This window comes from Meles meles, chromosome 21 (genome assembly GCF_922984935.1).
Source record: "Meles meles chromosome 21, mMelMel3.1 paternal haplotype, whole genome shotgun sequence".
NCBI lineage: Eukaryota > Metazoa > Chordata > Mammalia > Carnivora > Mustelidae > Meles > Meles meles.
In genome coordinates, this window is record NC_060086.1 from 20,326,459 (window position 1) to 20,386,075 (window position 59,617).

The 59,617-nt window shown below is 51.4% G+C and overlaps 4 protein-coding genes across 11 annotated transcripts; 3 read left to right on the forward strand and 1 right to left on the reverse strand.

Annotated features, from left to right (window-relative positions):
- Window positions 1-240: 240 nt before the first annotated feature.
- SPN (sialophorin) lies at window positions 241-3,000 on the forward strand. Its single transcript, XM_045992510.1, has 2 exons — window positions 241-309; window positions 679-3,000. Exon 2 carries the CDS (start codon window positions 707-709, stop codon window positions 2,159-2,161), a length of 1,455 nt encoding a protein of 484 aa, XP_045848466.1. The 5' UTR covers window positions 241-309; window positions 679-706; the 3' UTR covers window positions 2,162-3,000.
- Window positions 3,001-9,831: 6,831 nt separating this feature from the next.
- QPRT (quinolinate phosphoribosyltransferase) lies at window positions 9,832-25,665 on the forward strand. 4 transcript variants are annotated; one of them, XM_045994064.1, is made up of 6 exons: window positions 9,832-10,069; window positions 14,573-14,650; window positions 23,487-23,546; window positions 23,941-24,476; window positions 25,086-25,217; window positions 25,293-25,665. In XM_045994064.1, exons 1-6 carry the CDS (start codon window positions 10,057-10,059, stop codon window positions 25,506-25,508), a joined length of 1,035 nt encoding a protein of 344 aa, XP_045850020.1. In that variant the 5' UTR covers window positions 9,832-10,056; the 3' UTR covers window positions 25,509-25,665. The 4 variants fall into 4 exon arrangements, with proteins under 4 accessions (XP_045850020.1, XP_045850021.1, XP_045850022.1 ...); XM_045994065.1 differs by lacking the exon at window positions 23,487-23,546 and having other exon boundaries at window positions 9,842-10,069; window positions 25,293-25,664; XM_045994066.1 differs by lacking the exon at window positions 14,573-14,650 and having other exon boundaries at window positions 9,845-10,069; window positions 25,293-25,664.
- A 7,351-nt stretch (window positions 25,666-33,016) lies between these two features.
- C21H16orf54 (chromosome 21 C16orf54 homolog) lies at window positions 33,017-51,326 on the reverse strand. Of its 5 annotated transcripts, none has more exons than XM_045994033.1 (4): window positions 51,256-51,311; window positions 38,201-38,381; window positions 37,583-37,944; window positions 33,017-37,162 (listed from the first exon to the last, which is right to left on the reverse strand). In XM_045994033.1, exon 4 carries the CDS (start codon window positions 37,160-37,162, stop codon window positions 36,470-36,472), a length of 693 nt encoding a protein of 230 aa, XP_045849989.1. In that variant the 5' UTR covers window positions 37,583-37,944; window positions 38,201-38,381; window positions 51,256-51,311; the 3' UTR covers window positions 33,017-36,469. The 5 variants fall into 5 exon arrangements, with proteins under 5 accessions (XP_045849989.1, XP_045849990.1, XP_045849988.1 ...); XM_045994034.1 differs by having other exon boundaries at window positions 37,583-37,792; window positions 38,201-38,835; window positions 51,256-51,272; XM_045994032.1 differs by having other exon boundaries at window positions 38,201-38,835; window positions 51,256-51,272.
- Window positions 38,790-58,740, forward strand: ZG16 (zymogen granule protein 16). The gene is made up of 6 exons (XM_045994036.1): window positions 38,790-38,794; window positions 42,929-42,931; window positions 46,103-46,105; window positions 57,228-57,283; window positions 57,456-57,588; window positions 58,317-58,740. Exons 4-6 carry the CDS (start codon window positions 57,229-57,231, stop codon window positions 58,630-58,632), a joined length of 504 nt encoding a protein of 167 aa, XP_045849992.1. The 5' UTR covers window positions 38,790-38,794; window positions 42,929-42,931; window positions 46,103-46,105; window position 57,228; the 3' UTR covers window positions 58,633-58,740.
- Window positions 58,741-59,617: the final 877 nt, after the last annotated feature.

Genomic DNA, 59,617 nt, shown 5'->3' on the forward strand with positions numbered 1-59,617 from the left:
CTGGCCATCCCAATTCCCGGCTAAGCACCCGTTCCAGATCCCCCCCCCCCCCCACAAACCCCTCTTGCCTTGGCTGGGACCCCAGAGCACCCTTCCCCCGCACCGTCTCAGACCTAGAAAGAGCAAGTGATGGAGCCATCATCACGGCAGCTGTGGGAGCACTGTGGGTGGGGCAGGATGCTGGGGTGGGGTGGGTGGAGCCAGGGCCACTTCCTTTCCCCCTGGGGCCCATCTGCCCAGTCCTGCTCCCGCTTCAGGAGGAGTTGGAGCTGGCCTGGACCCAACCTTGTGCCCTCACCGAGTGAGCTGGTAAGGGGAACAACCTGGGGGCCAGGGGCCTTTGTGGACCTGGGAATATGCTATGGCTTGGAAAGATCCTTGTAGATGATGGGAAGAGAGGACCAGGCGCCATCAGGGCCAAATAGGGTCGGGGAAGGGGCGGGAGGGGGGGCCGTTGCCGGAGCACAAGCAGCCCAGGCCTGAGGGGGCCTGTGGGTCTGAGGGGATAGCAGATCCGCCAGCATCTGTCCCCTTGTTCTTTCTGATAATAGTAAAAGCAAGGGTGGAAAAAGCCGTTAAACCACAAGTTAGGCCTGGCAGTTAGCAGGGAAGTGGGCAGAAGGGGAGGGCCTGGCCAGGTTCTCCCCCTCAGCTCTTACTGTGTGTGTATTTCTTCAGCTTCCCACCGTCAGTGCCCCTCCTGCCCATGCCTGCTGCCATGAGGATGACCCTGTTTCTCCTCCTTCTTGGGAGCATCTGGACTCAAGAGGTGATTCCAGAGCCTCAGGACATCACAGCCACTTCGGAGAAGTCTGTACCGGGAGGGTCCTCTGTTTCTCTGGCCTCAACTGTCTCTGAGGCTGAGAACCTCGACTTAGCGACCCCCAACCCTATGACAACGAAGTTCCCTGAGGAGAGCAACAGCACCACGCACCAGGTCTCCTCACCTTCCTCAGATCCCCATACAACCAATGAGGTGTCCTTTCCTGAGGCGTCCACTGCTGCCACCAGTGACCTCCACGTACCCGACCGAGCAGTCTTCTGGAAAGTTTCCACCCAGGAGTCAACAAGCCTGGAAATTAATGCGAACGGTAACCCTGCTGAAACACCAAGAAACTATCTGGCACTCCACGTTGTGACTGATGGAACCGTGACACCTGTCTCTCTGGAGACCTCTGACGGACCCGGTGGACCCCCTGTCACCATGGCAACTGGCACTTTGGAGACCTTTGATGTAACCAGTGGACCCCCTGTCACCATGGCAACTGGCACTTTGGAGACCTTTGATGTAACCAGTGGACCCCCTGTCACCACGGCAACCAGCTCTCTGGAGACCTTTGATGTAACCAGTGGACCCCCTGTCACCACGGCAACCAGCTCTCTGAAGACCTTTGATGTAACCAGTGGACCCCCTGTCACCATGGCAACCGGCTCTCTGGAGACCTCTGACGGAGCCAGTGGACCCCCTGTCACCATGGCAACTGACACTTTGGAACCCTCTGACGGAGCCAGTGACCCCCCTGTCACCATGGCAACCGGCACTCTGGAGACCTTTGATGTGGACAGTGGACCCCCTGTCACCATGGCAACCGGCTCTCCGCGGATCCCCAAGGGGACCCATGGCTCCCCCTTCTCCACAGTAAAAATACTCGCTGTGACTACGTCAGCGTCCCTCAAAGACACACGCAGTACCCAACTTCCAGATCAGGGGACAAAGGGCACCCTGCTGGTGGCTGTGCTTGTGGCCCTGCTGGTGGTCCTTGTCCTCATGATCCTACTCCTTCTGTGGCGCCATCGGCAGAAGAGGAGGACGGGAGCCCTGACGCTAAGTGGGGGTGGCAAGCGCAATGGGGTGGTGGACGCCTGGGCTGGGCCGGCCCCGGTGCCCGACGAGGAGGCCCTGATGATGGGCCCCGCAGGAGGCTCTGGGGGCGAGAAGGGCCCTGGGGCACCTGTGGGGGACGGGGCCGGCCGGCAGCCCACCCTCACCACGTTCTTCGACAGGCGCAAGTCTCAGCAGGGCTGCCTGGAGCTGGGGGAGCTGAAGTCCGGCTCAGCCCCGCTCCTGCAGGGGGAGGAGGAGCCGCTGGTGGGCAGCAAGGATGATGAGGCTGCGGAGTGCCAGGGAGCCGGGGAGGCCGAGGCCCCTCAGTGCTTGTGAGGACCGAGAGCGGAGGCCAGTTCCCACCTTCCATCTTCTTCCAGCTGCCTCGTCGCCAGCATGTTCATCCTGAACCCCATCCAGCTTCTGAACCCCGGGGTCTTCCCGCCGGCGCCCGCCTCGGGTGCCCAGGGCCCTGTACCACGGGACGTTTCCAGACTGAATCCATCACCCTTCCTCATCCACTCTGACTTCTCCCCACCGCCCTCCCCATGTTTAGTCCTGCTGAGTCTCCCCAGTAATGAACTTCTTAGATGGATGATTTCTCGGAGGACTCCCCAGGGACCCCAGCGTGTAGGAAGGAGGGCGGAAGCAAACTCCCGCCTCCGATCGCTCTGAAAAGTACTTTTTGGTCCCATAGATTAGGACAGTCCTGCTGGGTCAGGCCAGGACCCTCCTTTAACAGCGTGCGGTGCTCTGTCGGAGGGGTCCCCTGGAGTCACCCAGCTGTGCTCCCAGGTGTGCCCTTGGTCCGCGCTGCCACCCTCCCTCCACCTGCGGACGGAGGCGGCCAGAGGCGGCCGCTGCTACTCCTCCCAAGGGCAAGGGTGAGAAGGGTTTCCAGGCAGGTCAAGTTCTCAGAAACCCCAGCACCTGCGTGGGTCCAGGCATGGGTGCTGTTGGTGTGCAGGAGGCCCGGCCTTGGCTCTGTGTGTGAAGTTGTGAGGGTGAGTACAGTGGTGTGATGACCGGTGGGGAGGAGCGCAGGACGGGCTGTCCGAGGGGCCACCCTGAGGAACTGCTAAGAACGCTGGGCCTCGTCTTGGCTTGGGTGGGGTGGAAGTAGCAGATTTACTCGTCTGCAGCCCAATAAAGACTGTGGGGCCTGAGAGAAAGTCTGCGTGTGTGACCCAAGTGTGGTTCTTCAGCTCAGGCGCCGTCTGTCCTGCTCAGCCTCCCCCGCCCCCGCCTGCTTGCTTTCCAGGAAGGGGGGGAGGAGGGCTGAAGGCGGGGAGCTTGCTGTTACCCAGGTACTGTGTTTGTATCTCATCTTCCCCAGGGAGGGGGCGAGCTCCTTCCCTTCTCCAAGGGCGATCGGTGAGACTGGCAGGCGCTCAGAACCAGGAGCTTCCCCTATGGCTCCAGGGTGGGATGCAATGGGGGGACAGGGGTGCAGAGGGACAAGACCCCACCCCTGGCCAGAGCCTGGGGGCCCTCATGAGCCAAAGGCGGTTGGTACTTCCCCAGGACAATGAGGAAATTTACAAAGAGGAAGTTGTTGACTCAGACGGGCTCAGTGGCTGAGGGACAGGTTGACCTACAATAAGAGAGGTCCTTGGGAAGGGGAGGAGTGTGACTACCCCATGCCCGACCTGGGGGGCAGGGATCTGGAAACAGCCTGGGTGCGTCTGTTCCCAAATGGAAGTAGAGGGGAGGGAGATGAAGGGACAGAATGGTGGCCATGGGTCCACGCAGCCACAGTGGTTTGTGCCACCTGTGGTTTGGTCTGGGGACAGGCTGAGCTGGGACGAAAGTGCAGCCTTCACCAGCCAAGTCAGGCACCACGGGGCTGAGTGCCTTTTCGCAGCTGTCACTGGGAGCTATTTGGACGGGCCTTAGCCCCAGCAACAGGGGCGAGTTCCCAGAGTCCCTTAGACACACCGCAACTGTTGTTTCCGATTTGCCAAACCAAGAGCCCCGATCTCAGGTTTAGAAAATACTGTCACGAACTCCAAAGCCATCAGCTCCACCTCCTCTCAATGGACACATGCAATCACTCCCCCCCCAAAAAAGTGACCCCCCAGACACTTCCATCCTCTGCCCATGATGGTCCCAGTGACCCTTCTAAAAGGCCACTCTGGGGGCGCCTGGGTGGCTCAGTCGGTTAAGCCGCTGCCTTCAGCTCGGGTCACGATCCCAGTGTCCTGGGATTTTATTTATGTATTTGACAGAGAGAGAGAGATGCAGTGAGAAAGGGAACACAAGCAGGGAGAGTGGGAGAGGGAGATGCAGGCTTCCCTACAAGGAGGGAGCCCCATGTGGGACTCGATCCAAGGACCCTGGGATCATGACCTGAGTTGAAGGCAGACGCTTAACGACTGAGCCACCCAGGCATCCCTGCAATTACTTTTCTGAACTATTACCGGTTTCTGGGTCCTGGGCAGATCCTGAAGGAAATGGTGTGGGGGAGGATAGGTAAGACTCCCAACAGGGCTCTGACAGCCCGGAAAATAACATGATATGTAAAAAGTGTTCAAATAGAGGTACAGGCAAAACTTTGTGAGTGCACCCAAAAAAGGGAGTGAGACATTGCTCCTGAGGGACGGGTAGGAACCTCCAAAACCCAAGAGCTGACTTAGCTGAGAGTCTTGTTCAAGGACTTTGAGGCACCGCTATGCTCCCAGTGGCCGTCGTACCACCAAGTGGTGGGGCCTCAGTAAATATTCATTTGAATGAATGAATGGTGCTAAAAACCACGCTCTCAAAACCTACGCAATGACTTTGAAAAATGTCTACAATATAACATTACCAGGGAACGAAAGCTAGTTACTAATCTGTAAGTAAGTATGAATCTAATTTTGTAATAAAAATGCAAAAACAGAGGGGCGTCTGGGTGGCTCAGTCGGTTGGTCCGACTTTTGATTTCAGCTCAGGTCCTGATCTCAGGGTCACGGGATCGAGCCCCGTGTCAGGCTCCACAGTCAGTGAGGAATCTGCTTAAGATTTCTCTCTCTCGGGGCGCCTGGGTGGCTCAGTGGATTAAGCCGCTGCCTTCAGCTCAGGTCATGATCTCAGGGTCCTGGGATCGAGCCCCGCGTTGGGCTCTCTGCTCCGCAGGGAGCCTGCTTCCTCCTCTCTCTCTGCCTGTCTCTCTGCCTACTTGTGATCTCTCTCTCTGTCAAATAAATAAAATAAAATCTTTAAAAAAAAAAAATTTCTCTCTCTCCCTCTGCCCCTCTCTGCCCTTGTATGTTCGAGCTCTCACTCTCTCAAATAAACAAATAAATCTTTTTAAAAAATAAGGAAATAAAATGCAAAAACAAGACATTTATAGAAAAGCAATTTGAAGGGAATATCCCAGATGGTTACTGTGCTTATCCATCAGGAGATAGATTTATGAACGATTTTTTTTGTTTATACTTTTCTGTATTTCCAAGTTTTATATAATAAATGCCTATCACTTTTACAACTAGAAAAAAAATTAAGGCACCCCAAATAAATAAAATCTTAAAAAAAAAAAAAAACTATACAGGGGCACCTGGGTGGCTTAGTGGGTTAAAGCCTCTGCCTTCGGCTCAGGTCATGATCCCAGGGTCCTGGCATCGAGCCCCGCATCGGGTTCTCTGCTGAGCAGGGAGCCTGCTTTCCCTCTCCCCCCCATCCCCACCTCTGCCTGCCTCTCTGCCTACCTGTGCTCTGTCTGTCAAATAAATAAATACAATCTTTTTTTTTTAAGATATTTATTTATTTATTTATTTGACAGAGAGAGAGAGAGATCACAAGCAGGCAGAGAGAGGAGGAAGCAGGCTCCCTGCTGAGCAGAGAGCCCAATGTGGGGCTCGATCCCAAGACCCTGAGACCATGATCTGAGCCGAAGGCAGCGGCTTAACCCACTGAGCCACCCAGGCGCCGCAAATAAATAAAATCTTTTTTTTAAAGACTTTATTTGTTTATTTGACAGAGAGAGATCACAAGTAGGCAGAGAGGCAGGCAGGGAGAGAGAGAGGGAAGCAGGTTCTCTGCTCAGCAGAGATTTTATTTATTTATTTGACAGAGATCACAAGTAGGCAGAGAGGCAGGTGGGGGCAGGGGGGAAGCAGGCTCCCCGCTCAGCAGAGAACCCAATGTGGGACTCGATCCCAGGATCCTGAGATCATGACCTGAGCCAAAGGCAGAGGCCTAACCTGCTGAGCCACCCAGGTGCCCCGGGGAGCGTATATAGTTTAAAATGTTAAAAATATTCATTCTGTCCAGGGGTGCCTGGGTGACTCAGTCATTAAGCATCTGCCTTCAGCTCAGGTCATGATCCCAGAGTCCTGGGATCGAGCCCCACATCGGGGTCCCTGCTCTGCGGGAAGCCTGCTTCTCCCTCTCCCACTCCCCCTGCTTCTGTTCCTTCTCTTGCTGTCTCTCTCTCTCTTTCAAATAAATAAAGTCTTTTTAAAAAAATTCATTCTGTCCAGGCAGTAAAAAGTACACAATACGATTATGGTTCCAAATCAAGCTTTGTCCTACAAAATGAAAATTCCAGAGGGCGAAAGGATTTAGATAGAGAAGGTCATGAGAAATCTATTAGTATAATTCATTTTTACAGACAGGAAAAGGGCCTCCATGCATGATTCTAAGGATGTTTCATTTCTGAAAGTGGATATTTATACCTAAGAGTCCTCTGCATCCCTATTTCTGACCCCGGACCATGTTCCTTTGGGCAGGCAGACCCTGTGAAGTGTGGGCTGCAGGCAAGAGAGGACGCCAGTCAGTTCTGAGTCTTCCAAGGCCTTCTGCTAAGGGAATGTGAAACAGACTCCATCTTTGAGCCCCAAAACTCAGGGGCCGTGCCTGGAGGCAGATTAAGCTGGAACTGTCAATAAAAGAAGAAAGTAAGTTAATCAGAAGATTCTAAGATTCCCAAAGTAGTAGCAAGAGCAGACCTAGCCAAAAGTAGAGAGAAAACTTTCTTTTTTTAAATTTTTAAAAATTTTATTTATTTGACAGACAGAGATCACAAGCAGGCAGAGAGGCAGGCAGAGAGGTGGGGGAAGCAGACTTCCCGCAGAGCAGAGAGCCCGATGCGGGGCTCGCTCCCAGGACCCTGGGATCCCAGGACCCTGACCCAAAGGTAGAGACTTAACCCCCTGAGCCACTCAGGCACCCAAGAAGAAACTTTCAAACCCTAAGAGGGTATTGCTTGAGGATGCTATGCGGTAGGCGGCTGTCCGGTTCTGGGGGAGATCCAGGGTAGAATCATTAGACAGAGCAGCCCAGGGTACTTTGAAGACAATCTATTTGCTCCAGACAGTGTGCTGCAAGTGGGTGTCTGTGTGCCCCAGTTTCCTCAGGTGCTCAGTACCTGCCTGCTGACTTTGTGGATGGCCTGGCTGGACTACAGACCTATCCATCCCAGGAGGTCGGCCACAAAGAGAGGCCCTTCCTCAGTCTCACACTGTAGGTGCTCTGCCTGAAGCCAGACCACCCCCGGCGTGCCCTGGACACATATCTTGACTCCTCGCCAGACTCCTCAACCGTCAAGACTCAGCTCAAATGTCACAGCCTTTGTGAAGCCGCCCTCGCTGCTTCCACCCCGGCAGACACTTCCTTTTTTTAAGATTTTATTTATTTATTTGACAGAGACACAGCAAGAGAGGGAACACGAGCAGGGGGAGTGGGAGAGGGAGAAGCAGACTCCCTGCTGAGCAGGGATCCCAATGGGGGACTCGATCCCAGGACCCTGGGATCATGACCTGAGCTGAGGGCAGAGGCTTAACTGACTGAGCCACCCAAGCATCCCTAGACACAGCATTTCTTCCACAGGGTGTCATGTAACCACACAACACTGAGCTGTAATTATGGCACGGTGTCCCCCCACTCATTAGAGTGGAGCCCCTCCAAATCCACGGCCCATCTTTGTGATTCCAGGGTCCAGGGCCTCGCACACAGTAGCCACTAATATGTGTTTCCTGAATGGAGGGATAAAGGAATTAATGAAAGAATGAATGATGGTTTTAAGTAAACTTGTGGCAAGCTTAGATCTGTATTGGTTTGTTTTTGTTTTCATTTTTATTATTTTAATTTAATTTTATTTTATTTTTATATTTTATTTATTTGACAGAGAGAAATCACAACTAGGCAGAGAGGCAGGCAGAGAGAGAGGAGGAAGCAGGCTCCACATGGAGCCGAGAGTCCGATGCGGGGCTCGATCCCAGGACCCTGGGATCATGACCCGAGCCGAAGGCAGAGGCTTTAACCCACTGAGCCACCCAGGCGCCCCTTGTTTTCGTTTTTAAAGATTTTATTCCTTTATTTAGAGAAAGAGAGAGAGAGAATGCACATGCACTCAAGCTGGGGTGGGGGGGGCAGAGGGAGAGACAGAATCCCAGGCAGGCTCCAGACCCAGCATGGAGCCCAATGCAGGGCCCAGTCCCACAACCCTGAGATCACAACCTGAGCTGAAACCAAAAGTCTGACTCTCAACTGAGCCACACAGGAGCCCCTTGGATCTGTCTTTTGAGTGAACCTAGCATCTAGGAGGATGTCCTAAAGGTAATACACTGCAAGGGGAGAGCATTATTCCAGTACAATTTGGATATAGCGGGGGGTCAGACCTAAGGGGGAAAAGAAGGTCAAGTTTGAAATACACTTATTCAGAAAACCAGATTTTAGACTAACTGGCTATTGGGTGATGGAGGGAAGAATGAGGTCAGACTTTAAGATTTCTTTCTTGGGAAGTGGAGGAGATGTGGATGACATTATGTAGAAATGCAGAGAGATGAGCAGTTTGGGGGGAGAACATAATGAGTTCATTTTTAGAACTTGGGAGGGAAGGCGGAGCTAGAGAGAGATTTGAGAGTCATCTCATTTTAGATAGCAATTTAAATAATAGCATCGATGCATAAATTATGTCCTGTGCCGTGCAGCATGGGAAGGGCGCCATGACAAGAATCAGGAGTGGAGCAGGCGAGCTGTTGTAACGAACAGCCCCCCAGTCTCAGGGGTATAACTCAGGAGAAGTTCTTTTCCTTGCTTATGTGACAGTCCAGTCCCCGTATTGGAAGCAAGCCTTCCATAAGGTCAATCAGGAACCCAGGCTCCTTCTACTTTGAGGCTCTGCGGTTTCCAGTGGGGAGAGAGGGCAGCATCCCGGGAAGGCTTTCAAGAGCCTGGTCTGGAAGTGGCGGTATCACTTTTGCTCACATTCCATTGGACAGAATTCAGTCACGTGGTGGCCTCAGTGCAAAGGAGGCTGGGAAATGTAGTTTATCTGTGTGCAGAGGTGGAAAAGAGAAACCACGCACTTCACCCAGGGGACACTGAAATGCGAGGTTGGATGTAGGAAGTAGGACTTGCAAGAGTCAGCAAAGAGCCTTTAAGAGAGAAACTAGAGTAAGGGTGCCTGAGTGGCTCAGTGGGTTAAAGCCTCTGCCTTCCGCGGGGGTGGGGGGGGGGAGGTGGTGATCCCGAGGTCCTGGGATGGAGCACCGCAGGGACTGTTTCTCTCCCTCCCCTCTCTCTGCCTGCCTCTCTGCCTGCTTGTGATCTCTGTCTGTCAAATAAATTTTTTAAAATCTTAAAAAAGAGAGAGAGGGATTGAGAAAGAAACCAGAGTAAAAATGCCATCGAGGAGAAAATAGTTTGGAGGCCTAGGCTAGACTGAGGCAAGCAAGGTTCAGGGTGCGAGATGGACCTTGGGAAGAGGAGTTAAAGGAAAGGAAGTGTTGATTTTCTACTCTGTCATTCACAGAATTTTCTCATTTGATTATCTGTTGAGCCAACGAAGGAGGAATTACCCATCTTACAGCTAAGGAAACTGAGACGCAGAAAAGGTAAAAAGGTATTCAAGATCAAAAAGGATGGAATTAAAGTCTGAACCCAGGGCTAAGGCCCATGATTCTCCTAGTGCACCCAGAAGCTTTCCAGCTGACACCAGCAGCCTCACAGCCTTTGGAAGGCTGGGTGTGTGGAGGGAACTGGGCCTCTGGCTCAAGGAAGAGGGGACTTCGAGTTAGACAAGCGTGAGTTCCTCCAATGCTGTATAGAAAGCGAAAGGAGGAGGTGTGTCCAGCCTGTCCAGCCACCAGGGGTCCTGGGAGTGGGCAGGAGGGAGCTCCAGAGAACTGGAGAAGGGCAGGCTAGGCCGGCCCCTTCCTCCTTCCTCTGGCAGCCCCACCCCCACTCTGGGCCTCTGGGAACACAGGATCTGAGCAGTGGACACACCAGCCCTGCGCCTCCAAGCCGTCATGGACCCTGAAGGTAAAAGAGCTTCCCAGGCCTCTCTTCTCTGTCCCGGCCTGTATCACCATCTCACCTATCCTGCCTCCCTCCCAATCCCCAGTAATCAGGGTCCCTTACCCCCCTCCCCCATTCTCAGAAAATCCATTCTCCTCCTTCCCATTTACTCTCTGCCCCCCTGTCACCCTCCAACCTCTCTGAACCCCAAGCACTTCTTCTGTCTTCAGAAAGCTTCTTCTCTTTCTATAGTCCCCAATGAGTTCTGGGGAGAAAGGGGCTTGAATCCCAGGAAAAGAAAGGTCCGGGTGGTCTGGAGGAAGCCCTGTCTGGGGAGCAGCTCTGGACTTTGCCCCTTGCTAGCAGGCGGGGAGGAGGGGAGGCAAAGTCCTGTCCCTTCTGCAGCCCAGTGGGGGAGGGGGCTTGAGCCCAGGGACGCTGCCTGGGGTGGGAGCGATGTCACTAAGGAGGTCCTGTGTTTGGTGATAGGGGCCAGGGTCTGGAGTCAAAAGGCTCGTGTTTGAATCCGGGCTCCACCGTGAACCTGCTGTGTGACCTCAGGCAAGTCACCTGACTTCTTAGAGCCTCCTCTCTGTGCATCTGTAAAATGACAGTTTTAGTTCCCAGCTCTCAGGGCTCTGGAGAGGACAAACAGACTATCTGGCCAGTGCCTGGAGGACAGGAAGCCCCTTCTTAAGCTCTCGGCATTTTCCCTTTCCCCTCCCTGGGCTGCTGCTTCCCCAGCTCTGAACTGCCTCCCCTGCTTGGGGCTTCTGCTGGCCCCAAACATCTGAAACATCCCGCTGGCCTGTGGAACCAGTTTTCAGAGGGGATTCAAAGGAGCTTTTGGTTTAGAAATGACCTCAGAGTCAGAGCCTGGGCTCAAGTCCAATCCCTGCCACCTGCTGCGTGTGACCTGGGACAAAATGCTTCTCCTCCATACGTTGATTTCCTCAGGGACGAAGTGAAAACATTGCCTTCCCTTGGGTTGTGGGGAGGGTTAAGTGAGATAATACACCTAAAGAGCCCTCGGTGTCGTCGTTCTCCTGATACCGATTCCCTGCGTCCGGCTCTCCAGCGCCGAGCGCTGCCCAGATCCCACTTCCGTCTTTGGAAGCCTTGCGAGTCCATCTCCACCGGGACATCTCCCTGGGGTGTCAGACTTGAAGACCGCCCCCGTACCCGCTCCGTTTCTGTTCCTGCCTCACCGTCCTCCTACTTGGACAGGAAACCACAGGGTCATCTTTGACGGCCCATTCTTCCTCCTACCCCAATATCCAAACAGTGGTCCTGTCCTCTGCGCTTCCTGTCACCTGAGCGCCACCAAAACCTCTTCCTTTTCTGTTCTGTCCTCCCTCTGGGGGAACAGCCTGGGGAAGGCTTCCTTTGCTTCACTGGGGGATGTGTGCGTAACTCCATGCGGCCACTGGGTCGCTGACCCCACAGGAACTAAGCCCGGGAGGGAGTAGACAAGTCAAAGGGATGAAGTGAAAGCTGGGGACATGGGGCCAAGGGAGGGGACAGGGCAGAGTTGGGGCAAAGAAGATAGGAGGCAGGGAGCAAAGACAGGGAGGTCAGACTTGGCCAAAGTGTGAGTGGGGCGGGGCAGGCGCAGGCCAGTCTGGTTATGTGTGTGTGTGTGTGTGTCTGTGCGCGTGCGTGCCGGTACTGTGCTCTTTCTTTTACAGCATTGGGAGCGAGGCCCTCACCACCCTTCCCCAGGGCCCCTGCTCCTTGCCCGGGCTATTGCGACAGCCTCCCATCTTGTATCTTTCAAGAACATCAGTCACAGTTTAAATATCTAAACTTCCAAGTGACTTCTGACCCAAAGTTTTTGTGATTTTCCCATTGCCTGTTGAACAAAACCCTCACTTGTTCCTGTCATTCAGGGCCCGCTCCATCTGGCCTCATCCTGTGGCGCAGCCCTCTATCTTGCTACTCAACGAAGCAGTCAGCTTTGAAATTCTGTAGATTGGTTTACCGCTGGCGTGATGGGCAGTCCAGTTGGGCCCTATTTGGAGGTCATTTCTCCTCTCTGGGGAGAGAAGGGTAGATAAGAAAAGAACTTTAGCTGGAAGCTGCGGGGCTTACCAGCCTCTGTCTCCATCTGGTGTCAGCCCAATGGATCAACAAATAAATAGCAGGAGGAACAAGGCGGCCAGGGTTACACACCGTTGTTCAGAGACATCTGTCTAGGCATGGGCGAGTCACCTCTTTCCCTCCTCGTTGTGGCCCTGTGATTGCTTTCCTTTCCTTTTCCTTCCTTTTTTTTTGAAAAATTATTTATGTATTTATTATTTGAAAATGAGAAAGAGAGAGAGAGTGGCAGGCAGAGCGAGAGAAGCAGGCTCCCCGTTGAGCAGGGAATTGATTCAGGGCTCCATCCCAGGACCCTGTGATCATGACCTGAGCTGAGGGCAGACACTTAACCACCTGAGCCACCCAGGTGTCCCCAAACATTGTTTTTAAGACTTTTTTCTTTTTTCTTTCTCTCTCTTTTTTTTTTTAAGATTTTATTTATTTATTTGACAGAGAACACAAGTAGGCAGAGAGGTAGGCAGAGAGAGAGGAAGGGAATCAGCACCCCCGCACCCCACCCTGACCAAGCAGAGAGCCTGATGCAGGGCTCAATCCCAGGACCCTGGGATCATAACCTGAGCCCAAGGCAGAGGCTTTAACCTGAGCCACCCAGGCACCCCTCTTTTTTTTTTTTTTTTTTTTAAGTAATCTCTGCACCCATCATGGGGTTTGAACTCACAACCCAGAGATCAAGAGTCGTATGCTCTGCTGATTGAGCCAGCTAGGTTGTCCCCCAACCCAGGTGTTTCTGACTCCCGACCCCGATGTTCCCATACACCAGGGCACGAGCCCTGGAACCATGGGTGTGGCTCACAGAACTCTGCAAATGTTGACACGATAAGCACAGAGCAGTTTAAAAAAAAACCGCTTAGTGCTAGATGTTGGCGGTGAGAGGGGTGAGGTCATTGAGGGGACTCTGGGGCCATCCTGCCTGAGTTCATGACCTGACTCCCCACTTCCCAGCTGTGTGAACTTTGTGAACTTCAGGTGTGTTATGTGGCCTCTCCATGCCTCAGCTTCCTTGTCTGTAAAATGAGGAAAGTAATGGGACCCACCTCTTAAGGTCATTGTGAGGATCGGGTGTGCCAATAGACGTAAGGTGCTTGGCACAGGATTTCAGAAGGATCGCGTAAGTGTCAGCTGCTTTCTACTTATCTATCTGTCTGACCTCCGCCTCCAGCGTGAGGCTCAAATTCACAACCCCAAGATCCAGAGTCGCACACTTCGACTGAGCCCACCAGGCATCCCTGTGTTAGCCGTCATTATTATAAGACATTTTGTCCTTCCAGATTCTAGCCTAGACAAATGGTAGCGGGCAACTGTTTTAAGAAAAATTTAGGAATGTCAACCCTTTAAAATGAACAACTTCTGAGTTGATTTTTTTTTTCATGTAAATTGGGGAAATTGGGGAGAACCATCCTTTTTTTTTTTTAAGTTTATGTATTTATTTTTAGTAATCTCTACACCCACCATGGGGCTCGAACTCATGACCCCGAGATTGAGAGTTGCACGCTGCACCAACTGAGCCCTCCAGGTGCCCCCTTGCTGACTCAGTTTTAGCTGGAAAACATACCAGCCCCATAGCCGCGCGCACAGGCCACGTGATTACACACAGAAGTAAGAGCTGTTATGCCCGAGTTTTCACGTCCAAGAGACCACCAAGGAGCCAAGCACCGATGCAATCCGACGAGGGTTTATTTGACAAGCTCAAGCTTGGGCCCAAGTATACCCGACACAGCGGAGTAGGGACTTGGACCCCGAGCCAGATTACAGTCAGAGTTTTTAAAAGGCAGAGTAGGGGTAGACTCAGCGGTGGGTGAGGACAAAGGGGGTTATGGATGATGTAAGTCTCTACGGAATTTTGGAAGCGAAGTCTCCAGGACCTTGAGGGGCTAGCTGTTGTCTGGGGAAACGGTTATTCATTACCAGTAGTAAAAATCTTCTCATGAGACCCTTTAGATGTGTATCAGTGGGCCATATGCTTGGGAATGATCGCTGACACTATCTTAGAGGTTTAGAGATAAAGTTTCACATTTCTCCTATCAAGTGTCCTTGTTAGTGAGATTTAGGTTTAGAAGAAATTTCACTTTATTTACATTTCCTTCTGCCTCAGCCTCCTTCAGTTTTATGGCGGGGAGGGCGACATTAGGGCTTAAGGAACTGAGTTATTTGTCTCTTGAAATTGGGCTATTGAGAAGATGGCTTCTTTCTTGTGAATCACTAGGATCTTTGTGAACCGAGGGAGACTCCTGTCTTGCAGGATTGTGATCTCTGCAAGTTAACTATTTGTTTTTCTTTTAGGGCAGCCAGGGGTGGCTGAGGGATGTCACACATACTACCAAGGGGAGGGGAGCGGGTGGAGAGGGGGTGCAAGGTGCCAAGATGGCTGTACTTACGTCAGGGCCAGACTCGAGGTGGGTACAGCCGTGTTTTTCTTGGCCTCCACAGAGCAAACACTTGCTATACTCATCTTGGGGGCATTCACAGAGCCTCCGCGTATGCCCGTCCATCCCAGACAGGAACGAGGTAAGTGACTGATGTAAAGAGGAAGGTGTGGGGGTTCTGATTCTGGCCCAGTCCCTCACGGCCCCGAGCCACCATCCAGGGAGGGCCACATGGAAACACAGTAAACATCAGTCAGCCATCCAGACAGAACAGCAAAAGTGGACATGCGGGAAAATTTTCCCGTATTCTGCCAGAGTCATCACTTTATCTGTTTTTTACATTATTTGTAAAGAAAGGAGGGCAGGAGGGGCACCTGGTTGGCTCAGTTGGAAGAGAATGCAAATCTTGATCTCAGAGTCATGAGTTCGAGCCCCATGTTGCGGGTAGAGATTACTTAGATAAAGATTTTATTTATTTATCTGACAGAAAGAAAGAGCAAGCACAAGCAGGGGGAGTGGCAGAGGGAGAAGCAGCCTCCCCACTGAGCAGGGAGCCCGATGCGGGACTCCATCCCAGGACCCTGTGACCACAACCTGAGTCGAAGGCAGACCCTCAACTGACTGAGCCACCCAAGCCTCCTGAGATTACTTAGATAAATAAAACTTTAAAAGAAAGAAAGAAGGGCGCCTGGGTGGCTCAGTGGGTTAAAGCCTCTGCCTTTGGCTCGGGTCATGATCCCGGGGTCCTGGGATCGAGCCCCATATCGGGCTCTCTGCTCAGCGGGGAGCCTGCTTCCTCCTCTCTCTGCCTGCCTCTCTGCCTGCTTGTGATCTCTGTCTGTCAAATAAATAAATTTTAAAAAAATCTTAAAAAAAAAAAGAAAGATGGGGCGCCTGGGTGGCTCAGTGGGTTAAAGCCTCTGCCTTCGGCTCAGGTCCTGATCCCAGGGTCCTGGGATCGAGCCCCACATTGGGCTCTCTGCTCAGCAGCGACCCTGCTTCCCCTGCCCTCTCTGCCTGCTGCTCTGCCTGCTTGTGATCTCTCTCTCTGTGTCAAATAAATAAGTGAAATCTTAAAAAAAAAAAAAAATACTCCAGTGTGTGTGTGTGTATGTGCGTGTGTGTGTGTGAACATTTTCTTTATCCATTCTTCTGTCGATGGACATCTGGGCTCTTCTCATAGTTCAGCTATTGTGGATGTCGCCGCTCTAAACATTGGGGTGCAGGTGCCCCTTCAGATCACTACAACTATATCTTTGGGGCAAATACCTAGTACTGTGATTGCTGGGTCATATGGTAGCTCTATTTTTAACTTTCTGAGGAACCTCCTTACTGTTTTCCCAAGTGCCTTTTCACCAACAGGGTAAGAGGGTTTCCCCCCAGAGATGCCAATTTCAATAAGCTCCGGACAGCCAACTAAGAGACCAAGGGTACATCCCACAGGGTAAAACGTTAATCTGTGAAGTGTAGGCACCTTGAGAGAATTTTTGCATATACCAACGACAAGGGTAGGAGCAGGACAGGGCGTGACAGCTGTCCCCTCCAGATGGCAGTTTCAGTACGAGGTCTCCTCGGGTTCCTGCAAAAACAGCGCTCCCTTCTCAAAAGTTCCTGTCAGTAGTAGCTGCTAATTAGAAGAGATGTATTTTCAAAGCTCCCCTTTTGTTGGAAATGCAGGAGAATGGGGGCCTGAAGCCAACCGGACGGATTTATTTTTCACAAATGGAACAGGGAGCGGGTAACATTCTGACTCTACAACAGAGAAGCCATGCAGTGGGTCTCAAAGCTCCAAGAGAGTAACCCCAGCTGGTGGAGTCACTTGGCGGGGGGTGGGGGGTGGACACAATGACATGGGTCTGTACGGGTTGAACAGGGGTAGGATTTGTGATGAAATGCCAGGTCTGAGGCCGTGTGGCAAAGGCCCGGCATATGGAAGGCGCCTGTGGGTGGCGGTGACGATTCCCCCTGCAGCCCCAAAGCTCTTGGCTCTGCTACTAGGGACCACGGTGCAGACCAGTTACGTTGGAATCTCTGGGATTGGGGCCCCACATCAGCATTTTGCTGAGCCCCCTAGAGAATTCCATTGTGCAGCCAAGGTCGAGAATCATTGCCTTGCTCATCTTAAGGAAAATTTTCCTTGACCCTCTGTCAAATGAGGGTCCTCGCTCTCCTTTCCTTCCTTCTCTCTTTCTTTCCTCCCTCGCTCTCAACCTCCCCCTCTTCCCCTTCCTTCCTTCCTTCCTTTTCCCTCCTTCCTCCCTCCTTTCTTTCTAAGATTTTATTTATTTATTTGACAGATGGAGATCACAAGTAGGCAGAGAAGCAGGCAGACAGGAGGAAGCAGGCTCCCCTCTGAGCAGAGAGACTGATTCGGGGCTCGATCCCAGGACCCTGAGATTATGACCTGAACCGAAGGCAGAGGCTTAACCCACTGAGCCACCCAGGTGCCCCAGATTTTATTTATTTAAGAGAGAGAGATCGCGAGTAGTGGGGAGGGGGAGAGAGAGAAGGAGGCTTCCCACTGAGAAGGGAGACAGACCAGGCACTCAATCCCAGGACTCTGGGATCAGGACCAGAGCTGAAGGAAGACAGCTTAACTGACTGAGCCACCCAGACGCCCTTAGGACTTTTCTTTTTGTTACAACTACAATACAATGATCACAACTAAATTTTTTTTACACCTAAATTTTTAAAAAATATTTTATTTATTTATTTGACACGGAGAGACACAACTAGAGAGGAAACACAAGTGGGGGGAGTGGGAGAGGGAGAAGCAGGCTTTCCAACGAACAGAAAGCCCGATGCGGTGCTCCATTCCAGGACCCTGCGATCATGACCTGAGTTGAAGGCAGACACCTAATGAGTGAGCCACCCAGGCACCCCTACATCTAAATTTTTAAAAAAATTTCCTTAATGGGGGCGCCTGGGTGGCTCAGTGGGTTAAGCCTCTGCCTTCGGCTCAGGTCATGATCCCAGGGTCCTAGGATCGAGCCCCACATCAGGCTCTCTGCTCAGCGGGGAGCCTGCTTCTTCCTCGCTCTCTGCCTACTTGTGATCTCTGTCAAATAAATAAATAAAATCTTCCAAAAAAAATTTCCTTGATGTTATTAAACATCTAATCAGTGTCCAGATTTCCAGTTGTCTCATAAATGCTCTAATTTGGTTTCAGTTTGTTTGAATAGGATCCAGATGGGATCCATATGTTGTGATTGGTTAGCATGTGTCTTAAGATTCTTTAGATGGGGGGGTGGGGGGGGTGGGGGGATAGTGGGTGGCACCCGGGTGGCTCAGTCGGGCGGTTAAGCTTCTGACTCTTGGTTTTGGCTCAGGTAGTGATCTCAGGGTTGTGAGATCGAGCCCCGTGTCTGGTTGAGACTCTCTCCCTCTCCCTCTGCCCCTCCTCTATGTGCTCTTGAGCACACTTGCTCTCAGATAAATGAATAACTCTTTTTTTAAAAGATTCCTTTTAATTTTTACTTATTTTTTTACAAATATTTTTATCTATTTGAGAGAGAATGTGCACAAGCAGAGAGGTTGGGCGGAGGAAAGAGACTCCGTGCTGAGCAGGGTACCCAAAGCAGGGCTCCCTCCCAGGACCCTAAGATCATGACCTGAACCAAAGGAAGTCAGACGTTTAACCAATAGAGCCACCCAGGTGCCCCTAAAGATTTTATTTTCAAGTCATCTCTACACCCAGCATGGGGCTTGAACTCAAGACTCCTAGATCCAGAGTCTCATGCTCTACTGACTGAGCCAGCCAGGCGCCCCTGTTTTGAGATTCTTTTAATCTTTTGTTTTCCTTGCAATGTGTTCGTTGGGAAAATGAGGTTGTCCTCTGTTAGTTTCCTGTGGTGTGAACTTTGCTGGCTATGTTCCCATGGTAGAGTTTAACATGTTCCTCCGTCCTCTGGTTTTCTTACAAATTGGCCGTTGCATCTGGATGTCTCATCTGACTCTGGCTTAGCTGTTTGGGCAAGAGCATGGCTGGGTGTTGGTGGAGCGCCCAGTATCTGGTTGTCTTTCTTCTTTACCTTGAATTTTGATGTTCAGTGTCTGGATTCACTGGTTCACTGGTGTTCCAAGATGGCTCCTGCCTCTGGCCGCTCATCGGTTCTTGCTTCTTTCGTCTAAGTGAACAGTTTAATGATTTTTGGTAAATTTGCTAAGTTGCACGCCCATCTCCACAGATTATTTCCATCCCTCCAGTACAACAACGTGCCATTTAAGGTTAATTTCCAACCCCGGGCAAACACTGTTCTGACATCTGGCTCCTTGAGTTGCCTTTTCTGGACATTTCATGTAAACGGAGGCACAATATGTGGTCTCGTGTGAGCACTCGTTCTTTTTTTTTTTTTTTTAGTAATCTTTACACCCAATGTGGGGCTCGAGCTCACCACCCCAAGATCACCAGTCACGCTGTACCAACTGAGCCTGCCAGGCACCCGGGAGCATTGGTTCTTAACCCTCACGGGCATCTGAATCACGGGGGTAGGAGGACTGTCCCAAACCTTGGGTGCCTGGGAACCACCCCCCTGAAAGATTCTGATTCAGGGGCTCTGGGCTGGGGCTGAGCAGCAGAGAGTCTGAAAATCTCAAGTGGATCTCTGCTTTCTCAGTTCTTCCAAGAAGAGCGATCACCCCCCACCACCTCCACTTCCTCGCCTCCCATGTGCTAGTCCTTGACCACGACACTGGGGCTTCTGCCTGCACCGCACAGCACTAAGACTGCTCCAGCAACGGCTTCCCTGCTGCTAAGGCTTATGCCCACTTGCAGCCTTCCTTCTAGTTGCATCTGCTCCCATCCTACTTCTTGAAACCCTCAGCTCCAAACACCCACTCCATCCTGGTGCTGCTTCTCTTTTTAAATACTGGTGCTTCCCAGAACCCTCCTCTTCTTACCTGACCTGCTGATCTTACCCGCTGCTGGGCTTAGTCATCACCCGTGTCTGCCGGCAGCTCCAAAATCCCCATTCCTCACCCACTGTCTGTCCGGACGCCAGCACCCACCTTCAGGGCACGGCCAGTGCACATTTTCCTGCTGGCATTTCAACCCTAACATCTGCAGAGCCAGTCTCTCCCCACCCCTCCCCACTCTCCCACCCCCCATGCTCTGCTGCTTCCCAGCTGCATCCTGGTATGAGCCTCCTTGACATTCACTTACTGTGCTTATAAATGGGAGAAATCCCCTGTGGTGAGTTTCAGATGAGAAAACCAGAAAGAACCACGGAGCCCACGCTGGCACCCCAGAGGCTTGCAGATTGCTGCCTTCGGCTGCCCTCATCCTCGGCCCTGACTGGTGCCTTGTGGCAGTTTGCAGCTAAACCCATGGCAGAGACCCAAGGCTTCCACATCCCATGAGATGCTCATTCCGGCAGACCCTGCCTTAGAAACAGCTCTTGCTTTTGCCCCTGCTTGCTATTCCCATCGTTCCTGCCCAAGTCAGGGCTTCGTCTCTTTCTGTCTGGCCGATTGCCTCAGCCTCCTTTCACCTCCCAACCTGTCTCCAGTGGGTGGCTAAGGTGACCCTTCCAGAACAAAATCATCATTCTGTAATTCCCTTGCTTGGGGTGCCTGGCTGGCTCAGATGGTCAGTCAGTAGTTTGGGACTCTTGATCTCGGGGTTGTAAGTTCAAGCCCCATGCTGGGTGTAGATTTTACTTAAACATAAAATCTTAAAAAAAAAATTCCCTTGTGCTTAAAATTCTGCGACGGCCCCTAAGATCTGTCCAAATTGCTCAGCTAAATAATTTAGGCTTTTCTCACTCTGGCCATCCCATTGTTCTCCAGAAGCCCGCCCTACAGCGTTTCTCTATGTTCTTGCTTTTCAGTCTCAAACACCTGCTCTCAGCCTGAAATGCCACCCCCCTACACACACACACACCATCACCTCATAACTCTGCCTGGCAAAGATTACTCATCCTTCAAGGCTACAAAAACTACCTCCTCCTTCCTCGCAGACACTTGGTCATTTCTTCCTCTGTGCTCCCTCGACCCTTGGTAAAGGCTCGGTCATCCTTTAGCAAACACATCTACCGAGCGCCGGTGTTCCCGAGAGCTTTGCTGATGGTAACTCATTTAATTTTAATAAAACCCTGTGAGGTGATTATTTTCCTTATCCCTGTCACAAAGGAGGCACCTTCGAAGCCCCGGAGACTTTCAGTCCCTTGCCCAAGACCACTTAGCTGAAAGTGGCCGAGCCCAGCCCGTAGGGCCCCGGAGTCTGGATTCTGATTCCTTCCACTGTGCAGTCTCTCTGCCTGGATAAGTATCACTGAACACCAAGTATTAAGCAAAACAATACGAAATCACCAATATTTGGCCATTCTTGACCTATCAAAGCAGCACATTTATGTGGTTCTGTGTGTTAGCCCTCTGGATGGAGCAGAAAACTCTCTTGGGATGACTCATTTTGGCCGCCAGCGTAGAGCATAGGTGAAAACAAGGAGCCGACTGAGCACATGGCCGGATAGGGGGTCTCCGAGTGCCCCCTGCCAAGGACATGCTATCTGAGAGAAGACCTGAAGGAGGAGTGGAGGTGAATGGGGGCGTCTGGGGTGAGGGGAAGGGAAGGGACTTCTGGGCAGAGGCATAGCCTTGGAACAGCATAGGCTAAGGCCTGAAAGCTAAGAGGGAGAGCTGCCCACTCTGTCCCCCAGCAATTAGTAGCTAGCACACAGCAGGCATTCAAGAGGGATTTATCAAGGGTCGCCTATGGGTTGGAGCCTCTGACTTCGGCTCAGGCCATGGTCTTGGGGTCCTAGATTAAGCCCCCGTCAGGCTCTCTGCTCAGCAGGGAGCCTGCTTCCTCCTCTCTGTCTGCCTGTCTCTGCCTACTTGTGATCCTGGTCAGAATAAATAAATAATCTTAAAAAATCGGTCACAATATATAAATAATCCTTTAAAAAAATGAAGGATTTGTCAAAAGAATCAGTGAAAAATGGAGAGAAGAATCAGCTGGAGTGAACAGGATGAACGTGGGGTTTTAGGCAGGAGAGTGATTGAGTTTTTATCGTCTTATTTTAAGGTCAGGTTTAATGAGGTATAATTACAAGGAATAAAATTCACCCTTTTCTGTGTATAGCTCTGTGGGTCTTCACAAACACATCAGTGGTGTAGCCACCATCAGAGACAAAATACAGACTAGTCTGGCCCCAACCTCAGACTCCCTGGTGCCGTTCCTTGTGGCCAGCCCCTCCCCCACTCTTAGGAAACCACTAGTCTCATCTCTTGCTGTGGTTTTGCCTTTTCCAGAATGTCATATGGATGATGAACTCAAATAGCACGTAGCCTTTAGAATCAGGCTGCTTTATTTAGAATAATACATTCGAAACTCATCCCTATTGTGTATGTCTGTAGTTGGTTCCTTTATTGCTGAGTAGAATTTCGTTGTAGAGGTGCCCCATGGTCTCACCAGTTGAAGGATTCATGTTCACTTTAAAAAACAAACATCAGGAGCGCCTGGGTGGCTCAGTGGATCAAGCCGCTGCCTTCGGCTCAGGTCATGATCTCAGGGTCCTGGGATCGAGCCCCGCATCGGGCTCTCTGCTCCGCAGGGAGCCTGCTTCCTCCTCTCTCTCTGCCTGCCTCTCTGCCTACTTGTGATCTCTCTCTCTGTCAAATAAATAAAATAAAAAATCTTTAAAAAAAAAAAAAAAACATCAGGGACGCCTGGGTGGCTCAGTGGGTTAAGCCTTCAGTTCAGTCTGAAGTCTGAGACTTCAGCAGCTGAAGTCTGCCTTTAGCTCAGGTCTTGATCCCAGGGTCCTGGGATGGAACCCCATATCAGGCACCCTGCTCAGCGGGGAGCCTGCTTCTCCCTCTCCTGCTCCCACTGCTTGCGCTCTCTCATTCTCTGTCAAATAAGTAAATAAAATCTTAAAAAAAAAAGAAAAAAAGCAAACATCTCTGGACCTGGTGTGGATGGAGTGGGAGTTTCTGCATCGCTGCTGTATGTCCGGAGCCTTTGGCCTGGCGGGCTGGTGAACAGTGGAGATGGGAACTACGTCTTTGTCACTTTTACTGACTGTTCCCAGCAGCCAGCCAGGGCACAGCTGCCTCTGGGCAGGAATGGAAGCCAGTTGGAGCAGAATGTGGGAAAGGAGGGCTAGGTACAATCCTGGGTAGTGGGGGAGGTTAAAAATCCTGGGTGCTTGGCTTTGGGGGAGAAATGTTGGGCAAGAAGGGCCTTATTCTGAGAGTAGAACAGGCCAGAATTCCTGGTCTTAACTTCAGCTTGGAGCAAAAGTGAGGAAGCGAAACAAAACCGCCTAACATAGTAACCAGTTGAAATCCCCCAACATGCCATCCAATGATCTCCCCCTCCACAGAGGTGCTGCGTCCATCCAGGACACAAGCACATGAGGCTGCAGGTCTTCTCCTGGCCGATAGATGGCGATGTTGCACCGTGTCTGAGCTCACCCATCCGTTCAACAGACCTTATAGCGGGTTAACCGCTAATATGCCCGCGGAAAGGACCGCCGTGGGCACTACCCTTGGCGGTCATTACCCTTTTTCTTTTTCTTTTTTCTTTTTTTTTTTTTTTTTGACAGAAAAAGAGAGACCACAAGTAGGCGGAGCAGCAGGCAGAGAGAGAAGAGGGGAAGCAGAGAGCCAGATGTGGGGCTCGATCCCAGGACTCTGAGATAATGAGCTGAGCCGAAGGCAGAGGCTTAACCCACTCAGCCACTTAGGCACCCCGGCACTACTCTTTTTCTTATGGGGAAAGGACTCGCCCACGCTCCTGAAGCTGTGCCTCACAGAGCAACGGCTCAAGCCCAGTTTCCCCCTGCACAGACCTTCCTTGTACAGACCCCATCTCTAGAGAGAGGACAGTTCATTGAGACATCAAGCGTGGGGGCGGGGTGCTCCACGCAAGAGGTGCAAAGGCAGAAGAACCTACGGGCACGGCCGTGCAGCCTGGTGGGTCGGACTCTGCCGCCCATTTGCTGTGTGACCTCAGCCTACCTGCCTTTACTCAGCCTGCACAGCTGTGGAGCAGACACACTGGCCTCCTGCCCGGGCAGCGGCAAAGGCAGCAGGTGACTCGGGGGTCTTCTCCTTCAGTCGGTCACTATCTGTTGATCCAGAACGGGTTTGCCACAGACTATAGGCCACTCAGTTAAATCTGAATTTCAGATACTCAACAGATAATTTTTAAGTGTAAGTACATTGTAAGTATCATTTATACTTAAAAACAAAAACAGAAAAACCTTTGATGTTCGCCAGAAATTTAAATCTACCTCGGTGTCCCGTGTTTTTATTTACTTAATCTGACAACCTCGTCCAGTCCACAAGGTCCTCTGCGGGACCCCCAGATCTTGACCCTGATGGGCTAGCCCCCAGTTTCGCTGGTCCTTAATTGTTTGGACAACCACCCCCGACTCCCAGAGCGGCAGCCAAAATGTAACCTCCTTCTCCATCTTTCCCTCCCAGGCCTGGCGCTGCTGCTGCCCCCCACCACTTTGGCCGCCCTGGCAGACAGCTGGCTCCGAGAGGACTGCCCGGGTCCCAACCACGCAGCTCTGGTCACGGGGGCGGCCCCCTCGCAGGCGGTCCTGTGGGCCAAGTCCCCCGGGGTACTGGCTGGAAGGCCCTTCTTCGATGCCATCTTTGCCCGAGTCAACTGCCAGGTCTCCTGGTTCCTCCCCGAGGGCTCAAAGCTGGTGCCCGTGGCCAGGGTGGCCGAGGTCCGGGGCCCCGCCCACTGCCTGCTGCTGGGGGAGCGGGTGGCCTTGAACACGCTGGCCCGCTGCAGTGGGGTGGCCAGTGCCGCCGCCGCCGCCGTGAAGGCAGCCAGGGAGGCGGGCTGGGCCGGGCACGTGGCGGGCACGAGGAAGACCACGCCCGGCTTCCGGCTGGTGGAGAAGTATGGGCTCCTGGTGGGCGGGGCCAAGGCCCACCGCTATGACCTAGGGGGGCTGGTGATGGTGAAGGACAACCACGTGGTGGCAGCCGGAGGCGTGGAAAAGGTATGTGCCAGCTCTTGCCCCAGCCCGGCTCCCCACCGTAGCCCTTGCGCTCTACTGGGGACCCGCCCCCTCAACCACGCCCTGGGGAACAGTGATGGCCTCGAGTCAGGGCTGCTGGACCCCCTTGATCCCTCTTATCCGGGAGGTCTATCCGCCAGATGGGCGAGTGGCCATCTCTTCTCTATCGGTGCTCAGGGACCTGCTCTGACGTTCAAAAGCAAAGGGCGGGCTGCCGGGGAACTTGGTGTTGGCAGGTCACCCTAGCTCCCTGGACTGGTTTCCTGGGCAAAAATGTTCTCGAAGACGCCTTCCGGTTTTGTGTATTTATTTTTATTTTTTTCTCGGTGCAAGAAGGCATTTTTCTTATAGCAGGAGGACAGGACCCCTGGGCAGAAAGAGCCCCCTTCCAGTTTCCATATTCTCGAGTCAAACCAAACTCCCGTCCAGCTGCCGAATATGGCTGGTGTTTGGCCATTTTTCTGATCCACTCAAGTGGTCATTTCATGCGGTTTCACCTAGTGCGAGAGAAACCACTGGGTTGCCTGGTCTTCTCACTATCCACCCCAGGGCCGCTGTCCTCACTGTCCTCTTCCCCTACCTGCCCCGCAGGCGGTTCGGGGGGCGCGGCAGATGGCTGACTTCGCCCTCAAGGTGGAGGTGGAGTGCGGCAGTCTGCAGGACGCTATGGAGGCAGCCGAGGTGGGAGCAGACCTCGTCCTGCTGGACAACTTCAGGCCCGAGGTGAGGCAGGCTCTGCTTCCCGGGAAGCGGCCGCGTGGGGGAACCCTCACTTCCCCTTGGCTTGTGTCCCCTCAGGAGCTGCACTCCACGGCCGCAGCGCTGAAGGCCCGCTTCCCGGGTGTGGGCGTGGAGGCCAGCGGGGGCATCACGCTGGAAAACCTCCCTCGGTTCTGCGGGCCCCACATCGACGTCATCTCTCTGGGGATGCTGACCCAGGCTGCCCCCGCCCTGGATTTCTCCCTCAAGCTGTTTGCTGAAGGGACCACTCCAGTGTACCCTGCCTTACCGTAGCTCATCGACTTCTCCCTCTAATCCTGCCCCGCCCATGGGTACGCTCTCTCTTAAATAAAATCTTTTTAAAAAACAGAAAGAAAGGGTGCCTGGGTGGCTCAGTGGGTTAAAGCCTCTGCCTTCGGCTCAGGTCATGATCCCAGGGTCCTGGGATCGAGCCCCACATTGGGCTCTCTGCTCAGCAGGGAGCCTGCTTCCTCCTCTCTCTCTGCCTGCTTCTCTGCCTACTTGTGATCTCTCTCTGTCAAATAAATAAAATCTTTAAAAAAAAAAAACAGAAAGAAAGAAAGCAGGCATTGGTCATAGTTCATTGACAAGTTCATTGGACATAGTTCATTGACGGTGATAGTAAATACATTTTATGGTCAATGACATCTTATTATTTGAGCATTCGTGGCATCAGGTCTGAGATTCAGTTGGAACATTCTACGTGGTTGGTGCCCATGTTGTACTGGTTATTAAGTGTTTTGCCTCTCACCTCTGGCAGGAGGTGAGAAGCTGCCCATTCACTTCTGGGGTCCCCAACAGACTCCACCATGCACTGTCCATTTGGTGCCCTTTCGGTTCTGGTTCCATCGTGCTATTATTAGTTGGGAGAAGAAGGTAGGCGCAGGGTAGGGGGGGCCAGAGCGAAGGTTAGTTGAGGGAGTAAGGGATGGGGCAGGTGGAGGTCCCCATTCAGATGTCAGACTTCCTTTCCTGCTAAGTCAGGACTCAAGGGTCTAAACGGAGGCTCTAGGTCCAGCCTCCCCTCTCCACCCAAGGGCTCGCTTGCTCCTTTGTCTGGCCTCCCTACCCTTCTAGGCTGTCTCTGGGAGGAAACGTGACAGGAGAGCTCCCAGGACAAATGGTCACTGAGGTGACTCTTCACAGAAAGACTCCAGTCTGGAGATGTACTCCCCTCCCAGAACCCAAGGTCTTCTCTGCCCTTTGCCAGAAGGAGAGGAAAACAGCTCATCCACAAAGCTCCTTTCCCAGGGGGAGGCTGCGGGTCCTAGTCTGCCTTAAGGGAGGTAACCTATCCCTTGGCCCCTTCCTCAATTCTCCAGACCCCTTGCCAGGAATGCAGCAGATCAAGAAAGCAATGAGCTCATCTCAGATGTGAATGGTGCAGACAAGCCAAGACCATCCCTCACACAGCAATTATGTGTGAGCCACGGCTGTGGGCAGGCTCAGAGCACATGGTGGGGATGAATCCAGCAAAGGTACTGGGTAGAAGTGGTAAGCCACTGCCTTTGGTGATGCCCTGACCTGAAGGGACCATTCTCCCAGGACACAGCCCAGAGACGCCCCCTGGGGCTGCACCTGTGCTCTTTTAATACGCACTGGGGCCTCCTGTCCTTTCTCCAAGGAAAAGAGTCATGCTCAGGGAGACAGACTTCCCGGCTCCATAGAACTTAGATCTCGGAGCCTCAGTTCCTCAGCCCCCAAGGGGCATAACTGAATGCCCACAGAACCAGGGGCACTTCTGGGCATCAAGATAAGAAAATCAGGATTCACAGACACAGTAGGAATGGGAAGGCAAGACACTTGGGATCTAGGAGGGAATCAGAGCCTGACAGAGGCAGAAGGGAGAAGTGTACCAGGAATCTCAAACCCAAATGCCTCCAGGACCCAAGCAGATAAAATAAATGGAGAAGCTGGAATAAGATGAAGGGAAGTGGGCTGCAGCCAACTGGGGAATGTGTACTGCACCCACAGCATCCCAATTAAGAAAGGAAAAACTCTAGAGGTGCCTGGGTGGCTCAGCCTGTTAAGCGGCTGCCTTCTGCTCAAGGTCACGATCTTGGGGGTCTGGGATCCAGCTCCGCATCGGGATCCCTGCTCAGCAAGGAGCCTGCTTCTCCCTCTCCTGCTGCTGCTCCCCCAGCTTGTGTCTTCTCCCTCCCTCCCTCTCTCTCAAATAAATAAATAAATCTTTAAAAAAAAAAAAAAAGAAAAGAAAAAGGACTCTAGAAGGCTGGGTCTCAAGCTCACCCTCAAAGGCAGAAACGGGTCAGCCCTATGGGCACCTCCAGATCCGAGAGCTGGGAGGGGTTCCCATTATCAGAGGAAAAGGAAAGGGATCCTGGGCAGGCAAAAGTAACACATGCCTTCCTTGCAAGGGAGTGGATTTCCAGGCAGAGGGGACTGCAAGGCTCAGAGGTAGGAAATGGCTCGGATTGTTTGGTGGAAGATTTGAAGATGGGATCAAGAGAGACGAGATGTCTGGGAGCTGGGCTGGGTCCAGACCACAAGATGGTAGGTCCGAGGACTTGGACTCTATTCCGAGAACAATCAGACTAAAGCTGGAAAGTGAGATAAGCATATTTGCAGTGTGGACCGAGTCCACCGCACAAGGATGCATGTGAGGGGGTCACGGCGGCTTCAGGGAGCCCAGGATGAGGGTGATGCTGCCTCTCAGAGCCTCGAATGTGGGTCGTGGCGCTGGGGCTGGAGATGAGGGAATCCAGGCAGGGGAAGCAGTGTGTGCAAAGGCCTGGAGGGCAGATGGAGCCCCATGGGTTCAGGGCAGTAGGAAGAGTTGGGTGTAGATGTTCAGGGTGCGGGGGGGGGGGGGCGGAGGTTGAGAGTGGGATAGGAAGAGGAGGAATCTCATACCTTACCTGATAGCACCCTAGCCGGCTACACTTCCTTCTTCCCTGGCCAGCCTGGGATTAGGTTTGGGTGATTTCCCCAAGCTGCCCCGTGCCCAGTGGAGGCCCATGTTCATGATGGCAAATGTACCCATCAAACTGGGTGCCGCAGTCGGCATATAATTCTTCACCAGCACTGGCTGGTGGGTGAGAAGGGAACGCCCATTGACTGAGCGCCCTTGCTCAGTCCGGGTAGGTCTCTTTCCCTCCATGCTCGTGAGGGGTGGGGGTGAGCGTCTCCATCTTCCCCATGAGGAAACTGAGGACTTAGGAAGTTAGAAGAGCTGCTCAGCGTCATACATCCATAAAGTGGTGGAGCAGGGCTGGAAACCTACCAGCCGCTCATTCAATAAATATGCATTGAACACGTATTATGTACCAGGCACTATTCTAGACACTGGATAATCAATAATGAGTAAACAGACACAAGTCCCCTGTCCTCGTGGACTTTATAGTCTAGTGGGGGTGCAGGGTTGGGAGAAATAGACAATAAAAATAATTGTACCTAAGACTAACCAAATGTCAAGTCCCCTCGTGGCCACCAGAGGGCACTGCGATCCTACCGCCTTTCTTCGGCTTCCATCTTCCTTTCTGGGTTCCAAAGACAGCAGCCAGGGAGGCCATGAATGTACCCAGTGCATCTGCTCAGGAATGAGAGCTGAGGAGAGCTGTGCCGCGGTTCCTTCTTCCACCCACTTTTCCAGCTTAATCCCCTCACCAGGTCCCCATCCAACTGCTCCAGGTCTCTCTGACTTTTCAAGGCCCCGTGTGCTCCAGAGATCCCCAGGCTCATATACATGCACCAACGTCCATGTACCCACTGCCCACCACCTGCTGTCTATTCATCCCTCTTCCCAGCCCTCCTGCCACCCACTGACTGGGGCACCCGATCCAGAGGGCCAGGGAAGGCAAGAGGTCAAACCAGCTTGACAGAGTCCGTGAACTCAGTGGGCGTTGAGTCGGAGCGTGCCAATCCGAGTTAAAAACGGAAAGCATTTAAAAATGGCAAGCCATTCTTGGTATCTGAAAGCAATTCAGCTTTGGATCTTAAAAAAAAAAAAAAATCCCACTGTGGTCTTATGTGGTGTGGACACATGTATTAATTTATTGCTAGCCCTTCAAGACAATATGGTAGGTAAAATTCCATAAATATTTCAGTACCTCTGTACTTTGTTCCAGTCACTTCCTGGGTAATAGATCTTCTTGGCAGTTACTCAGTAACATTTTAAGACCTGCTTGCTGCGGCCCTAAGTGCTGCAGCTTGTAAGACCAAACTACAAAGTACCAAAGGAAATGTCACCATGAAGCTGCGAATAAGGTCTCCAACTGCTCACTTGTATTAATGGGATTGAAGCAGGGGGATGAGGGCTTTCTGCATTTCGGGTATGGAGGCTCTTCAGATCCCTGTACTCTTAGTACAGCCCTCCTGGAAAGTGATCAGGGGGAGACAGATCTCTGGGTTGGTGGGTTGCTGGGGAAACTCTTTCCTCTCTCCCAGCAATCCAGCACAGAGACTCCGAAGACTGAGACAGTACCAGTGGAGAGCGATCCCACGAGCCCCTTGCTTTTTTTTTTTTTTAAGATTTTATTTATTTATTTATTTATTTATTTATTTATTTGAGGCAGAGAGAGCATAGTAGGGTGGAGAGAGAGGTGGATTCCCCACTGAGTAGAGAACCCAACACGGGGCTCCATCCCTGGTCCCTGAGATCATGACCTGAACTGAAAGCAGATGCTAAACCAACTGAGCCATGCAGGCGCCCCAAGCCCCTTGCTTCTTGATATTTGATTGTTCTTTAGCCAAAGGAAAGCATTTCTATTGGGCTAATATATCAATATGTGAAGGGCAATGCTGATTATTAGAGGCTGCATTACAAAACAACAATAATAGCCCCTTCACTGTAATCTCACTAAGAACCAAGCATAGTTCACCTTTTCTTTTTCCATGATTTGTTTCATTTTCTTGGAATGTTATGAGCCAGAAGGGGATTTCACAGCATTTTACATAAAGGATTGTACATACACAGTTTTATTTTTTGGTAAACTAGGGGCTTCCAGGTGGCTCAGTGGGTTAAGTCTCTGTCTTCGGCTCAGGTCATGATCTCAGGGTCCTGGGATCAAGCCCCTCATTGAACCCCTCATTGGTGCCTGGTCGAGTCCCTCGTGGAGCCCTCCTCGCAGAGCTCTCTGCCCGGTGGGGAGCCTGTTATCCCTCTCTCTCTGCCTGCCTCTCTGCCTACTTGTGATCTCTCTCTCTCTCTCTGTCAAATAAGTAAATAAAATCTTTTTTTTTTTAATTGTTTGGTAAACTAACTACCCAAATAGACGAGTGACTTCAGGGGCTAAAGTAAGCCTTGCATTTTTTAAAGTCCAATCTAATTAATTCCAATAGATGAGAAGTTGGAGAAGGTGCAGGAGAGCTGTTTCCGTGACCTGCTCCGTGGCAACAATTCAGCAACGCTCTGCATAAAATAATTAAGATAGAACCAAAAAAAGCTTCATACATCTCTTCTGACAGTTAATTTATCTTCGCCTTTATTTTTCATATGTTAATTAATTTAGTTATCAGGTTATAAAATGAAGAAGTAAAAATCTCTATTCACTGCTATTCCCTGGAGAGACCACTCTTTTTTTTTTTTAAAGATTTTATTTATTTGACAGACAGAGATCACAAGTAGGCAGAGAGACAGGCAGAGAGAGAGGGAAGCAGGCTCCCCGCTGAGCAGAGAGCCCGATGTGGGGCTCGATGTGGGGCTCGATGTGGGGCTCGATCCCAGGACCCTGAGATCATGACCCGAGCCGAAGGCAGAGGCTTAACCCTCTGAGCCACCCAGGCACCCCTGGAGAGACCACTCTTAAAGAGTTGTTTTGAATTCTTCTGGGGTCTCTCTTGAATTGTAAAGATGATGATTTATAGCTTTGAAAGCTCTATCGATTCTGTACGTGAAGGACAGAGAATTTAGTTTATGCCCACTTTTTCTTTTCTTTATTTTTATTAGTTTTATTGTTTTCTAAATTTTAATTTTATCTCTATATTTGGGTCACTAATCTCTGCACCCAATGTAGGGCTTGAACTCATGACCCTGAGATCCAGGGTCCCACTTCTACTGACTGAGCCAGCCAGGCGCCTGTGTTCAGTTTCCTTTTATTGGTAGTCTTTCTATTGGTTATCATTATAACTTTAAATAATATATCTAATCCCCTCTTCTCGATGTAGTCACAGAAAATTGAGATGTAATTTGATACCATAAAATTCACCCTTGAGGTGTTCAGTTCAGTGGTTTTTAGTATTTTTACAGAGTGTTGAAACGTCACCACTATATAATTTTCAAAAATATTTTTCTGAAGATCTTATTTATTTATTTGCCAGAGAGAGAGCACAAGAAGGGGGAGCAGCAGAGGGAAAGGGAGAAGCAGGCTTCCTGCTGAGCAGGGAGCCAAATGCGGGGCTCAATCCCAGGACCCTAGGATCATGACCTGAGCCAAAGGCAGATGCTTAACGACTGAGCCTCCCAAGCGCCCTGAACATCCAACTCTTGATCTCAGCTCAGGTCTTGATCTTTGGGTCGTGAGGTCAAACCCCGTGCTGGGCTCCTTGCATGGAGCCTATGTAAAAAAGAAAAAAAAAAAAATCTTCAACTGACAGTTCATGAAACACACATGACTCACAGACTTCCTTCATTTGGCTTTTATTAGAATACACACACATATATATAAAGTGGCCAACATTTTGGTTGATTTTACCTAAAAAAAACAGATTTCCAGCTTCTGTTGGAAAATCGGGACAAACATGATTCATAGAGCTGAGTGGCTGCTGTCCCTATAGACAGGCATGTGGTCCTTCCCAACTCTGTCCCCTGGTCCCCTTGGCCACCTGTCTCCTGCTTGGCCTCTTTACCCGTATGAATTCATGACCTCTGTCTTTTCTTTTTTTCTGGTTTTATCGTGGGGACAAATGCTGACTCTGTCCCCAGGGATAGTTGTGGAGTGGTTCTGAGATAATCTTCTATTTAGTCATCCTGTTTCTCTCCCATTCTTTTTTTTTTTTTAAATCACTGGTAGGTAGGCACAGTTCTTTTTTTTGTTTTGTTTTTTAAAGATTTTATTTATTTGACAGAGAGATCACAAGTAGGCAGAGAGGCGGGTAGAGAGAGAGGAGGGAAGCACGCTCCCCAACTGAGCAGAGAGCCCGATTTGGGGCTCGATCCCAGGACCCTGAGACCATGACCTGAGCCGAAGGCAGAGGCTTTAACTCACTGAGCCACCCAGGCGTCCCCCCATTCTTTTTTTTTTTTTTAATAGTTTATTTATTTATTTGAGAGAGAGAGCATGAGAGAGGAGGTCAGAGGGAGAAGCAGACTCCCCGTGGAGCTGGGAGCCCGATGCGGGGCTCGATCCCAGGACTCTGGGATCCCCACCTGAGCCAAAGGCAATTGCTTAACCAGCTGAGCCACCCAGGCGCCCTTCTCTCCCATTCTTACTTTTCCTTTGGAATAATGGCAGAGCAGAGCATACGCATAGGAGGACCATATCTGCCGCCATTAGTGGTGGAGACTTAGGGATTGTCAGGTCTGAGACAGCAGGTCTCAGTGAGATTGCTCAGGAGAAGTGTGGCAGCAGAGAGCAAAAGGCGTCCAGGATGGACCACTGAAGAAGGCAGAGAGTAAACAAGTCAGAGAGGATGGCCAGCGGGCAGGAAGGGAAATCAGGTGTGTGTGGAGTCAGAGAAGTCAAGTGAAGAGAATGGGTCAAGAAAAGAACCAAAACGGGGCGCCTGGGTGGCTCAGTGGGTTAAGCCTCTGCCTTTGGCTCAAGTCATAGTCTCGGGGTCCTGGGATCAAACCCCGAGATGGGCTCTTTGCTCAGCGGGGAGCCTGCTTCTCCCTCTGCTGCTCCCCCTGCTTGTGCTTTCTCTCTCTCATTCTCTCTCTGTTAAATAAATAAATAAAATCTTTCATGATTATGATGAGAGCATAAGGGGAGAGGAGAAAATGTAGGCTGTTAAGACAGACAGCTCTTTCCAGAAGTTTGGCCGTGAAGGCAGTGCAAGGTCATGTGTGGTGAAGTATGGAGAATTGGTTGTTGGTTGGCTGGTTGTTTTAAGGTGGAAGAGATTTGAACTTGTTTATAGAGGGAATAGTCTGGGTCTTGTGATGTTGTGAACAGTATAACCCGATGAGCTCATCCCCACCAGGAAACATGTAGAAATTCGGCATAAAATCAAGTAAACATCCTTCAGAAAGCACAGCTGGGTTTCAAGAAAGGAAGGGGATTCCCCCCCCCCCTCAAAGAGGAAATTAAAAAACTATAGCTTTGAGGCTGTAGATCTTGGCAACACAGGGGCTTGGGTTCTACCCTCACCTAGAGACTGGAGATGAGGTCTCTCCTGGGCCATTGAAAACAGGGACCCTAATATGAAATTCCTCCCTCCTTAGAGGGGGACACCCTCCGTGAAAGAGTAAACCGGGAAAAAAAGCTTTCCATCAGGGAGCCTGGGTGGCTCAGTCTTAAGTGTCTGCCTTGGGCTCAGGTCATGATCAAGCCCCGTGTTCAGTTCCCTGCTCAGCAGGAAGCCTGCTTCTCCCTCTCCCACTCCCTTTGCTTGTGTTCCCTCTCTCGCTCTGTCTCTCTCTCTCTCTCTGTCAAATCAATCAATTAATTAAATTAAATAAAAAATCTTTCCATCAGCTCAGAAGGCACAGAAGAACCTTACCGGCTTCACCCCGAGATCTGATGGCAATAGAAAATCCTTCCCGGCAAGCCAAAGGCTTACCCTGGCTCAGATTTGGGGTTCGAGTTGACACCATCTGCATGGTCATGGAAAGCCAGATAGAGTGAACAAATAACATGGTCCAGGGTTGGGAATACCCCTGAAGCATCCTTGATGGGAGCAAACCTGGAAACTTTCTAGAAAGACACCCTCAAACCTAGTCACGTGGCTTCCCACTGATAAGGACCTGTGGACTCTGAGTTCACAAACCCCAAATTAGAAACTTAAGAGGAAACCATCTGTCATGAATGAAAGTAAGCACTCTAGGACTCCAGACAACAGAGTTATTGGAAGAATTTTAAAAAGGACTCACCGTGAGAAAGTAACAAGAGGGGTTTAAAAATGAGAGGCAGAGGTTCAAGACAAAGAGGAAGGATAAAGGGTAAAACCAACACCCTGTGAATCCACCGGCCTGTCAGTCCATTCCCCTTTCCTTGGGCTTCTGGAACGCGTGGCCCCTGGTCTGGGTCTGGGAACATAAAGGTGACTCTGGGGACAGCAGATGGGTCGCGGCAGCGGCGGGAAGCTCACTTTCATCCACGCATGCGCACACCTGACCTTCATGTCACTGCGTCCTTAGAGGTCAAGCTAGAAAAGTCTGCATAGGGCATCTGGCTCAACTTTCAACTTTCTTGCGCAGAGAAAGAGCGTGAGTCCCAGTAACATAACAACCACTTTCCTGAAGTCTCCGAGTGCGTGGGTGGCAAAGCCAGATGGAGAGCGGGGCGAACACTGCATGTCTGTGTGTTTCCCGGCTGGACTCTTTGGTCCCCGTGGGCAGGGTCCCCGCAAACCGGTCCTGTCAGCTGACGGTGACCGTGAGAAGTGACACCGTTTTCCAGCTCCTGAGGGACAGAGATGGGACCGGCGCCCTCATCCCTAGCTTGGATCGGTTCTGTGTCCCTGTCTCAGGTCACCCCGTTCAACCCCCACCCCTGCCACTGGAGGGACCGAACTCTTCGAGAGCAGGGGCTAGGTCTGATTCCTCCGCCCCCAGGGCCTGGCTCAGAGTGCCCTGCTGTTACTTCGACTTCCTTCCTTCCAGCATCCAGGGGGACCGAGGGGAGGTCCAGCCCAAGTGCTCTGAGGCTCTCCTGAGCAGGAAGGAAGAGCAGACTCTTGGCCCCTGTCCGGCAGCATTTCCTGGGTGTGAACCGGGAGGGGGGGAGGCGGTTTTCTGGCTATTAAGTAGCACAGGATGGCTCCTTCCCTTGTAGGACTCAGTCTGTTTTCCTAATCCTTGCTGATTCTTAGGTTCCCTTTACTTTTAACAAAGAACGGATCTTTGAGTCAATGAATGCTTCCAGCAGGGAGGGAACAAGGTCTAAGTAGTATCTTTGTTTACCTTGTGATATCTTTGTTTACCTTATTATTTCTTCTCGCTGTACCTTCTATTTATGTCAAGTGATACTGCTTTTCCATTTGCAGAAGTGATACCAAAAAAGTTCCTTTCAAAATAAATTTATTAAGCAAATAGTCATCTTAAAGAAAAACATAAAGTAAATAATAGGACAGGTGGTAAAGCGATTGGACAAAAATCCCAACCGTCCATGACTGAAGCTGGGGAAATCGGACCCCTTGGGAATGGAAACTCCTTCCCCTCTTTCCAGCTCCTGGCTCCGATCCCAGAGAGGAGGTCAGCTCAGAGAGATGACTTTAGGGCCAAGGACATCTCTGGGCTCCATTTCTCCAGGGTGGAGCCTTTTAAATAAGCCTGCCTTGGGGCAGATCTGTCTCTCTGGCCTGATCCAGCGAGCTGGGAGGGAGGGTAGCTAGTGGCCTCGTATTAGGAGCTGCTCTCTCCTGGGGCAGGGTTCCTTTCCGCTGGCCTCCCTCACCCTGGAGGGGTCAGAGTCAGATGGCTGCCTAATGATTGCCATTGACGCAAAGTCCCAGCTGTCGGCAAGGAAGGGGCCTCTCCAGTTTGGCTGACCAAGTCCTTGTTGCCAATTGGGGGTCAAAGCCACAGTTGAGCTGTAATAAGACGTTCCTTTGCCTGGTCTTGACCTCTGTGTTGTTTTTCTGGAGGCGTGATCTGTGGCTCCAGGAGGCTGGCTTCCTGTCCTCTCCTGCTGGCGGGACAGACCCTCGTCACCCACACTCAGCCTGTTCTTTGGCATCCATGGGACTCCTGCACTCCGATCCCGGCATCTTTGGTGCACAAGGAAGGAAGGTGGAAGCCTCGTGATGATGCTATTTTCTGCCTCTCTGGTACCTTGAGATCTGAATCTGCAATGTGATTTCGGTGGCTTCTGGCCCAGAGTCGGCTCCTCCCCCAGGTCTGCAGCCCCAGGCAGCCAAAGGGAGCACTTCAGAGCTTCCCCTGGAGCACCAGTTCTGTCCACACGGAGCCTGTGGGGGGAGGGCCCAGATCCAGGGAATTGAAATCCAGATGTAAAAGGCCGGCAGTGCGTTGGGGGGCATTCTCCCTGGGGCCCCGGGTATCAGCTTGGTCTCCTGAGCTGGAGCTTCGGGTCCTTAAGGCGTCAGAGACTCTCTGAGATAGGGCCTTCCTCAGGGGTCTTTGGGAGGCCAATCCCCCAGGCCGTGGGGATTCAGAACCCCACACTGGTCCGACTTTCGCGCCTCCAGAAAGCGGAGATCTGCTCCAGGGTGACCCGAGGCTGGGGGCCCCACTCATGATCAGGGCTTCCTAGTTGCTGCCTCTGGGCCTGGGGGCTCCCCAAGTGCACGGTGGCCTCTGGCCTGTGTTCCGGCTCAGCCCAGCTCACCAAGCCTGGGGCGCAGGGCCTCTCGTCCAAGGCCTGGGGTCCCCAGAAGGTGCTGCGAGCCGGGGCCCTGGGTGGGGTGTGGGGGCCCAAGGAGCTGGGAGGGGAGAGGGGGGCTAACGGGGTGGGGTGGGCAACAGGGGCAGGTGGGGCAGTTGCCCGGGCCTCCAAGGTGCCCCCCGGGGTGGGAGGGTCTGGGGCCCGGTCCATCAGCAGGGGGACCGCAGAGCCGTACCAGTCCTCTGAACGCTCTCGGGGGGTGCCCCTGGGCTCGATCCACAGTTCTCCTCCGGGGCGCCAGACCAGGGTGGGCGCGTGGTTGCTGGCATCTGCACGCTGAGTGCGGCGGAACAGGCGTTCTGCCAACACGGCTGTGGTCAGGAGGAAGAGCGCGGCGAGGGAGGCCAGGGCCAGCATGATGGGGATGCAGGGTCCGCACGGCAGTGGGGGCCACGAACCCATCTCTGGCATAGGGAGGCCCTCCGTGTGCCCAAAGGGCTGCTGTGGAGTAGAAGGCATCTAGAGAGACAAGGGTGGGGAGAGGAAGGCAATGAGACCAGGTGGGCACCGCCTAGAGGGCGAGAGAGGCAGTGAGTGCCCAGACCACAGTGAGGAGAGAAGCAGAGGCCCAAGAGGCTCGATATCTGGCCTGGAAAACAGACCCAGGCAGATAGAGGAGCCACTGGGACCCAAAAGGGCAAGAGAGAGACAGGAGGCTGGAGCCAGGGCCCCTCTGTGGCCGGGAGCCCGACGCTCCTGCTCAGGCTTCCCCACCCAGCTCGCTTCCAGAAGCCCTGGTTCCCTTTTTGACCCCGACACCCCTGCGCCCTAGGTCTTGCTGGAGCCTCAGAGGAAGTCGTGGGTAAGGAAATAAGAGTCTCCCCCTTCCCTGCCGGCTCCCACCCTGTGTGTGTGCACCCACCCGCCGTAGGCTGGCACCTTGGATGTTCCTGCGGCCTCGCGACTCTCTCGGTGAAGTAGGTCTTGCTCTCTCCAGGCTCCACCCTGCTTGCTGTCGTCACCTTGCTGTGCTAGGCGTCAGGCGTCCCCACCGTACCTGTCGCCGCCACCACCGACTCTGTCTCCCTTGCTTGTCTCTGCTCCGGGGCAGCCCCAGGGCTCCTAGCTCTCTGTTCAGAGCTCTCCTCCCTGCGGAGGAGGGTGCCGGGCAGCGGCTTCAGCTGAGGGCGGAAGGGAGGGCACCACCTGTTGCTGGGCGACGGTGCCCCAACTCCTCTAGGCCCAGTGGGGTTTCCTAGGCGACCTGGGGGGATGTGGTCAGTGTGGTGGAAAGGCGCTTCCTGGAGAGAGGTGGGGCCCGAACGGGCAGTGGTTGGTTGTACTGAACTCCGGCTCACCCCATAGTTAGGCCCCAGGCCCCAGAGCATTCACCCGGAGACAGAGAAAGAGGTCGGTTTGCAGAGCCCCGAGGCTCCTGGCTTCTCCCCCGCACGGGGTTGCTCTGTCCCCTGCCTGCCCATGGGACCCCACCAAACCTGCTCCTGCCACCCAACCCACACCCCCCTCCAGCCTTCCCCATCCTTCTCATGAACATACATCTCTTTGTCTTCAGGCCATGTGGCCTCAGTTTTGGCTGGAAGACATCTGTGAGGTGAGGCATGGGTAAGAGCAGAGTAAGGCCTCTGGGAAGAATCCACAATCGGGCTGAGGCCTTTCTCCAAGGCTGTGGACATTTGCCACCCTGGTCCTTTCTCCTGGGGTCAGGGGTCAGAGGAGCCTGGGGGCGGGGCATGAGGGAGTGTCATCAGCCACTTGGGTCCCTTCAGAGATTGTCTAGTTTGACTGGATGGCGGACAGATGACAAGCAGGCCCCGCATCAGGGCCATGTCATGCCGGAAGTCGCACAACCCATATATGTGTTAGAGAGCAGAGAAGCACAGCTGTAAATTCCCAGTCCAGCGAGCAACCGGACACAACGCAACTCTCACTCGGAGTGTTCATATTTCCCTTTGCAAAATGACAGCCGTCTAATGAGAGAGGCTAAAACTATGTAATGTGAGTGTACACGGAAACGCTAGCATCTTACCAGATGGTCACAAGGGCAGCCTGACCCCCCTTGCCGTGTCCTGGAGGCTTGGAGGAAAGGACGGGAAGGAGCACAAAGTGTGGCGTGGGACAGAGTGGGTGGGAGTAGAGTCCGGAGGCTCCTGGCCCCAGACACACGTGGAGACCTGGTGTGATTATAATTTGATGAGATCATAAGCCTTAAAATAAAACCTGAACTTGGTATCACTAAACTGGATGCTTAAAAATGGTGAAAATTGGGCGCCTGGGTGGCTCAGATTAAAGCCTCTGCTTCAGCTCGGGTCATGATCTCAGGGTCCTGAGATCGAGCCCCGCATCAGGCTCTCTGCTCAGCAAGGAGCCTGCTTCCCCCCTCTCTCTGCCTGCTGCTCTGCCTACTTGGGATCTCTCCCTCTCTCTTTCAAATAAATAAATAAAATCTTAAAAAAAATGGTGAAAATTGGCTTGATTTCAGGGTCATGAGCTCACCCAGTACTTTGGGTATGGAGATTACTAAAAAATATAAATAAACTTAAAAAAAACAACAACAACAGGTTAGGGGGCTCCTGAGTGGCTCAGTCCCTAAAGCCTCTGCCTTCAGCTCAGGGTCATGATCCCAGGGTCCTAGGATAGAGACCCGCATCAAGCTTTCTTCTCTGTGGGGAGTCTCCCTCTCCCTCTCTCCTTGCCTCTCCCCCTGTTTGTGCTCTCTCTGTCAAATAAATAAATAAATAAAATCTTTTAAAAGAAGAGTGTAAGATAATGAGTTTTGTTACATGTGTTTACAACAATAAAAAAGTTTTAAAAATCTAAGTAATAAACACATATATAAAAATCTGAAAATTATGTATGTTCTGTTTTAGTCTTTCCTAAGAAAAACAAGACTCTAGAAGAATAAACATTTTTTAAAATTTTATTTATTTATTTGACAGGGAGATCACAAGTAGGCAGAGAGGCAAGCAGGAGAAGGGGTAAGCAGGCTCCCTGCTGAGCAGAGAGCCGGATGCGGGGCTCGATCCCAGGACCCTGAGATCACAACCTGAGCCGAAGGCAGAGGCTTTAACCCACTGAGCCACCCAGGAACCCCAAGAATAAACATTATTAAAACCAGGAAGATCGGACATGATCTGGAATCAAAATTGGATGTTTTGCTTTTTTTTTTTTTTTTTTTTTTTTGAGAGAGAGAGAGAGAGAGAGCACACTTGCGCACATGAGCTGCAGGCGGGGGCAGGGCGGGTGCAGAGAAAGACAGAGAGAGAATCCCAAGCAGGCTCCATGCTCATCATGCAGGCTGACTTGGGGTTTGATCCCATGACCCTGATCATGACCTGAGCCGAGATCAAGAGTCAGATGCTTAACTGACTGAGTCATCCAGATGCCCCTGTATGTTTTAATTCTCCTATCACTTAAAAAAAAAAAAAGCTTAACATTTTTTAACTAGTTCCTTAAAAAATTAAAAATAGAATTACCCGGTGATCCAGCAATTATACTTCTGTGTATATCCAGAAGAACTGAAAGCATGGAGTCAAACAGGTATTTGCACACCAGTGCTGATTGGCAGTGTTATCCACAGCAGCCAACAGGTGGGCAAAACTCAAATGTCCATCAACGGAGGAATGGATAAGCAGAATGCCATATGCATACCCATCTATGCATAGACACAGTGGACTATTATTCAGCCCTAAAAAGGAAGGACAGTCTGACACCTGCTACAATATGGGTGAACCTTGAAAACCATATGCTGGGGGCATCTGGGTGGCTCAGTTGGTTAAGCGTCTGCCTTCAGCTCAGTTCGTGATCCCAGGGGCCTGGGATCGAGTCCCGCATTGGGCTTCTTGCTCAGCAGGGAGCCTGATTCTCCTTTCGCCTGCCTTTCCCCCTGCTCATGCTCACTCACTCTCTCTCTCTCTAACAAATAAAATCTTTAAAAAAAAGTAAGAAAGAAAAGAAAAGAAAACCATATGCTAAGTGAAATAAGCCCATCACTGAAGGACAAGTACTATAGAATTCCACTAGTGCGAGTTCTGCAGAGCAAGCAAAGTCATGAAGACAAAGAAAGTAGAATGGCAGCTGTCGGGGGCTGGGGGGAAAGGGGAACGGGGGGCTGTTGTTTAGTGGGTACAGAATCTCAGTTTGACAAGACGAAAACATTCTCAGGATGGATGGTGGTGATGGTTGCACAGCCATGTACTAAGCTGTACACTTCAAAATTATTAAAATAGGGTCCCTGGGTGGCTCAGTGGGTTAAGCCTCTGCCTTCGGCTCAGGTTATGATTTCAGGGTCCTGGGATCGAGCCCCACATGAGGCTCTCTGCTCAGCGGGGAGCCTGCTTCTCCCTCTCTCTCTGCCTGCCTCTCTGCCTACTTGTGATCTCTCTCTGTGTCAAATAAACAAATAAAATCTTTAAAGAAAAAATCATTAAAATGGTAAAATTTATGTTGTATGTATTTTACTACAATAAAAACACTAAATAATAATTAATAATAATATAGAAAATTGAAACACAGAGAAGGAAATTATTGCTTGCGATCACCTCACTCCCGAATAAGCCTACATTCTTTTTTTTTTTTAAAGATTTAAAAAAAAAAAAGATTTTTTAGGGGCGCCTGGGTGGTTCAGTGGGTTAAAGCCTCTACCTTCGGCTCAGGTCATGATCCCAGGGTCCTGGGATCGAGCCCCACATCGGGCTCTCTGCTCCGCAGGGAGCCTGCTTCCTCCTCTCTCTCTGCCTGCCTCTCTGCCTAGTTGTGATTTCTCTCTGTCAAATAAATAAAATATTAAAAAAAAATAATGCACACTTTATAAAAAAAAAAAGATTTTTAAAGTAATCTCTACACCCAACGTGGGGCTCGAACTCACAATCCTGAGTTCAAGAGTCACATGCTCCATTGACTAAGCCAGCCAGGCTCCCCAGCCTGCAATTTTTTTTTTTTACAACCTTCTGCATGGCGGGGATCAGAACCCCAGATGTCCTGACCCTCAGGTTCCTCCCACTCCACTGCTCAAGAGTTTCTGAAACCAGAAATCAGGAAGTTACTCAAGGAGTGTGGGCGATAGAGAAGTCTCTGGGTCAGAAGTCTATGAAACAAGCCTTGGTGGGGGGTGTCTTTGGGGTTGATGGGGTGCTCCTGGGGGTAGATGTTCAGGGAGGAACCTCATTGTACTGGAACCAGCGAGAGAAAACCTAATTCTCCTAGACTAGGTGGCAGGCTTGTGGGCTGCTGTGTGCAGAATTCTGTCCAAGAGTCTCTTTCCTCTTAAGTGCATGTGGTGGTTTTAAAACTTTTTTATTTTTATTTTATTTATTTTTTGACACATAGAGAGATCACAAGCAGGCAGAGGCAGGCAGAGAGGAGGAAGCAGACTCCCTGCTGAGCAGAGAGCCCAATGTGGGACCCCGAGACCACGAGCTGAGCCAAAGGCAGAGGATTTAACCCACTAAGTCACCAAGGTGCCCCTATGTGGTGGTTTTAAAACATGTCTGCAAATTCCTTGACATTCCTTTTATCATAGGGTGGGGTCTTGTCTTGTCCTCCACCACTACCCCGCTCCCCCAACCCTGTGCCCTCCCCACTCCAGGTCTCTTGAACAGAGGCTGGCCTTAGTGACTGATTTCTAATGAAAGGAAGAGAGTAGAGGGGCACCTGGGTGGCTCAGTGGGTTAAAACCTCTGCCTTCGGCTCGGGTCGTGATCCCAGGGTCCTGGAATCAAGCCCCGCATCGGGCTCTCTGCTGGGCAGGGAGCCTGCTTCCCTTCCTCTCTCTCTGCCTGCCTCTCTGCCTACCTGTGATCTCTGTCTGCCAAATAAATAAAATAAAATAAAATTTAAAAATCTTTAAAAAAAAAAAAAAAGAAGGAAGGGAGTAGAATTGACAGCACATCCCAAGCCTAGGTTGAAAAACAAAGGGACAGGGGGCATGTGGTTGAGTTGAGCGTTGGAGTCTTGGTTTTGGTTCAGGTTGTGATCTTGTGGGTTGTGGGATCAGTCTCCGCTTCTGGCTCCACACTCAGCGGGGAGTCTGCTTGAATGCTTGAAAGATTCTCTCTGCCCTCCCCCTGCCTAAAATGAATAAATAAATCTTTAAAAATAGAGAGACAGGAGTGCCTGGCTGGTTCCATCTGTGGAGCATGTGACCCTTGATCTCAGGGTTGTGGGTTCAAGTCCCACAATGGGTGTGGAGGCTATTTAAACAAATAAACTTTAAAAAATTAAAATAAATTGTTTTAAAAGGTGAGGGGCAGTGCCTGGCTGGCTCAGTTTGTGGAACATATGACTCTTGATCTCGGGGTTGTGAATTCAAGCCATATGTTGGGTGTAGAGATTACTTGAAAAAAATATTAAAAAATAAAAATAATTTTAGGGGCGCCTAGGTGGCTCAGTGGGTTAAGCCTCTGCCTTCGGCTCAGGTCATGGTCTCAGGGTCCTGAGGTTGAACCTCACATCAGGCTCTCCACTCGGTAGGGAGCCTGTTTCCCCTGCTCTCTGCCTACCTCTCTGCCTACTTGTGATCTCTGTCTGTCAAATAAATGAATAAAATCTTTAAAATATATATATTTTTAAAAATAAAAATAATTTTAAAAAGAGACTGAGCTCCCACATGGCTTGGACTTGCTGTCTGTCTATTGATCGATCATTTGTCATCTATCATCTATCTATCTCAATGCTCCCTCTTGAAACCCCAGTCAACATTGTGAGGAAGCCCAAGCAAGATACATGTAGGTGCCCTGTTCCAAGTCCCAGCTACAGTCCCAAATGACAGCCAACATCAGCCACCCCCCTGTAAGCCAGCCACTCCGACGACGACTCTCCCCCAGCTTTCACACCAGGTCACATAGAATAGAGACAAACTTTCCCCACTGAGCCCTCTTTAAATCAGATTTATTGGGGTACCTCGGTGGCTTGGTGGGTTAAACATCTGCCTTCGACTCGGGTCATGATCTCAGAGTCCTGGGATGGAGACCCGCATCAGCGGGCTCTCTGCTCAGCGGGGAGCCTGCTTCTCCTTCTCCCTCTGCCTGCTGCTCCCTTTGCTCATGCTCTCTCTCTCTATTACTCTCTCAAATAAGTAAATAAAATCTTAAAAAGAAAAAAAAAACAGATTTATAAGAAAAATCAGTATCACTGCCTCAGGTCACTAGGTTTCAGAGAGGTTTGTTTTTTTTTTTGTTTTTTTTTTTAATTTTTTTTTTAATATTTTATTTATTTGACAGAGAGAAATCACAACTAGGCAGAGAGGCAGGCAGAGAGAGAGGAGGAAGCAGGCTCCCTGCGGAGCAGAGGGCCCGATGTGGGGCTCGATCCCAGGACCCTGGGATCATGACCTGAGCCGAAGGCAGAGGCTTTAACCCACTGAGCCACCCAGGTGCCCCGGTTTCAGAGAGGTTTGTAACTGGACCGCTCTCTGGCATGACTCTCGCCTGATGAGTAAGGACTTGCTTCAGAATGGCCCGTGGGCCTTCTCCGGCACGCACTCCTCATCCCTCTGTCCCCACCCCATCCCCACCACAGAACTCTTCCACCATTTTAGGGCCTGAACTGGGGAGGGTGAGAACAGCCCAGCGGCAGAGGCACTGAGGTTGGTGAGGAAATGTCACAAGCCATTCGGATGTGTGTCCTCCCCCCGCAGCTGAGAGCCAGGACACCTGTTCTGTCCTATACAGTAGTCATCAGCCACGTGCAGTTCTTCAAATTCAATTTAATTCAAATAAAGGACTCCCGTCCTCCAGTCTCACTAGTTATATTTCAGGTGCTCGATGGGCCGTGCTGCACTTGAACCTCGCTGCCCGGAGCCACCCGAGGGTGGGGGAGGATAGAATCTCCTGGGAGTGCCTTGGCTTGGGGATCTAGGGCTCCTCCTGGACCTGGCCAATGAGAGGCTCCAGGTGATCTGGGGGGCGCAGGGCAGGCAGAACCTCACAAGCTTGGGGGCACAGCAGAAGCACCTGGGAAGGTGTTTGTTTGTTTGTTTGTTTGTTTTTTAAAGCTCAATGCTGTAGGGGCTCTGGGTGGCTCAGCCAGTTAAGCATCTGCCTTCGGAGGGGGTCATGATCCCAGGGTCCTGGGATCCTGCGCCCTGCTCAGCGGGGAGTCTGCTTGTCCCTCTCCCCTTGCTTGTGCACTCTCACTCTCTCTCGCTAAAATGAGTAATATCTTTTTTAAAAAAAGAGAGCGAGAGAGAGGAGAATAAAAATTTGACGATATAGCCACACTCCAGATGGAGACCACCAGAGCCTCCCAGGAGACAGGGCCCAGGCAGTCTTCTTAGGGCTTCCCGGGTGATTCCAAGGTGCGGCCCAGGTTCAGAGCCGCTGCTCTCCTCTCTGTCCTCGGGGGAGTCCGACCACTTCTGCCCTGTTGTGGCCACTTGCTGGGTTCTCCGAGGAGCGGGACCATTGGGGGAAGCACCTTTTCTGCGTGGTTCCTACCATGTCACCAGGCGCCTAGCCATGAGTTACTGGGCCAACACTTCCCACTCGCTGGACCAGGCAGTTCTCTCCCTTGGAACTTGGGGGCTGAGAGGGAATGACTGCGTGGGTGACTCCGTCTATCAGATGTAAAAGTGAGGAACTCTCTGTGACCCCGCTCTCATCACATGGACCAGAGAAGTGGAGGAGCCAGCAGCAGACGGGAGCATTGGAGAGACCATTTCTTTTTTTCTTTTTTTTAAATTTTTTTAAAATACTTTATTTATTTACTTATTTGACAGAGAGAGATCACAAGTAGGCAGAGAGGCAGGCAGAGAGAGAGAGAAGAGCAAGCAGGCTCCCTGCTGAGCAGACAGCCCGATGCGCGGGCTCGATCCCAGGACCCTGGGACCATGACCTGAGCCGAAGGCAGAGGCTTAACCCATTGAGCCACCCAGGCGCCCCGGAGAGACCATTTCTGATGCTATGAGTCCCTGGTTCTAGTTCCTTCCCGATGCCCAGCTTCACTCCTGTCCTTGGGTTCTTGGGTCCTTATAATACATTTCCCTATGTGTGGGTGGTGTTTCTGTGACTTGAGACCAAAAAATGCTCATTTACATAACGTTACACCTGTGAACTGTGTTCTAGAACAGAACCTCCAGCTCGATTCCACAGGTAACTCAAAGGTAATAAGTAGAAAATGCCTCATTATTATTATACAGCACATTTCCTCTTTTTTTTAACCTTTCTATAGTTGTGTAATATTTGATAATATAAAGCTTTTAAAAACCTACCATCTCCTCCCTCTGAGTTTAGTCTCCTTTATGGCTATCTGAGTGATCAGGGTCGGCCCTGTGATAATGTTTGCATTATCCTGGAATCTTTCCTCTTCCTCACCCCCTTCAACAGTCAGCTGGTCCGGGCGATTTTATACGTAAGATACCCTGCAAACGTGACACTTCTCTCCACCCCCGCAGCCACCCCTTAGTGTCAGTGTCCTGTCTGTCTGTCTCAACAGCCTTCTGAGGCGGTTTCCCTTTCTCAGTTTCTCCCCCAACCTAACCTTTTCAGGGTCATCTTTTAAAAAGACATTTCTGATCTTATCACCTTCCTGCTTCAAAATCTTTGAAAGGGCACCTGGGTGGCTCAGTCGGTTAAGCATCTGCCTTCGGCTCAGGTCATGATCTCTGGGTCCTGGGGTCGAGCCCCGTATTGGGCTCCCCGCTCAGCGGGAAGCCTGCTTCTCCCTCTCCCTCTGCTCCTCCCCCTGTTCGTGCTCTCTCTCTCCTTCTCTCTCTCAAATAAATAAATAAAATCTTTTAGAAAATGATAAAAATGATTTACAAAGGTCTCAAATGCCACCTCTTTGGGGAGATCTGGGGAATCTGGGTCTTGGAACCAGTCAGCCCCGGGATTAAATCTGAGATTCCTGGCTCAACAGCTACGAGTCCCTTGGCCATCTCTTTGGTTTCCATTTTTCACAAATTCCCAACCTGAGGGGCTATTAGGGGGTAATAGCGGATAGTTTGTATAAGGCACCTTGTAAAGCAGGCTTTCTGCCGTTCTGTACCTTTCCATCTTGACCCAAAACTGCTTATCATCTCTGAAAGACCATGAAGGATCTGTCCCTTCGCATCAGAGACCCACCTTAAATCTCGTTACCACTCAGGGTTGCTCTACAGGGACCATCAGATTCCCCAGGCTCTGAGTCTCCTCTCCGCTTTCCCCCACTCCACCCGCTGGTCCATCTTACTGATATTCCTTTCTCGGAGCGCACATCCTGTAGTCCCTCCCTTATCTCAGTCCACTGCCCCTGGAACGTTGACTCTGGTGTATTGCTCCAACCACCCTGTCTCCGGCACTTGCCAGCCTTGTCCTCCACCCATAAATAAATCTTCTGCCTTGGACCCATACAACCACTTTCCTCTGGTCCTGTTACAGGGTTGGTGAACCCCACGGGACACAATCACACAATTCACCGCATGTCGTACCCCTAACTCCATTGGTCCCTCAGCCACACTGTCACGTGGATCTGGGCAGTGCTCTTTCTTTCCCTTCCCTCCAGTAGCTCTTCCAGACCTCTCACAGCCTCCCTAAGGAGCTTTGCCTTAGGGGCAAAGCTCTGTCTCTCCATCAGCAGATCCGCTTTCTCTCTCTCCTGCAGAAAGGTGACACCTTCAGGCAGGAGCTCCAGCTCTCTTCCTGGTTCACTCTCAGCCTCTGAGACGGACTGGCCCCTTTGGCTCCTTATCCCCACCCCAAAAATGATGGATTAGCAATCATGAACACCGTGCTCATTCTTGGCTCTGTTCATGGCTTGCCTGGGGATTCTTACTGACTTCCTCCTGTCCCTGTGAGCCCGGTCTGCCCTGAAGCTTCCTTCCCACGGTGAAGGACGCTGTGTCCCACTCTGCCCCTGTGCTCGTTCTCCTACTTTGTTTCAGTGTCTCCACTCCTCCAATGTCCCTGCTCCTGGCCTGTGCGCCTTCTACGTGCCTAGTAATTTACTAAGAACATTTCTTTTCAAGCAATCTCTGCATGCAGTGTGAGGCTCGAAGTCACAGCCCCGAGATACCGGCCAGGCACCACTGTATGTCTCATTTCATCCTCTCAAACAACCCCTGCAGTGGTTCTTATCCTTCCTTCTCCAACAAGGAAACTGAGATTCAGAGACTTTTAAGTAATTTGCCCAAGGAAAGGGGTAGAACCAGACCTCAGCCTGCTTCTCTTCTTTCACTGTGCCATTCTGGCCAGCCAGGATCCTTGTCCCCTCCGCTGTGCTTGAACGAATCCTTTTATGTCAGGCTATGGTGATTCATGGCATTCCGAAGACGGGTTTGATTGGGTTTGGCCCTCACTAGGGTGGGAGACCTTCCAGGGCGGGACCCTTCGTTTCCATTTCCCCAGCATGTTTAGTAAATGCTTTTTTTTTTTTTTAAGATTTTATTTGTTTATTTGACAGACAGAGATCACAAGTAGGCAGAGAGGCAGGCAGAGAGAGAGGGGGGAGAAAGCAGGCTCCCTGCTGAGTAGAGAGCCTGATGTGAGGCTCGATCCCAGGACCCTGGGATCATTACTTGAGCGGAAGGCAGAGGCTTTAACCCACTGAGCCACCCAGGCGCCCCTTAGTAAATGCTTTTGATTATGTTCAGTTCAAGCTATCTTGGCCTTGACCATTTTGCCCTTTTTCTTCTTCTTTTTCTTTTTCTTTTTTTTTGTTTGTTTTTGAGAGAGTGAGCAAGAGAGAAAGAGAGAGCGTGAGCACGTGAGCAGGAGCGGGAGCAGGAAGGACAGGGAGAAACAGACTCCCCGCTGAGTGGGAGCCTGATGCAGGGCTCGATCCCACGACCCTGAGATCATGACCTGAGCTGAAGGCAGACACTCAACCAACTGAGCCACCCAGGTGCCCCTGCCTTTATTCTTTTATCAGCTGAGTGGACAGGAAAATGCGATGATAGTAGAGGAGACACGTGACTTCTCATAACCTTGATGGGAAAGGACCCGGGTTGGGAAGCAGAAAAATCAGTGAGTCTGGCTTTAGGCAGACTAGCAGGGGGCTTTGGGGCTCTAGTCTGCCTGCAGTGTATTGAAGTATCAAATCAGGGAAAGAAAAGAACAAGATTGAAGCGTATGAATGGAATGCTAGCAATATACGATTTAGATTTATAACTAAATCATGAACAATAAAAATAAAGAGAAAGAGAGAAAAGAGAAAGGAAGGAAGAAAGAAAGAAGAAAGGAAGAAAAAAGAAAGGCAGGCAGGCAGGCAGACAGACATGCTTGCAGAGTCATTAAGAATTTACAATGTTCTTATTTGCACAGGACAGAGAGAGAAACAGAAGCACTCTTCCTTGGCATTCCGCTTGTACCAGGCAGTGTTCTGGAACTTTACCTACATGAACCACTTCAGAACCACAGCAACCCTGAGAGATTATCATCGGTCTTTTTTGTCTGTGTTTGTTTTCTCAGATGAGAAAACAGAAGCAGAGAGAAGTAAAATAACTTGCCATAGGCGCTGGGCTTCAGAGTGGTCGAGCCCGTCCGGGGCACGCCACACTGCCCGGCTTCATGCATTTGCAGACACATCAAGGGCTAGAGCAGGAGACCAGGCCTCATGTGATATATGAGGGAAATGAAATCCGCTCACATTATCTGATGAGTTCTTCCTGACACAGCAAGAATGACCACATCCTGGTGGAACGACCTCACCTCATTACCACTGATATCGTTGTATCAATATTTGATATTGTTATATTGTTATATGTTCTGGAGGGTGATTATTCTTGGTGAGGAGTTAAACAAATATAGGAAACAAAGGAAAACACAAAGAGTTGGCAATTGATCAAGCCATTCAGTAAGAGGACCGGAGGCTGAAGGCAAAAACACAGAGGTTCGGAGCTCCTGGCTGGCTTGTCTTGATCTCGGGGTTGTAAGTTCGAACCCCACATTGGATGTAGACAGTACTTAAAAATAATATCTTTTTAGATATTCATTGGGTTTTTAAAAAAATTATTATTTTTTTTTTTTTACTTTTTTAAAAGAGAGAGGGAGGGGCACCTGGGTGGCTCAGTGGGTTAAAGCCTCTGCCTTTGGCTTGGGTCATGATCCCAGGGTCCTCAGATCGAGCCCCATCCCCGCATCGGGCTCTCTGCTCAGCAGGGAGCCTGCTTCCTCCTCTCTCCCTGCCTGCTTTTCTGCCTACTTGTGATCTCCGTCTCTGTCTGTCAAATAAATAAATAAATAAATCTTAAAAAAAAAAAAAAAAGAAAAGAAAAGAGAGAGGGCGAGCAGGGGAGGGGCAGAGGGAAAGGCACAGAGGGAAACCAAGCAGGCTCCATGGCCTGCGTGGAGCTGGACTTAGCGCTCAATCCATAACCGTGAGATCATGAACTGAGCTGAAACTGAGTAGGACATTCAACCAACCGAGCCACGTAGAGACACCTTAACAATAAAAAAAAATTTTTTTTAAGATTTTATTTATTTGTTTGACAGAGAGAGAGAAAGAGAGAGAGAGATCACACTTAGGGAGAGCAGCAGGCGGAGAGGGGGAAGCGGGCTCCCTGCTGAGCAGAGAGCTGGATGCAGGGCTACATCCCAGGACCCTGTGATCTGAGATCATGACCTGAGCCAAAGCAAACGTTAACCCACTGAGCCACCCAGGAGCCCCTAAAAATATCTTAAAAACAAAAACCCAAATGCATACACACAGATTAAAAAAAGAATTACCATGTAATCATAGCTCAATAAAAGGAAATTAAAACCAGATCCCCAAGTGACTTTAACTGGAGTTGCACAAATCAACTTGCAGAAAATTCTATTTTTGAGGGGCACCTGCCTGTCTCAGTCGGAAGAGCATTTGACTCTTGATTTTGGCATCATGAGTTCAAGCCCCGTATAGGATGCAGTGATGACTAAAAAAATAAACTTAAAAAAAAAGTCTTTCTTCAAGTCTTATGATGCACTAGATTAAAATCTCCAGGATCTGACTAAGCTAAACGATAAAATAAAGCTAACCACTGATAAGAAAGACAAGGGCTGCTGCCCTCATCAACTTTATCTGAAAGAGATATAAAAATAAAGGCCACGGGACACCTGGGTAGCTCAGCTGGTTCAGCGCCTGCCTTGGGCTCAGGTCATGATCCCGGAGTCCCTGAATGAGCCCCACATTGGAGTCCCTGATTGAGCCCCACATCGCATCATCCGGCTTCTTGCTCAGTGGGGTGCCTGCTTCTCCCTCTCCCACTTCCCCTGCTTGTGTTCCCTCTCTGGCTATCTCTCTCTGTTAAATAAATAAATAATTTTTTAAAAAGATTTTATTTATTTATTTATTTGAGAGAGAGACAGTGACGGAGAGTGTGAGAGGGGAAGTCAGAGGGAGAAGCGGACTCTTCGTGGAGCTGGGAGCCGGCTGCGAGACTCCATCCCAGGATTACAGGATCATGACCTGAGCGAAGACACTTAACCGACTGAGCTACCCAGGCACCCAACAAAGTGACTGCTTTACATTCGAGGGCTGGATGGAGGACCTCAACCTGAAATTCTATCTTTATGTCCAGTATTCTGCCAAATACATTATTTCACCCTAAGATTCAGACAGAAGAAGAAAACCCAAATACGACTCTGCCAGAAGAGAGACAGACATGAAAAGACAAAAGGAGGGGTATTTAATAGAATTCTCACCTGCAGCCAGGGCATCTGACCGTCATTACTGGGCCGCCTGCTCTGTGCCAGGTGGGGAGTAGGAGCGGGGAATTCAGAGGTGGAGAAGACACGGTCCCCACCTCCGAATGGGCGCCAGGTTTACGGGCGGAGGCTTCTGTGTCAACAGATAGATTACAGCGCAGGGTAATCAGAGCCGGGCTGGGGCTGCAGGAAGCACAGCTGGAGGCCGAAGAAAGGAATTGTTTGAAGTGGAGGGGCTGGGGAGGGGACACCTGTGACCGAAGGCTTGGTGAGGGGTGCAGGGGGACGGTGGGTGCAGGCGGAGGGGGGTGGTGGTGCGGCTGAACGTCTTGAGGGTAGAAGATGCTAGGAGAGCAGAAGGCGGAGACTATTTAGGCAGCAGGAGTGGCAGAAGCAAAGTGCGGGCCACGGTCGCACTTTGTGGGGCCCTGGGGACAGGAGGGTGGGGAACGGAGGGACTCTCCTCTGCGACTTAGTGGGGTCACTTCTCTCGCCAGACTTTAGTTGCCCCCCTGGGACAGTGAAGGATGAACAGAGAAAGAAAAGTTCGTTTTGCTTTTGTAGTAAACCCCTTTGTTCAGAGGAAGCCAGCTGGGAGACCCAAGGCTTACAGGAGGAGATAAAGAATTTGTCTTCCCAACAGGAAACAGATCTGCCATTGCTTGGAAATACATTTTGGAAAATCCGTGATCTGAGTGAGGGGGCGGATTCTCACCCCCCCCACCCCCCACTCCATCCCTCCATCTCCTGCCCCGGGGTCTGAATTTGCACCAGCACTTAAGCCGCTTTGTCTGGGAGAGGAAGCAGTTCTCGGGGCGCCGAGCAGGAGGGGGCGGGGCGGGGCGGGGCGGGGCGGGGGGTGGGGGGCGGTTGCTGGGGTTGAGGGGGGTTGTGAGAGCACCCGCCCCTGCTGCTGCTGCTGTGGGCGCCACCTGCTCGCTTACCACCCACCACCTCTACCGAGCTCCATTCTCCATTTTGACTTTTTTATTGAAAAAAAAAATTTTTTATTGGGGCTCCTGGCTAAGTAGCTCAGTCCGTTAAGCGTCTGCCTTCGGCTCAGGTCATGATCCCAGCACCCTAGGATCGGCCCGGCATGGGGCTCCCTGCTCAGCGGGGAGTCCTCTTCTCCCTCTCCCCTGTTGCTCCCCCTGCTTGTGCGCTCTCTCTCAAATAAGTAAAAGCATTAAACCTTAAAAAAAAAATCTATATCTATATCTATATCTGTATCTATATCTATATATAGTTTATTTTCTTGAGAGACCCAGCCAGCGTAGGACTGAGGGGAAAGGAGAGGGACAAGCAGACTGGGGGTGGGGGGCGGCTGAGGTGGGCTCCATCTCACTGCGGGGAGATCACGACTTGAGCGAAACCAAGAGTCCCAGCTCAACGGACTGAGCCACCCAGACGCCCTTCCACTTGCCACTCTTATTTTATTTTTTTTTAAGATTTTATTTATTTATTTGACAGAGAGAGATTACAAGTAGGCAGAGAGGCAGGCAGAGAGAGAGGGAGAAGCAGGCTCTCTGCTCAGCAGAGAGCCCAATGTGGGGCTCTATCCCAGGACTCTGAGATCATGACCAGAGCGGAAAGCAGAGACTTTAAGCCACTGAGCTACCCAGGCGCCCCTTCACTCTCCACTTTTATAAAAGGCAAAACCCGGGGTACCTGGGTGACTCAGTCGTTAGCGTCTACCTTTGGCTGGGGTCCTGATCCCAGGGTCCTGGGATCGAGCCCTGCATCAGGCTGCCTGTTCTGAGGGAGGCCTCCTTCTCCCTCTCCCACTCCCCCTGCTTGTGTTCCCTCTCTTGCTGTCTCTCTCCCTCTCTCTGTCAAATAAATAAGTAAATCTTTAAAAATATAAAAATAAAGGTAAAACCCCTCAATGGCTCCCCTTACCATCAGGAGGAATCCAAACTCCTGACCATGGGGGCTGCCCAGAACCTCCCTTTGCCCCGTTCCCCTGCCTTTTCTCCTCCACCTGCACACGGCTCGCACCCACTGTGCTCAGGGCATTGGTAGCCGTGCCTTCGCCAGGCCCAGTCTTCACCCGAACATCTGTCCTCTGTCCGTTGCTTCAGTCATGTATTTAGGAATATTACCCGAGGAGGGTGGCCTCCCGGGCAGAGGGAACAGCTTCGGCAGCCCTGCTCCTGGCTCACTCTTTCTTTTCTTTCTTTTTTTTTTTTTAAGATTTTATTTATTTATTTGACAGAGAGAGAGATCACAAGTAGAGAGGCAGGCAGAGAGAGAGGGGGAAGCAGGCTCCTGCTGAGCAGAGAGGCCGATGCCAGGCTTGATCCCAGAGATCATGACCTGAACGGAAGGCAGAGGCTCAACCCACTGAGCCACCCAGGCGCCCCGCTGTATTTTCTCACTGTCTGCCTTGTGCTGTCAGTGCACTGGTTGTCTGATGCCCCTCGGAGTGAAAGCTTCTGCGGGTTCGGGGACTCCCCCAGCGGCTGTCTCTCCAGCATCTGGAAGGGCGCCTCCAACACGCAGATGCTCCTTCAATGTGTTCAGTCAGTTGCTTTGCCAAGAGGGCAGGGAAGACAGAGAGAGAATGCAAGTTGCCCCAGCAGCAGAAAGCCTGCGGAGGCTTTGGACTTTTACAGCCTGTGGTGGTGGGTGGCGGGGGGGGGGGGGGGGGGGGGGGGGGGGGGGGATATGTAGGATGGGCATGCGGTGACTCCCGCTCCCTCTAGGACTGGGGCGGGGCGACCTGCACTGCCTGTAGGACTAAGGTAGGCCCCCAGCAGACACATGGGTAAAGCGGAAAGTTCAAACAGGAGCTAATGAAGTGGAAGCGGAGGTGGGGCCTGGTGTCCCACTGCCTCCGCCATCTTGCTCTGGGCTCTTCAGGCACGGAGTCAGAGGATTTGCTGGACGTCCCCGCATTAGGGGCACAAGGGCCTATCTGGTCTCTGGGACTGACAGAGGATGAGCCCAGAGACCCCTTCCATGGGAAGAGAGGCCTCTCTTGCCCTCTGGAGAGGGGCTGGAGGGCCTGCTGTGGGGAACCTAGAGACCAGGCTGCAGGCAGGGGAGAGACTCTGGCTCTCCGTGTAGGTGGGGTCCACGCATCAGAGTGAAGCTATGACAAGCATGGGAGCCTCTGTCCTGAGGGTCCCAGATGTGTCATGCGTGGAAAGACGAGGGCATTCTCCCAAGGCCTCAGACCTCTCTGAGCTGCCATCTTTAATATTCGGTGTTTGGTTCCATCCTGTGGGATATACTCCTAAGAAGGAAGAGGAGAGAGACAACAACGAGAGAAGAGACAGAGGAAAGAGAGAGAGAGAGACTGGGGGTGAGGAGGGGAGACAAAGAAAAGAAGAAGCAGGAAAAAGGCATCGAGAGAGGGACTTTAAAGAAAAATCCTCAGAGCGGGAGATGCGGGTTAAGATCAAGACAAGGAGAGAACCAGGAAAGAAAGGAAAACCAGAGAGGATGAGTGACAGAACAAAACATCTGGAATGAAGGAGAAGTTAGGTCAGCAGGACAGGCTTGTTTTGACCTTGGAGAAGAGAGGTCAGACGACACATCCTTGGCTGCCCTCCTTATTCTGGAACCGCGGGAGGAGGAGCCCTGTCCTATCTCTGGCTCCTTCAGGTGGGGCTGCCTTGCTTTCTTGGGAGGAGTCCACACTCCTAGATGGCGAGCCTGTGATGGGTGGGTGCTCTGTGTGTCCGGCTCCTAGTCATTAATAACTGAGGCTAATGAGTCCAGCCCCTCCCTGGGCTCCATCCGTCCCTCTGTTCAGGAGGATCTGCTGACTCAGAGGGTCAAAAAGCCAGCTCTAGATGAGTCCAAGTAGGACCTGAGTCCATCCTAGGGACTTAGAGGGAAGGGAAGAGCCTCCGAAGAGAAGAAATCTATGACATCAGCCCCGGGGAGGTTTCAGAGCTGGCACGTGGGGCACTGGGGACAGGACCGGGGAGGACTGTCCTGTGTGGGCTGTAACCCTCAAAAGATTCGACTGTAGCTCCCGGAAGTCCTAAGGTCCTGAGCCCAGAACTGTCCCCAAAGGAGGACCCGTCTACTTCCTTAGCTTCCCACTTGGCCCTCTAGACGGACTGTCTGTCCCCAGGAGGGGATCTACAGGTGTTCAGTGTTCACCTGCAACACCATGTTACCCTTCTCAGAAAAGGTTTGTGAACCGCCTGGCAGGTTGAGGATAGATAGATGGGTGAGGGTGGGGGATGGGGAGCAAGTACAGCAAAATATTAACTATGGCAGAATTGACATGGGGGTATTCGGGTGTTCACTGTGTAATTCTTTTCATTTTTCTTTATGTTTGGATATATATATATATATATATGAAGTAACAGGGAAGACAGAGAAAAAATTATCTGGAAGATAGTAGGCACTCCTAAGTACAGGACATTGGGACTATAATCCCTTTCCAGGAGGATCTATGTTTCACGTGCCCTGAGAGGACAGTGTTTATCCTGAAAGATGACAGCTTGTGGGTGAGCGCCTCCGCAGACACCCAAAGAGGGGAGGGAGAGACTTAGACCACACCCAGGAGTGATCAGTAACTTCTCCCACCCAAAGCTGCCACCCCTTTGGTTGGTGAAGTTTTCTCAAGTTCATTCTGCGAGTCCTGAGATCTCCCCAGAGGGAGCCCCACCCTGTGACCTATAACCCGTGCTGGGGAGAGGCAGGATAAGAAATTCAGGACACTGCCTGACAACTCACCCTAACAGATTGACCATATTTGCTCAGGAGGTGAGGTTCACACGATAAACAGCAGGGGGAGGGCTTGGACCTGGTATAAAAGATCTGAAAGTGTCAGCGGGTTACTTTGCACTTGAAACAGCCAGGTGAGGGGTGACAGAGGCCTGAGCTAAGGGGCGACAGGGATGGCTGGGTTGAGTTTGGGGGAATTCAAGCTGAGCTGGGCAGGAACCTGCCCGGACTGAGCGGCAGAGGACACCTGTGTTGTCAGCCAGGCTGGGACGTCTACGGCTGAGTGGGATGCTAAGATATCTGGGTTTCCATGGAAGGACTGGGGATGCCTGGGGTGCTCGGGAGCATTGATGTGGCCAGATTTGTGTTAGTGGGGAAAGAATGATGATACGTGGAGCAGGCGTCTGAAATCTATTATCTTTTTTTTTCTTTTTAAATATCTTATTTATTTGACAGACATAGATCACAAGTAGGCAGAGAGGCAGGGAGAGAGAGAGAGGGAAGCAGGCTCCCTGCTGAGCGGAGAGCCCGATGGGGGGCTCTCGATCCCAGGACTCCGGGGATCATGACCTGAGCTGAAGGCAGAGGCTTAACCCACTGAGCCAGCCAGGCGCCCCTGAAATTTATTATCTTGAGCCGGTCCAAACTCATCCCTGCAATCTCTCAGTGTGTCCACCTCTGCATGAACTACTCTGATGCTCATGGTGGCACAGTCTCATCTCTCATCACCTCTGCTCCCCAGGTGACACAGACACAGCTCTAAAATGCTCCTTTCCTTCTGATCTGAGACCAGCGCGAAGCTAAGAATTTTACCTCTGCCCTGGATGTTCCCCGAGCCAGGCCAGTCCATCCCAGGCAGATTTCAGTTGGTCACGCTCAGACTCCTGGTTGGAAAACTCAACCATCCCTACGATCTGGAGACCGTCTCCGCTTCTTTGCAAACTCTCTTCCTGCTTTGTGCTGGGAGGGAACAGGACTTAACACAGCTTGGCCCAGATAGAGGATTAGGATTGATCTTCTGGTCTGGGATAGAAGAAGGGTGTTGGCTACCTTCAGACCAGGGAGGACAGAGGGGTTAAGGACGCAGAAGATAGTCTTCCAGGAGCAGGACCGGAGATTAGAGACAATCCTTTCCAAGCCCAAGACTAGGTCAGTTAGGTCTGAGTTGAAGGATATAGGAGATTGAGTCTCAGCTGGAGGTCAGGGATGCCTGGCTAGATGAAGTCCAAAGGAAAAAGGCTAAGCCTTGACTTTCTGCTTTCTTTCCACTTCGGCCCCAGAATGTTGGTCATCGCTCTTCTGGCCCTTCTCTGTGCATCAGCCTCGGCCAATGCCAGTAAGTAAGAAAGAAGCCAGGAGCCCAGCAGCCTTCTGCAATGCTGGTGGCCAAGTTTGAATTTCAGAGGCTGGCTTGGGGTGGTGGGCTCTGAGCTGTGGGAGGAACTGGGGTGGTAGGGAGAAACTCAGCTCCTGAGGTTTCTTCCTCCGACTCCTACTGTCCCCTCCAGTTCAGCCTAGGGCCTCCTCCTACAATGGAGAGTATGGAGGCGGTGGAGGAGAGCGATTCTCTCATTCTGGCTACCAGCTGGAAGGCCCCATCACCGCCATCCGTGTCCGGGTCAACAGATACTACATCGTAGGGTAAGATTCTTTGCGTTTCTCTGGTTTGAGGATCCTCTGATCTTGCTGAACTGGAAAGTTCTCAGTCACTTGGGGTCACGTCTGTTCCAGTCAACAAGTCCCAGGGATAATATGGTATGTGAAAGAGATCTGAGGCCAGCGCTGCCACAACCAGCCCTCCAGCCCCCAGCACACGTGACCTTGGGCAAATTATCTAGCATGGCTGCTCGGGGGCCTAGAAGCTGGCTGGTTTGGTGCGCCCCACTCCCAGAAGTGTACGCCCCCTTGGGCATCCTCCCTCTTTGCTGATGCTTCTCCCCCAAAATGTGTAACTTCAGAGCCTGGACTACATCCTGGGACAACAAAGTCTCTGCCCTCATGAGAGGCTTCCAGAATGTTCCTTCTGCTCCTTTCGCATGGGGTGGTGTGGGGGGGGGGGGTTGGGGGGGTATGATGGCCGGCACAGCAGGAATCTAGAGTTCCCAAAATCAAGCTCCAGCACTGGTCTGGTCTGGCTGACTCTGGCTAAGTTACTTTTCCTTTCTGAGCCTTTGTGTGTTTTGGCAAAATGAGTTGAAGTTCCCCGTATGATCTCAAGGGCTCCCTCATCCCTCGCAGGCTGTGGGACTGGCAGGAGACTCGTCACCCCTGTCCCCGGTTTGCGGGACTCGACAGGTACGCCAAGAGGTCCTGAATCCTGGTGACCCTGCTCAGTGTCCGTCTTCCTTCCCTCCCTGCCCGGCCCCTAGTCTCCAGGTCCGCTACGGCAAGGTGTGGAGCGACTACGTGGGGGGCACCCAGGGAGACCTGGAGGAGATCTTCCTGCACCCCGGGGAGTCAGTGATCCAGGTGTCTGGCAAGTACAAGTACTATCTGAGGAAGCTGGTCTTCGTGACTGACAAGGGCCGCTACCTGCCTTTTGGGAAGGACACAGGCACGAGTTTCAATGCCGTCCCCCTGTACCCCAACACCGTACTCCGGTTCATCAGTGGCCGCTCGGGTTCCCTCATCAATGCCATCGGCTTGCACTGGGACGCCTATCCCAGTGACTGTGGCAGTTGCTGAACCCCAGGCTCGTCCCAGGCCGGGCACTGCAGTGGGGGCGGGAGAACGTCTTTACCACTAACCGCGTCCACATGGCTCCATAAACAAAAATAAAAGGACATAGCTACCGCTTGTGTCTGTGGGTATGTGCAGCCCGGATCGGCCTCCCGGCTTGGGCTCTGGAGGTGCGGGTCTTGTTTCTTGCTGTCTGTGGGACGTCACTCTGGGGAAGAGTGGGAGGGAGAGAGAGAGAGTGAAGTGTGAGAGTCTTGAGCTTTTCTCCGTAAGTTATCAAGAGGAGATAAGATTCGGGCTTGTACCAACTCTTTTTTTCAAGGATAGCTTCTGGGACTGTTTACCCAAACTGGGGTTCTGAGGCTGAGGGTAAGGACTAGCTGTGGCTTATCGCCCAAGTCCCAGATGTTCCACTCTCTAGCCCTCCTCTCCCCTTGAGATAATGCCTTTCCACCAAAAGGCCCTTGACCTTGACTCACTTGCTGTCTGTGCCCTGGGCCATTTTCCTTTGTTCTTTCCCAGAATCCCCCTGACTCCCGAAGCTTGGCCTACGTTACCCCTTCCTAGCTGCCCCCTACCTTTGCCCAGCAGCACTGGAGTCCTTGCTTAGCTTAGCTCGTGAAGAATTGGGCTTCCTTCCCTAAGAAGCCATCACCTCCCCGGCGCCTTGTACTCGGCCAATACTATCCTCAAGAAAGGGCATGACCAGAGGGGTGGATTTCCATCGTGGCTTTCCAGAGACAGACGGGTTGTCGGCTACATAGATACAGCGAGGATATAAAGTTACTTTGGAGAGAATTCTAGTTGCCAGTCCTAAGATTGTGAACAGTTTTTTGTTTTTTGTTTTGTCTTTCGGTGGTGGTGGTTGGGGGTGGGGGAAGTCACTCAGTGCTCCCAAAAGATTGATTGACCTCAGGGGGATCATTTCTTCCCAGTCAGACAAAGATAACAAGTAAGTCCACGTAATTTTGGTTTTATTTTTTAAAGATTT

Bases quoted from the DNA above. Each gene is read 5' to 3' on its own strand.
- SPN (XM_045992510.1), top strand. From the start codon at position 707: ATGCCTGCTGCCATGAGGATGACCCTGTTTCTCCTCCTTCTTGGGAGC.
- QPRT (XM_045994064.1), top strand. The intron at 14,651-23,486 runs GTAAGTGACTGA...GCCTTTACTCAG, and splicing joins CCATCCCAGACAGGAACGAG to CCTGCACAGCTGTGGAGCAG. The intron at 24,477-25,085 runs GTATGTGCCAGC...CCTGCCCCGCAG, and splicing joins CAGCCGGAGGCGTGGAAAAG to GCGGTTCGGGGGGCGCGGCA.
- ZG16 (XM_045994036.1), top strand. From the start codon at position 57,229: ATGTTGGTCATCGCTCTTCTGGCCCTTCTCTGTGCATCAGCCTCGGCC. The intron at 57,284-57,455 runs GTAAGTAAGAAA...TGTCCCCTCCAG, and splicing joins ATCAGCCTCGGCCAATGCCA to TTCAGCCTAGGGCCTCCTCC. The intron at 57,589-58,316 runs GTAAGATTCTTT...CCCGGCCCCTAG, and splicing joins AACAGATACTACATCGTAGG to TCTCCAGGTCCGCTACGGCA.